Here is a 72,089-nt window from a genome sequence, read left to right as displayed (position 1 = left end):
GGAAATCTTGTGTAATAATTTTTAATTCATTTGATGAAATGTCAGAGGCATGGATGAAAAAGAAAGATGAATTTGAACTCTGGTTCGATCATTTGGAGCCATTACTGAATGAAGGTGTTCCAATGGCTTTTTTTCTGGTTGAGTTATTTGGGTTGCCTCTTTTATGTTGGAATGATTCCTTTCTAGAAAGTATAGAAGGGAGATGGGGAAGGGTGGTAGATATTCATGATGCCACTAAATATAGGGAAGATCTTATAAAGGTGAGAATTTTAATTAGGGTGGTTAGTCGTTTTGATGTTCCAAAGTAGATTACTGTTGGATCTTATGGAAGATCCTTCAAAGTCAACATTAAGATTGGTTCGGCGAATGAGCATTCAAATTTATTTTCCAGTTACCCTCCGGTGGTCAGTTCTGATGAGGGACAGTTTGGAGCGTTGATGTCCGAGAAGGAAGAAGACAGAGATTGGTCAGAAAATGAGAAAGGTTCAGCAAGATTTGTAGAAGTAAATCGTCAGAGGGTTGACAGTTGGATTGAATAGGGCGTTGCTCTCGGGTTTGATGGAGCTGGTGGGGAAGATCAGTTTCCAAGGTTTTCCAAAGTTGGGAAATGCATTAAAAGAGGGATGTCAGAATTGTAGAAAGGTGGGAGTATCAAAGTAAGTGAGTTTGTAGGTTTGGGGTTTAAAAATTCAAAATATTCGGCTGATGGGTTTCAAGCCCAATCAGAGGATAATGGGTTTTCTGGGCCTAATATATCAAAGATATTTCCTGCTGGTCCAGTAATTAAAATTGATAAGTTTGGGAAAATGATTCAGGATCAGAATTTGGTTGAGTCAGGAAATAATAGTAAAGAAGAAGAGAGAAAGAGGACAGTTTCAAAGAATTTTGAACAGACTGGTTTAGGAGTTCAGGAATCTGAGTTAATGTTGCTAGAGCCAAGTATTAATATTTCAGGAAGTAAATCAAGGGGTAGATTTTTTATAGGTCTGATAGAACGTTAAGTACTAAAAGTGAACCGTTAGAGAAAAGAAAAATGAGAAGCTGTAAAAGGGTTTACAAAAGGTCTAGGGACAGAAAACATTGGCTTGGGAGTGTCTTGAATTTTATGTATGAAAAAGAGGATGCCTTAATCGTCAGGGAAGGGAAAGATTTGAACCCAAGAGCTATTCAACAGGTTATCTTGTCAGCAGATTTATAGTTTCATGGTTGTGAGGATCTTACTGTTGGAAAAGGTTCGGGTGATAAGAGTATGGATAGGGAGATTGAAGGATTGCTATCAATGGGAGAAAGCCCAAGTTTCAATTCTGGATTTTCTAATAGAAGAGCTAGAAGACATTTGTTAAGGGAAGCACTAGAAATAGTGAGCATTTCAACAACTTCCTATTCAGCCTTTTCAGATTTATTAGAGGAAGCATTCGCTACTTGGGAAATAACTAAGCTGTTGGGGATTTCTTTTAAGCAATGACGACAAGCCCTTTTGAATAAGATCATTAGTTTGGAGAAATGATTAAGTATGGCCAATCAGGGGGACCTTGATGGGGGTTTAGATAGATGATTTCTTTATGATGAAGTTAAAGCTAACCATTGTAACATGGAATGTTAGAGGCTTGGGTAGAAAAGAGAAGAAAAGGGTTGTTCAGAGGTTAGTTTCTAAATACTATCCTCATTTTCTTTGGATGCAGAAAACACAATTGGACATGTTTAATTGATTTGCCCTTGAATGGAGGTATGTTTACTTGGTGTAACAACCAAGATTCACCGACCTATGTTAGACTTGACATATTTTTGGTTGATGTCCAATTCATGGCTGCTTTTTCAGATTTAGTTCAATCATTGCTGCCAAGGTCTGTGTCAGACCATAATGCAGTAATAATTAAAAATTGAGGTGTTAATTGGGGGGAAACCTTTTAAATTGTTTAATTATTTGATGGATGAAGTTGGATTCGAGGATTTGGTCAACTCTTCAATTCAAGAATGTAAGAAATATCAGAGGAATACTGTAATTTATAGTATTATGAAAAAACCAAAGTAACCATAAAAAATTGGGCAGGGAGGAAAGATAAGTTTCCAGGAGCTTTGAGTTCAGAATTAGAATTAAATATGCAAAAGTTAGAAGTAGATGTTCAACAGTTGCAATATGGTTCCAATGGTGAGAAAACAATTGAGTTGAAGGAGTTAAGAACAGAATTGTGGAGGCTATATAAGATAGAGAAACAAATTTGGTTCTAGAATTCAAGATCAAAGTGGGTTGAAGATGGGGAAAAAATACCAGATTCTTTCATACTTGTGCTTCAGTTAGGAGGAAGAGAAATGCTTTATATATCAGGGGAAATGTTATTCAAGACCCGAATGTTATCAAGACCACTGTCAGAGATCACTTTTTTAAGGCTTTTAATGATCAGTCTACCTTAGAAGTGGAAGATATTGAGTTAGATTTTCTAGTATTTCAATGGAGCAGAATCTGAGTTTGTAGAAAGAATATACAGAGGAGGAAATATGGGATACTTTAAAGTCTTGTAATAACAATAAAGCTCAGGAGCCAAATGGTTTAAATTTGGGCCTTTTCAAAAGATTTTGGCATGTACTTAAGGGAGAGATTATAAAGTTCTTTCACAATTTCTACTTGGGGAAAGATTGGGAACATGGCATTAATCATATCTTTATTACTCTCATTCCAAAGGGCTTTAACTTTGGCGACCTAGATGACTATAAACCTATTAGCTTAGTTGGTGGATTATATAAGATCCTTTCTAAGTGTCTTTCAAGGAGGTTAAGGAGATGTATTTCAGACTTAATTAGTCCTACACAATTTGCTTTCATCCCAGATCGACAAATTTTGGATTGTTCTCTAATTTCTAATGAAAGAGTCAATTTTTGGAGGAAAAATGGACTTAAGGGTTGTGTTTTCAAGAAAGCATATGATTCGGTTGATTGGGATATTTTGTGTCTAGTAATGGAGAAAATGGGATTTGGTTCCAGGTGAAGAGGTTGGATCATAAAATGTATAACCACAGCTTCAGTTTCGGTTTTAGTTAATGGAGTGCCTTCTAAGGAATTCCCAATGGCAAAGGGACTTAGACATGGATGTTCTTTATCCCCTATGCTGTTTAATTTTATAGTCGAACTTCTAAATTTACTAATTCTAAAGGCTGTTGCACAAGGACTATTTTCTGGACTAGTTATTGGAAGGGATGAGGGGTCTTTTAATTTATCTCATTTACAATTTGCGGATGATCTTATTATTTTTTGCAGTGCTTCGAAAATGCAGATTCTAAATGTGAATATGGTGCTTCAAGTGTTTTAAGTGATTTCTGGTTTACAGCTGAACATGAAGAAAAATAAATTGTTTGGTGTTAATTTGAATGAAGAAGAAGTTCAGGAGTGGACAAACACTATCGGACGTTCAGTTGACAGCTTTCCTTCTGATTATCTAGGGCTTCCTTTGGGTGCTACTAGGAATTCTGCAGCTCTTTGGAATCCAGTGGTTAATAATTTCTCCAACAAATTAGCTGGGTTGAAGGCTTCTTCTCTTTCATTGTAGAAAGATTGGTATTGATTAAGTCGGTTCTATGTTTGCTTCCAACATATTAAATATCATTGTTTAAGATACCATCTTCGGTTCTTAAAACCCTTAACTCAATTATGTCCAATTTCTTATGGGGAGGGGGAAATGGTAAAAATAAGATTTATTGGGTTAGTTGGCCTAATGTGTGCAAATCAAAGGTTGAGGGGGTTTAGGTGTTCTGAATCTTAACTTGATGAATAGAGCACTTTTAGAAAAATGGTCTTGGAGGTTTGCTAATGAAAAGGAGTCTGTTTGGAGGGAATTTATTTGTCCTAAATACAAACTGGATTCATCTTTGTTAATGTTTGACAGTAAGATCCCACAAAAAGTATCTTGGATTTGGAGATATGTGGTAAAGAATCACTTCAAAGTTGACACTATTGGCTCCAAGTTTAGAAGTATGTGTACTTTTCTAGTTGGAGATGACAATTTTATTCGGTTCTGACATGACATTTGGGCTTTGGATTATCCTCTTTTGTTTATTTTCCCTAGATTTTTTTTCTATTTCCACAAACTAGATGGGCAAATTATTTGAATTTGGGGAGTATAGTTCATCAGGCTGGATTTGGGATGTGCAGTTTCGAAGGAACTTAAATGACTGGGAATTAGAGCAGTGGTCTAATTTGATGGCTGTCATTTCGACTTTTTCTCTATCTATGGAAATTTCCGATGAGATGATTTGGAAAGGTATTGGAGATGGGGTGTACACTTTAAGATCTGGTGTTAATCTCTGTTCATCCGATTCTTTGAGATCGGAGGAGGTTTATTTTTGTAAGAATATTATTTGAAGGGGTTAGCTTCCACCAAGAGTGGAGTCATTTATGTGGCAGGTTGTTCTAGGGAAGCTGGTTGTTAAGACAGAACTTGTTAAAAGAGGAATTGAAGATATGTTATGTCCTCTTTGCAAGTTGGCGGATGAGTCTCCCTCGCATTTGTTTTTTTCTTGTTCGATGGTGTGGCCTATTTGTAACAAATTTATGAATTTTTGGAGGATTAAGTCTGTTTTTCATGCTAATGCTAAATGTTTTCTTCTAGCTTGGGATGCTTTGAAGACTAACTCATCGATATGGTCTTTTATTCCAGGGGTCGTTCTTTGGACAACCTGGAAAATTAGGAATCTTATTGTGTTTAAAGGGGGGAAGTTAGATATAGCATAATACTTCTTCTTAGTAAGGTTTAGGCTTACTTTTTGGTTCTTAGCAAAGAATAAAGTGGTTTATATTCTAAAGGACTCTCTTATTTCAGATCCTTCCTTAGGGGACTCTTGTTCTCTCCATTCTAATCAGATTGTATCTATATTTTCTTGGTCTCCTCCTCCTAAGGGTTTTGTACAACTAAATGTTGATGTTGTTACTACAAGGGATTGGAAGAAAAGCGGGTTAGGAGGAGTTTTTAAGGGTCTGGGGCCTCTGACCTTTATGGAGTTAAAATCTATTCAAAAGGGGTTGTTGTTCTATATTTATTTTCGAGAGCGAATCAATGACCGTTTGATTATTGAAAGTGACAGCAAGGTGGTAGTGGATTGGGTTAAGGAGGTTGAATTATGTCTAGATGTTTATGCTTTTATGATTAAAGATATTGTTCATAAGCTTAAAGTATTGGAAGGTGTTGTTAGATGGGTAAATAGGACAACCAATTTAGAGGCTTAGCTAAAGAAGGAATAGGCTGAATTACTGTTCTTGTTTATGATTGTTTATGGTTATTTTATGTTGGTTTGTTTTTCTTTGGGGTGTTTTTCTAGGTTGTATCTTATGTAATTTCTTATGTTGAATAAAATCATAAGGCACTCTTTTCCTCCTTCCGCTGATTAAAGAGGTTCCCTACAAGCTCCATTAATCAAGAAGGGGGTTTTTAACGAGGCCTGAAATTCTTATATATAAAAAGTTCAGTTTTTTTAATGATCTCCAATTTTAAAAATATTTGCTTGAGCTTTCCTTAGCTATTGGTTGTCTGCATTAAAAGGCAATGCTAGAACTCCTCATTTGTAACTTTATGTTTGTACCTCAGTTAAAATTGGTGATTTCCAAAATCTAGGAAGTATTGTCTACCAAATTGATATGTGAAGACATTTGAAGTTCTTATATCATAGGCTCTTACTTCAGTTTTGTTGCTCATGGTTGTAAGCTTCATGGACTTCTACTTTAAGGTTCCTTTTGCATCATGAAGATTGTTTTATGGTAATCCTGTAGTCTAATAGTAGGCTACTACATTTTGAGAGGATGAGTTGCAGTTTACCTAAAATCAGACCCTCTTTAGTTATTCACTTGTTCTGAAAGCTACTTTTTTGTTTCTTTCTCAATCTTTTAGCTCATGGTGATAATGTTGCTGCCAAAAGAATGAGAAAGATGACCCAAAGGACGGTTATCGATTATACGAGCACTGTTGTGCAATATATGCTGGTAATCTTTTAAGTTTGGTTGTTTTCATGTGCTTTCTGACATATATTTATATATTGCATGGTCAGATTGATCTCATTGACATGTATTCTTATGCCTGTTGTTTGATGGCTTATATATTACTTTTATCTTTGTTATTTTTTATGTCTTCTCTTAAATAACATCTTCATTGATTTCTCTACCTAGGAATCTGCCAGCCTTTTCTACCTTAAATTTTTGCTGAAGTTCATTTTTCAACATGCTTGTCACTTGCTTAAAGTTTATAAGCCTTATGATATTATTCTTATCCACAATTCTACTGGTTCAGTTGCTTGTCACTTGCTTAAAGTTCATTGCAGGTTAAGATATCAACATTGAAGTTGTGTTTCCCTGTTTTCTACGGGTTCTGGAGAATTCATCTTAATATAGAGGCAAAACATTTTAGGTTTACTTCATGCCATTCATTATGGTGTTTGGCTGTGCCTTTCTTGCTTCAAGGCAACAATATTAAGTTGAGGTCCTTAATACTTGTTGTTTTCCTAGTTACTCAGTATTAGGCCATTTTATTACTTTTTTGGACCAATATTAACCAAATACGCTTATCATCCCTTTTCATTTCATGACTCATGAATAGATCTTTCAAATATGGAAAAGATTATGAGTGTCTCAACCGTTTTATATAATATTTATTTCCTTTGATATGCATGTTATCTTCTATGGAAACCGAACTCAATTTTCTGTTTCGTTGCTTCCTTTATTACTTTTTGGATTGATATAAATCAATGAAACATTTTATCAGTGTTCAATTTATGAGTCACAGGTAGATCCTACAAAAATAGATAAGATCATGAGTAATGAGTAGCTCAACCATCTTGTTATTTCTTCTATGTTTATTTGTTTGGCGTACATGTTCTCTTCTCTTATGCCAACCTAATCCTTTTTCAACTTTTAAACATCTTATGGATTTTGAATTGTATAAAAAAAAATTATTTTATAGATTCGTACGTGGCAGCGGAACTCACGGGACAGGACAACATTGCAGCCTACTCCAGTAGCAGCAATTGATGTTAGTAAACATGCCTTTATCTTCATTCTCCTGGTTCCCAGATGAATTTTCTGTATGATAAAAATGTATTTCTGTTGGTCTTTCTTGCAAATGTTGCCTACAGTTTTCTATATAGATAATCCATCCACAAGTTTTGATGCCAAATTTGTTCATATAACTCTAAATAAAAACTGGTGTTCAATTAATCGTGTTTTGGTTAGATATATTAAAATATTTTATCTTCACTGTTTTATTTTTTTGCTCAGTGGGTTGTATTAATGTGGTTACTGTAATTAAATACCCATCCAATCAAATTAACTTCTAGTATTCGATAAATATGGCGAGGTGGTTGATTCTTTCATCCCTAACAAAAGAAGTAAGGGATGAAGTAGGTTTGGCTTTGTTGGCTTCACCAGATTGGAGGACGCGAGGAAGGCTGTCAATTGTGTTGACAGATCTAGGATTCAAGGTAATAAAGTTAGAGTTTTCGTGGCGAGATTTCAACCTTGTGAAGCTTTCTGGAGAAAGAAGTTTTCTGGTCCAAAACCAGCCGAGGCCAACAGTAAAGTGGAGGATGATAGTCATTCAGAGGCTCCCATTATCGGTTTTGTTGATGAGGATATGCTCTTAACTCTCAGAGATAGTTTAGTAGGTTGGTGCAGAAAATTTATAAAATTGAAAGAGTTGGCTGCTATTATGCACAAAGAAGGCATAGTAGGTCCGAAAATTATGAGGTTAAGCGGGTTAGCAATTTTAATCATATTTGAAGATGAAGAAAGTAGGGATTATACTCTAAATAATCAGATTGGGTTTTTTGAAAAATTACATTGATAAATTGGAAGTATGGTCGAAAAACTTTCAGTGCAGCAGCCGTCGGGCATGACTATCGTGTAAAGGGATCCCACCATTTGTGTGGAGTCATTCAATCTTCATAAAAATTGTAGACAAATGGGGAGATCTTATATCCATTGAGGAAGAGACCTTAAATCTCGGCTCGTTTGATAGGGCTTTGATTCATATTATTACGAACTGCCAAGCTCGAGTAGAAGAAACCTTGATTTGAAAGTCAGGGAATGAATCTTTACAGTATATGTTTCTGAGTTTGAACCTTGTTTCAGCCCAGAATCTGTCCGGGTAGATTTGTCTTTGATGGAAAAGGCAGTTGCCTCCCCGTTATCCATAGTGGGGGAGCTCGTTGGTGTCTCGCCAGTAAAGTCTCCCGAGATGGAGGTATGTGCTGAGGAAGCAGAAAGAAGCATGGAATCATCACAGAAGAAGAATTCCGAGAGGTGTTCTGAGGAAGAAGACAGTCAATTATGTTGTATGGGAACAGAACTAGAGGCATCAACTTGTCGAGTGAGGACGAGGAGGAAAGGAACATAGGGGAGGAAATGATTATGGGTCTGAGGAATATTGTGCAAATCGATGAAGCGGTGGAACGTGAGGAAGTGCTGGATCACGCGAAGAGAGTGGCAGAAGATGACAACAAGAATATTTATGAGACTGCACGTGTTAATGAGGGAATGAAGGATAATTTAATAGATTTGTCCATTTTGGATGGTCGATTAGAGTCAAAGGTGGTGGAAGATGTGATTAATATGGGCTTTTCAAATAATTGTGATATCAAAAGATCCAAGGGTGAGGAAGCCCAACAAGATGGGGTTGTGGTTGACTGGGTGGATGGGAAACCCAAATCGGGGATAGTATGTGAGGATTTAGACCAAAGTCGTTGCTAGTTATCATAATTGAGGGACAAGTTTTTCACGCATAATTCCAGGAAGAACCAGAGAGTAAAGGAGGGGAAGAACAATAAATATAGCTCTTTCCAAATAATTCAAGAGAAATATATGGTTCCCTAAAGGAATACTAGATATTACCGAGGCAAGAATCATCAGAAGAAGGTGCAATGCGAGGAATAATTGACTGATCTTGAAGGTAGATCCCTATCTGACTCTAACTTTCAAGCAATGTGGCAGAGACAAAAGACGGAAGCGATAAAAACCTTACAGATCGGGAAAGAACTAGGTACAGGCTCAGAAGTGGTTTTGATTTCAGAAAATTATAGCAGTGGTAAAAGTGAAAGGTGTGTCACATTCCCTATCTATTAAATTTTAGTTGTTTTCAGAGGAAGTAGGTCAAGATGAGGATCTTATATTGGATCATACGAGGGATGGGCTCAAGTAATTTATTTTCTTGAACTGAGGAGGATTGTTGGATGTATAAGCGTGAGACTGTGTTGATTCAAGAATCAAAATGAAGTGAATAATTTAAGGTGATTCGCATATGATTATTGATAATGGAGTTGGAGGTTCGGATGGTATCCGAAGACAAGACGAGCATTAAGTGGTAGAAATGGGTTAGACTGATTTCGAAGCTTGCTTTTTGTACTCTTATCGTGTGGAAGCTCATGGCTCTTGTGGAATGAGTCAGTTCATATATTTGACTTCCTTTATAGTTTTATTGTTTTGTGTTGCGTTTCAGGCCAAGTTTAGGTTTTAAGTTTTTTGGTGTTGTTAGATTGGTTAACTGATCAGCCAAATTAGAGGTTGTTGTTGTAGCTAAGATGGATTAGGCTGAGTTAGTGTTGTTGTGTAGGGTTGTTTTCAGTTGTTTTGGTTTTCTATTTTTGTTGGGGTGGCTCTCTGGATGTATCTTATGTAATTTCTTATGTTTAATGAAATCTTAAAGCACTCTTTTCCTCCTTCCGCTGATTAAAGAGCTTCTCTACAAGTTTCTTTAATCAAGAATGGGGTTTTTAACGAGGCCTTCAATTCCTATAAAAATTAACTTTTAAAACTTTGTGTTTATCATCATTTATCCAACAAATTAAAAATAAAGGAGTCTGTCCACAATTGGATTTGAAAAGGATGAAGACCATCCAACTTACCTTTATTTTGTTTATCCCCATCTCACTGTCAGGTGTTATAGAGAGTAGACCTGATAGAAGCCATATTGTTTATACCTCCATGTTTGCATGATTATCTCTTAGATAAAAGTTGATTCTATGTTGCTGGAGAAACTTAGCTTGCTATTATTGCTGTTAGTTGTGTTTTTTATTGGATTTCCTTATGACTTTTTATATGTATAAGGAATGCTTATTTCAAGTCATAAATTAACTTAGCTACTAGACTTTTCTTTTCTTTTTCATTATAGTGGACTCCCACTGGTAGACGTCTCATCACAGCTTCTCAAAGTGGGGAATTTACTTTATGGAATGGACAATTGTAACATCCCAAAATAAGGACTAGTGACTTAAATGTAAGTTTTGGAAATTTAAAGTATAATTTCGAAATATTGGAAAGTTCAGAGACTTAATTAGGAATATTTTGAGGATTATTTGGTAAATATGTAAGGAGGTAAGGGTAAATTGGTCTTTGTAAAGAAATATTTTTATTATCTCATTATAAAAGAGATAACCATGTTTAAATGGGAAAGAAAAGTCTAGAGAGATGGGGTTCAGTTTCTTCTTCTTCCCGTGTCTTCATGTATAAGGTGAGTTTGATTTAATTTGCTTGTTTCTTTAATTTTATGGTTTCTTTTGATTCTTGAGTGATAAGAAAGAGTAAGGGAAGATTTATGGTGACTTAAAACTCTAAAATGAACAAGTTATAAGAGATTAAGTAAAAGGATATTTTAGTGAATTAATGAAATAGAAGGAGTTAATAGATTTTGAAGTTGAATATGACTTGTCAAGGGTCTAATTAAGAAGTTAGAAGCAATAGAATTGGAATTAAAACATGTTGCAAAGTTGGTATAATTCTTGAGTTACATATGAGGGATAGAATTTTGAGGTTAAAGATGGTTTATATGGATATAAATTGGTTTAAGCATGTGTATATGAGTTAAGAACATGAAAGGAGATGAAAGATGAAGCATTTGAGTAGATTTTCGTGCACGAAATGGAATTCTTGGCTAGTGTGCATCGATACACATTCAATATGTACCGATGCATCAAGGGTAAATTCCAGAAATAATTCAATGTGCATCGATGCACAGGAAGTGCATCTATACACCCCTTAAAAATGGAAACATCGAATGCCATGAGTGTACCAATGCACAGTTAGTGCATCGATGCACCCTCCTTGAAATTGAAATATCGAATGTAATTAGTGCATCGATACACTACAGAGTGTACCGATGCACTTCAAAGGAAAAATATAAGTAGATATTTCTTATAGCTTAAGAAATCAAGGATCAAATCATAGTATTTAGAATGATAATATGTATACATGATTGTATAGATATCGATCGAGAGCAAGTTCCGTAATGATTGAAAGGTTATAATTGATCAAGAAGAGAAAGTAAGCCATAGGAGTAATTGATAGCAAGTGAGGCACATGTGAGTTCACATTATTTAGTATATGATGTTCAATGAAAATAAGACTTGTGATAAGTCTATTTTCAATAGTAAAATGCATGAATTCATAGAAGTATGTGTTTATTATGATTTATATGTGTACATGAGTATATGTGTTATTGATATGAATATGGTAAGTAAAAGTGATTAATGGTGATGATAATGAAATGATATGTATATGTGAATATATGTATATGAGAAGACATAAGAGTAAGATATATACAATGTAACAATAAGTATGAGATGACATGAAAAGTTGATATAAGCTATGCAAAAGTGATTTACGTGACTATATGTATTGATGTGTTTTTGTATGAATGTAAGAGATCATATGAATAAGAGATAAGAGAGATGAAGGATAATACTATAGGAGTATGATAAAAACATAAATGATGACATGTATGTGTGTATGTATGTAATGGTTATATAAAAAGTATATGAGTTACATGATTTATATGAAATGTCATTATAGGTAATAAAAACTGTGAGCTTATATGAATATGTGATATGAATGTGATATATGTGATGTATGGGAATCATATGAGAAAGAGAAATGACAATGATTTACATGTCATATGAAAACAAGAGAAGTGTTATAAGCAAAGTGACATATGATTATGAAATCGTATAAAAAATGAAATGTGCATGTGAATGTGTAAAATGATATAAATGATAATGCCCATGTTATGTGATATGAAAGCTAGTGGTATAGTTGGCATGCCAAGAGTAGAGGGTTTACCTATGTTCTACGGAATATATGGACAGAATTACCTACGTCTTTCGGGACATATGTATAGAATTACCTATGTCTTTCGGGACATATGGACAGTATACCTATGTTTTAAGGAACATATGGACAATTTACCTAGGTTCTTCGGGACCTATGGACAGTTGTCGAGGCTCTTTATGATCTCTAGATAGGTCCTTCGGGACATTTATACGAGCTGTGGTGACAGAATAGTTGTGCACATCCTCAATGTACTCGTATACCTTAAGTTCTCACATGTGTAAATGGGCTAATAAGAGATAACATTGAATATAATGTATATGATATGATATATGTGTGTTAGTGATTATTATATATGTTATAAGATATATGATATGAACATAATGGATCATATAAACAAGAGAATAGAAATTTGAAAGGTAATAATATGATAATGATTGTAAAGAAGATAATTATATGCATGTGTGGATTTGATATATGAATGGATATACGTTTGGGTATGATGTGATAGTATTAATTTTTTATGCATGATTACAAGTTATAGTTTACATTATATGTTTATTACCTCACTAATTTATAGACTTAGTGTGTAAGTGATTTACACATAGGTTTCAAGAAGAGTAAAGAGCAATGTGGAGCAAGACAAGTCAGTTCTCCTTACTGAAGGTCAGATCAGAAGAGAGATGAATAATATGTATTTTAATATATAAAGTTCTAGTTGCCATGTATTAAAAAGAATATATTGTATAAGCTCTGAATAGTTTTGTAAAGGTTTTGAATAAGTTATATGTTATAAATGTTTTAAATTACTCACTATTTTATACAAGTAAATGTTTTGAAATGTCAATGTGACAACTCGGATTTGTATCCGGGTCAGGTACGGGTTGGGGGTGTTACATTTAATGGTATCAGAGCTAAGGTTTAGCCGATTCTATGCTTAAACCGAAGGTAAAAGAGTTTTAAAAATATGTACAAGCCAACTCAAAGTGAAAATTTCTGATCTGATAGTGTAAGGAGTATATTCTCTTGTTAATAGAATAAGATTTGTATGATATAGTAGAAATGAATTATAGAAATTGCCGAAGTGAATCGATAGCTAAAAAATCTGATGGTGATAGCAATTCACCTGCCCTGGCCAGGCAGGATGAAGAGTGGAAACCTCAGATAGTGTCTTATAAGATTAAAGGTTGATTTCAGAAAGTTGAAATTATATCTGAATAATGATATAAAGTTTTCATTGTTTTGAATCGGAAAGGTGATATGGATTCGTTTTGTTATTTCATGGATAAGATAGAATATGGTGAACAAGTGTCACCATAAGAGCATTAAAAGATTAAATAATGCAGTGAGAATTGGTAGAAGAGTTCAAGAATAAGTGTATTAGTGATAATCGTTTAAGATGTATAAAGTCAGAGATTATGAGTTTGAAACGAAGGGATAGTATTGAGTATAAGCAAGAGTGTGTATATGATAAGGGTTTGCAGTTAAGATGGAAAAAGTTAGCGCTGGCTAACCAGAGTATGTGATAAAAATGTACCAGAATTAATCAATTATGATATGGATCTGAATATAGTTGTGTATTCTGATCAGATAACTATGATGTAGATAAGGAGAAAAGTAATTGTATGGAGCTTTAAGGAATGAAAATACAAGTATAAAAGATGGTAAAGATGAAGTTCTGTATAAGTAAATTGGATTATCAAAGTTACGAGGATGCAATGAAGATTAGTACACAGAGATGAGTATAGGTGATAGGACAAGAGTATGTGAACATCAAAAGGAAAGATATGATTTGTGTATAGGAGATTTCGATTTTGAGTAAATAAAGGAATAATGGAATAAAGAAATGAAAAGGATTGAGTTTAAAGGATCAGATACGATAAAGGTTATATGAAAGTATAAATGATAATTTCGATATAGAATAAGAAAAGTGTGCAAGGTGATGTGAAAAGATTCTTTAAAGTGTATGTTTAATCATATTTAAAGAAGATTTAAGGTTGTGTTCTTGGTCAAATAATGATGGAAAACAAGTTTGGTAATTGTATAAGGTAATTAGAGATGGATTTATGAGGTTGAGTGATAAAAATGGATGCTACTGTCTACGTGATGAGTGATATTTTATAAAATTTTAGAAATGGTCAAAGGAAAATGCAGAATAGAAGGAGCGAAAAGACAGAAATTGATTGAAATTTTTGGTCACTGTTTATATGATAAGAGACAGTAGATGAATGTATAAAGTAATGAATGTGTATAAAGAGCACTAGAAGATATGTATAGGTAGTGTACTGAAAATTCGAGGACGAATTTTTCTTAAAGGAGAGGAGATTTGTAACATCCCAAAATAAGGACTAGTGACTTAAATGTAAGTTTTAGAAATTGAAGTTTAATTTTGAAAGATTGGAAAGTTCAGAGACTTAATTAGGAATATTTTAAGGATTATTTAGTAAATATGTAAGGAGGTAAGGGTAAATTGGTCTTTATAAAGAAAGATTTTTATTATCTCTTTATAAAAGAGATAACCACGTGTAAATGGGAAAGAAAAGTCTGGAGAGATGTGGTTCAATTTCTTCTTCTTCCCGTGTCTTCATGTATAAGGTGAGTTGGATTTAATTTGCTTATTTCTTCAATTTTATGGTTTCTTTTGATTCTTGAGTGATAAGAAAGAGTAAGGGAAGATTTATGGTGACTTAAAACTCCAAAATGAACAAGTTATAAGAGATTAAGTAAAAGGAGATTTTAAGTGAATTATTGAAATAGAAGGAGTCAATAGATTTTGAAGTTGAATTTGACTTGTCAATTGTCTAATTAAGATGTTAGAATCAATAGAATTGGAATTAAAACATGTTGCAAAGTTTGTATAATTCTTAAGTTACATATGAGGGATAGAATTTTGAGGTTAAAGATGGTTTATATGGATATAAATTGGTTTAAGAAAGTGTATATGAGTTAAAAACATGAAAGGGGATGAAATATGAAGCATTTGAGTGGATTTTCATGCACGAAATGGAATTCTGGGCTAGTGTGCATCGATACACATTCAATATGTACCGATACATCAATGGCAAATTCCATAAATAATTTAATGTGCATCGATGCACAGGAAGTGCATCGATACGCCCCTTAAAAATGGAAACATCGAATGCCATGAGTGTACCGATGCATAGTTAGTGCATCGATGCACTCCCATGAAATTGAAATATCGAATTTAATTAGTGTATCGATACACTACAGAGTGTGCCGATGCACTTCAAAGGAAAAATAGAAGTAGATCTTTCTTATAGCTTAAGAAAACAAGGATCGAAGCATAGTATTTAGAATGCTAATATTTATACATGATTGTGTAGATATCGATCGAGAGCAAGTTCCATAATGATTGAAAGGTTATAATTGATCAAGAAGAGAAAGTAAGCCATATGAGTAATTGATAGGAAGTGAGGCACAGGTGAGTGCACATTATTTAGTATATGATGTTCAATGGAAAATAAGAATTGTGATAAGTCTATTTCCAATAGTAAAATACATGAATTCATAGAAGTATATGTTTACTATGATTTATATGTGTGCATGCGTATATGTGTATTGATATGAATATGGTAAGTAAAAGGGATTAATGGTGAAAATAATGAAATGATATGTATATGTGAATATATTTATATGAGAAGACATAAGAGTAAGATATAAGCAATGTAATAATAAGTGTGAGATGACATGAAAAGTTACAATTCACCTGCCTTTTCCAGGAAGGATGAAGAGTGGAAACCTCAGAAAGTGTCTTATAAGATTAAAGGTTGATTTCAGAAAGTTGAAATTATATCTGAATAATGATATAAATTTTTCATTGTTTCGAATCGGAAAGGTGATATGGATTCGTTTTGTTATTTCATGGATAAGATAGAATATGGTGAACAAGTGTCACCATAAGAGCGTTAAAAGATTAAATAATGTAGTGAGAATTGGTAGAAGAGTTCAAGAATAAGTGTATTAGTGACAATCATTTAAGATGTATAAAGTCAGAGCTTATGAGTTTGAAACGAAGGGATAATATTAAGTATAAGCAAGAGTGTGTATATGATAAGGGTTTGCAGTTAAGATGGAAAGAGTTAGCGTTGGCTAACCGAAGTATGTGATAAAAATGTACCGAAATTAATCAATTATGATGTGGATATGAATATAGTTGTGTATTCTGATCAGATAACTATGATGTAGATAAGGAGAAAAGTAATTGTATGGAGCTTTAAGGAATGAAAATACAAGTATAAGAGATGGTAAAGATGAAGTTCTGTATAAGTAAATTGGATTATTAAAGTTACGAGGATGCAATGAAGATTAGTACACAGAGATGAGTATAGGTGATAGGACAAGAGTATGTGAACATCAAAAAGGAAAGATATGATTTGTGTATAGGAGATTTCGATTTTGAGTAAATAAAGGAATAATGGAATAAAAAAATGAAAATGATTGAGTTTAAAGGATCAGATACGATAAAGGTTATATGGAAGTGTAAATGATAATTTCGATATAGAAGTAAGAAAAGTGTGCAAGGTGATGTGAAAAGATTCTTTAAAGTGTATGTTTAATCATATTTAAAGAAGATTTAAGGTTGTGTTCTTGGTCAAATAATGATGGAAAACAAGTTTGGTAATTGTTATAAGGTAATTAGAGATGGATTTATGAGGTTGAGTGATAAAAATGGATGCTACTGTCTACGTGATGAGTGACATTATATAAAATTTTAGAAATGGTAAAAGGAAAATACAGAATAGAAGGAGAGAAAAGACATAAATGGATTGAAATTTCTGGTTACTGTTTATATGATAAGAGACAGTAGATGAATGTATAAAGTAATGAATGTGTATAAAGAGCACTAGAAGATATGTATAGGTAGTGTACTGAAAAGTCAAGGACGAATTTTTCTTAAAGGAAGGGAGATTTGTAATATCCCAAAATAAGGACTAGTGACTTAAATGTAAGTTTTGGAAATTTGAAGTTTAATTTCAAAAGATTGGAAAGTTCAGAGACTTAATTAGGAATATTTTGAGGATTATTTGGTAAATATGTAAGGAGGTAAGGGTAAATTGGTCTTTGTAAAGAAATATTTTTATTATCTCTTTATAAAAGAGACAACCACGTATAAATTGGAAAGAAAAGTCTGGAGAGATGGGGTTCAGTTTCTTCTTCTTCCTGTGTCTTCATGTATAAGGTGAGTTGGATTTAATTTGCTTGTTTCTTCAATTTTATGGTTTCTTTTGATTCTTGAGTGATAAGAAAGAGTAAGGGAAGATTTATGGTGACTTAAAACTCCAAAATGAACAAGTTATAAGAGATTAAGTAAAAGGAGATTTTAAGTGAATTATTGAAATAGAAGGAGTTAATAGATTTTGAAGTTGAATTTGACTTGTCAAGGGTCTAATTAAGAAGTTAGAAGAAATAAAATTGGAATTAAAACATGTTGCAAAGTTGGTATAATTCTTGAGTTACATATGAGGGATAGAATTTTGAGGTTAAAGATGGTTTATATGGATATAAATTGGTTTAAGCATGTGTATATGAGTTAAGAACATGAAAGGGGATGAAAGATGAAGCATTTGAGTGGATATTCATGCACGAAATGGAATTCGTTGCTAGTGTAAATCGATACACATTCAATATGTACCGATGCATCAAGGGCAAATTCCAGAAATAATTTAATGTGCATCGATGCATAGGAAGTGCATCGATACACCCCTTAAAAATGGAAACATCGAATGCCATGAGTGTACCGATGCACATTTAGTGTATTGATGCACCCCCTTGAAATTGAAATATCGAATGTAATTAGTGTATCGATACACTACAGAGTTTGCCGATGCACTTCAAAGGAAAAATAGAAGTAGATCTTTCTTATAGCTTAAGAAATCAAGGATCGAAGCATAGTATTTAGAATGCTAATATTTATACATGATTGTGTAGATATCGATCGAGAGCAAGTTCCATAATTATTGAAAGGTTATAATTGATCAAGAAGAGAAAGTAAGCAATAGGAGTAATTGATAGCAAGTGAGGCACATGTGAGTGCACATTATTTAGTATATGATGTTCAATGGAAAATAAGACTTGTGATAAGTCTATTTCCAATAGTAAAATACATGAATTCATAGAAGTATGTGTTTACTATGATTTATATGTGTGCATGCATATATGTGTTATTGATATGAATATGGTAAGTAAAAGGGATTAATGGTGAAAATAATGAAAATATATGTATATGTGAATATATTTATATGAGAAGACATAAGAGTAAGATATAAGCAATGTAATAAGAAGTGTGAGATGACATGAAAAGTTTCAATTCACCTGCCCTGGCCAGGAAGGATGAAGAGTGGAAACCTCAGAAAGTGTCTTATAAGATTAAAGGTTGATTTCAGAAAGTTGAAATTATATCTGAATAATGATATAAAGTTTTCATTGTTTTGAATCGGAAAGGTGATATGAATTCGTTTTGTTATTTCATGGATAAGATAGAATATGGTGAACAAGTGTCACCATAAGAGCGTTAAAAGATTAAATAATGCAGTGAGAATTGGTAGAAGAGTTCAAGAATAAATGTATTAGTGACAATCGTTTAAGATGTATAAAGTCAGAGCTTATGAGTTTGAAACGAAGGGATAATATTGAGTATAAGCAAGAGTGTGTATAAGATAAGGGTTTGCAGTTAAGATGGAAAGAGTTAGCGTTGGCTAACCAGAGTATGTGATAAAAATGTACCAGAATTAATCAATTATGATGTGGATCTGAATATAGTTGTGTATTCTGATCAGATAACTATGATGTAGATAAGGAGAAAAGTAATTGTATGGAGCTTTAAGGAATGAAAATACACGTATAAAAGATAGTAAAGATGAAGTTCTGTATAAGTAAATTGGATTATCAAAGTTACGAGGATGCAATGAAGATTAGTACACAGAGATGAGTATAGGTGATAGGACAAGAGTATGTGAACATCAAAAGGAAAGATATTATTTGTGTATAGGAGATTTCGATTTTGAGTAAATAAAGGAATAATGGAATAAAGAAATGAAAAGGATTGAGTTTAAAGGATCAGATACGATAAAGGTTATATGAAAGTGTAAATGATAATTTCGATATAGAAGTAAGAAAAGTGTACAAGGTGAAGTGAAAAGATTCTTTAAAGTGTATGTTTAATCATATTTAAAGAAGATTTAAGGTTGTGTTCTTGGTCAAATGATTATGGAAAAAAATTTAAGGTTGTGTTCTTGGTCAAATGATGATGGAAAACAAGTTTGGTAATTGTTATAAGGTAATTAGAGATGGATTTATGAGGTTGAGTGACAAAAATGGATGTTACTGTCTACGTGATGAGTGACATTATATAAAATTTTAGAAATGGTAAAAGGAAAATACAAAATAGAATGAGAGAAAAGACAGAAATGGATTGAAATTTCTGGTTACTGTTTATATGATAAGAGACAGTAGATGAATGTATAAAGTAATGAATGTATATAATGGGCACTAGAAGATATGTATAGGTAGTGTACTGAAAATTCGAGGATGAATTTTTCTTAAAGGAGGGGAGATTTGTAATATCCCAAAATAAGGACTAGTGACTTAAATGTATGTTTTGGAAATTTGAAGTTTAATTTCCAAAGATTGGAATGTTCAGAGACTTAATTAGGAATATTTTGAGGATTATTTGGTAAATATGTAAGGAGGTAAGCTTAAATTGGTCTTTGTAAAGAAATATTTTTATTATCTCTTTATAAAAGAGATAACCACGTGTAAATGGGAAAGTAAAGTCTGGAGAGATGGGGTTTAGTTTCTTCTTCTTCCCGTGTCTTAATGTATAAGGTGAGTTGGATTTAATTTGCTTGTTTCTTCAATTTTATGGTTTCTTTTGATTCTTGAGTGATAAGAAAGAGTAAGGGAAGATTTATGGTGACTTAAAACTCCAAAATGAACAAGTTATAAGAGATTAAGTAAAAGGAGATTTTAAGTGAAATATTGAAATAGAAGGAGTTAATAGATTTTGAAGTTGAATTTGACTTGTCAAGGGTCTAATTAAGAAGTTAGAAGCAATAGAATTGGAATTAAAATATGTTGCAAAGTTGGTATAATTCTTGAGTTACATATGAGGGATAGAATTTTGAGGTTAAAGATGGTTTATATGGATATAAATTGATTTAAGCATGTGTATATGAGTTAAGAACATGAAAGGGGATGAAAGATGAAGCATTTGAGTGGATTTTCATGCACGAAATGGAATTTTGGGCTAGTGTGCATCGATACACATTCAATATGTACCGATGCATCAAGGGCAAATTCCAGAAATAATTTAATGTGCATCGATGCACAGGAAGTGCATCGATACACCCCTTAAAAATGGAAACATCGAATGCCATGAGTGTACCGATGCACAGTTAGTGTATTGATGCACCCCCTTGAAATTGAAATATCGAATGTAATTAGTGTATCGATACACTACAGAGTTTGCCGATGCACTTCAAAGGAAAAATAAAAGTAGATCTTTCTTATAGCTTAAGAAATCAAGGATCGAAGCATAGTATTTAGAATGCTAATATTTATACATGATTGTGTAGATATCGATCGAGAGCAAGTTCCATAATGATTGAAAGGTTATAATTGATCAAGAAGAGAAAGTAAGCAATAGGAGTAATTGATAGCAAGTGAGGCACATGTGAGTGCACATTATTTAGTATATGATGTTCAATGGAAAATAAGACTTGTGATAAGTCTATTTCCAATAGTAAAATACATGAATTCATAGAAGTATGTGTTTACTATGATTTTTATGTGTGCATGCATATATGTGTTATTGATATGAATATGGTAAGTAAAAGGGATTAATGGTGAAAATAATGAAAATATATGTATATGTGAATATATTTATATGAGAAGACATAAGAGTAAGATATAAGCAATGTAATAAGAAGTGTGAGATGACATGAAAAGTTTCAATTCACCTGCCCTGGCCAAGAAGGATGAAGAGTGGAAACCTCAGAAAGTGTCTTATAAGATTAAAGGTTGATTTCAGAAAGTTGAAATTATATCTGAATAATGATATAAAGTTTTCATTGTTTTGAATCGGAAAGGTGATATGAATTCGTTTTGTTATTTCATGGATAAGATAGAATATGGTGAACAAGTGTCACCATAAGAGCGTTAAAAGATTAAATAATGCAGTGATAATTGGTAGAAGAGTTCAAGAATAAGTGTATTAGTTACAATCGTTTAAGATGTATAAAGTCAGAGCTTATGAGTTTGAAACGAAGGGATAATATTGAGTATAAGCAAGAGTGTGTATAAGATAAGGGTTTGCAGTTAAGATGGAAAGAGTTAGCGTTGGCTAACCAGAGTATGTGATAAAAATGTACCAGAATTAATCAATTATGATGTGGATCTGAATATAGTTGTGTATTCTGATCAGATAACTATGATGTAGATAAGGAGAAAAGTAATTGTATGGAGCTTTAAGGAATGAAAATACAAGTATAAAAGATGGTAAAGATGAAGTTCTGTATAAGTAAATTGGATTATCAAAGTTACGAGGATGCAATGAAGATTAGTACACAGAGATGAGTATAGGTGATAGGACAAGAGTATGTAAACATCAAAAGGAAAGATATTATTTGTGTATAGGAGATTTCGATTTTGAGTAAATAAAGGAATAATGGAATAAAGAAATGAAAAGGATTGAGTTTAAAGGATCAGATACGATAAAGGTTATATGGAAGTGTAAATGATAATTTCGATATAGAAGTAAGAAAAGTGTGCAAGGTGATGTGAAAAGATTCTTTAAAGTGTATGTTTAATCATATTTAAAGAAGATTTAAGGTTGTGTTCTTGGTCAAATGATTATGGAAAATAATTTAAGGTTGTGTTCTTGGTCAAATGATGATGGAAAACAAGTTTGGTAATTGTTATAAGGTAATTAGAGATGGATTTATGAGGTTGAGTGATAAAAATGGATGTTACTGTCTACGTGATGAGTGACATTATATAAAATTTTAGAAATGGTAAAAGGAAAATACAGAATAGAAGGAGAGAAAAGACAGAAATGGATTGAAATTTCTGGTTACTATTTATATGATAAGAGACAGTAGCTGAATGTATAAAGTAATGAATGTGTATAAAGAGCACTAGAAGATATGTATAGGCAGTGTACTGAAAATTCGAGGACGAATTTTTCTTAAAGGAGGGGAGATTTGTAATATCCCAAAATACGGACTAGTGACTTAAATGTATGTTTTGGAAATTTGAAGTTTAATTTCCAAAGATTGGAATGTTCAGAGACTTAATTAGGAATATTTTGAGGATTATTTGGTAAATATGTAAGGAGGTAAGCGTAAATTGGTCTTTGTAAAGAAATATTTTTATTATCTCTTTATAAAAGAGATAACCACGTGTAAATGGGAAAGTAAAGTCTGGAGAGATGGGGTTTAGTTTCTTCTTCTTCTCGTGTCTTAATGTATAAGGTGAGTTGGATTTAATTTGCTCGTTTCTTCAATTTTATGGTTTCTTTTGATTCTTGAGTGATAAGAAAGAGTAAGGGAAGATTTATGGTGACTTAAAACTCCAAAATGAACAAGTTATAAGAGATTAAGTAAAAGGAGATTTTAAGTGAAATATTGAAATAGAAGGAGTTAATAGATTTTGAAGTTGAATTTGACTTGCCAAGGGTCTAATTAAGCTGTTAGAAGCAATAGAATTGGAATTAAAATATGTTGCAAAGTTGGTATAATTCTTGAGTTACATATGAGGGATAGAATTTTGAGGTTAAAGATGGTTTATATGGATATAAATTGATTTAAGCATGTGTATATGAGTTAAGAACATGAAAGGGGATGAAAGATGAAGCATTTGAGTGGATTTTCATGCACGAAATGGAATTTTGGGCTAGTGTGCATCGATACACATTCAATATGTACCGATGCATCAAGGGCAAATTCCAGAAATAATTTAATGTGCATCGATGCACAGGAAGTGCATCGATACACCCCTTAAAAATGGAAACATCGAATGCCATGAGTGTACCGATGCACAGTTAGTGTATTGATGCACCCCCTTGAAATTGAAATATCGAATGTAATTAGTGTATCGATACACTACAGAGTTTGCCGATGCACTTCAAAGGAAAAATAGAAGTAGATCTTTCTTATAGCTTAAGAAATCAAGGATCGAAGCATAGTATTTAGAATGCTAATATTTATACATGATTGTGTAGATATCGATCGAGAGCAAGTTCCATAATGATTGAAAGATTATAATTGATCAAGAAGAGAAAGTAAGCAATAGGAGTAATTGATAGCAAGTGAGGCACATGTGAGTGCACATTATTTAGTATATGATGTTCAATGGAAAATAAGACTTGTGATAAGTCTATTTCCAATAGTAAAATACAAGAATTCATAGAAGTATGTGTTTACTATGATTTTTATGTGTGCATGCATATATGTGTTATTGATATGAATATGGTAAGTAAAAGGGATTAATGGTGAAAATAATGAAAATATATGTATATGTGAATATATTTATATGAGAAGACATAAGAGTAAGATATAAGCAATGTAATAAGAAGTGTGAGATGACATGAAAAGTTTCAATTCACCTGCCCTGGCCAGGAAGGATGAAGAGTGGAAACCTCAGAAAGTGTCTTATAAGATTAAAGGTTGATTTCAGAAAGTTGAAATTATATCTGAATAATGATATAAAGTTTTCATTGTTTTGAATCAGAAAGGTGATATGAATTCGTTTTGTTATTTCATGGATAAGATAGAATATGGTGAACAAGTGTCACCATAAGAGTGTTAAAAGATTAAATAATGCAGTGAGAATTGGTAGAAGAGTTCAAGAATAAGTGTATTAGTGACAATCGTTTAAGATGTATAAAGTCAGAGCTTATGAGTTTGAAACGAAGGGATAATATTGAGTATAAGCAAGAGTGTGTATAAGATAAGGGTTTGCAGTTAAGATGGAAAGAGTTAGCGTTGGCTAACCAGAGTATGTGATAAAAATGTACCAGAATTAATCAATTATGATGTGGATCTGAATATAGTTGTGTATTCTGATCAGATAACTATGATGTAGATAAGGAGAAAAGTAATTGTATGGAGCTTTAAGGAATGAAAATACAAGTATAAAAGATGGTAAAGATGAAGTTCTGTATAAGTAAATTGGATTATCAAAGTTACGAGGATGCAATGAAGATTAGTACACAGAGATGAGTATAGGTGATAGGACAAGAGTATGTGAACATCAAAAGGAAAGATATTATTTGTGTATAGGATATTTCGATTTTGAGTAAATAAAGGAATAATGGAATAAAGAAATGAAAAGGATTGAGTTTAAAGGATCAGATACGATAAAGGTTATATGGAAGTGTAAATGATAATTTCGATATAGAAGTAAGAAAAGTGTGCAAGGTGATGTGAAAAGATTCTTTAAAGTGTATGTTTAATCATATTTAAAGAAGATTTAAGGTTGTGTTCTTGGTCAAATGATTATGAAAAACAATTTAAGGTTGTGTTCTTGGTCAAATGATGATGGAAAACAAGTTTGGTAATTGTTATAAGGTAATTAGAGATGGATTTATGAGGTTGAGTGATAAAAATGGATGTTACTGTCTACGTGATGAGTGACATTATATAAAATTTTAGAAATGGTAAAAGGAAAATACAGAATAGAAGAAGAGAAAAGACAGAAATGGATTGAAATTTCTGGTTACTGTTTATATGATAAGAGACAGTAGATGAATGTATAAAGTAATGAATGTGTATAAAGAGCACTAGAAGATATGTATAGGTAGTGTACTGAAAATTCGAGGACGAATTTTTCTTAAAGGAGGTGAGATTTGTAATATCCCAAAATACGGACTAGTGACTTAAATGTATGTTTTGGAAATTTGAAGTTTAATTTCCAAAGATTGGAATGTTCAGAGACTTAATTAGGAATATTTTGAGGATTATTTGGTAAATATGTAAGGAGGTAAGCGTAAATTGGTCTTTGTAAAGAAATATTTTTAATTATCTCTTTATAAAAGAGATAACCACGTGTAAATGGGAAAGTAAAGTCTGGAGAGATGGGGTTTAGTTTCTTCTTCTTCCCGTGTCTTAATGTATAAGGTGAGTTGGATTTAATTTGCTCGTTTCTTCAATTTTATGGTTTCTTTTGATTCTTGAGTGATAAGAAAGAATAAGGGAAGATTTATGGTGACTTAAAACTCCAAAATGAACAAGTTATAAGAGATTAAGTAAAAGGAGATTTTAAGTGAAATATTGAAATAGAAGGAGTTAATAGATTTTGAAGTTGAATTTGACTTGCCAAGGGTCTAATTAAGCAGTTAGAAGCAATAGAATTGGAATTAAAATATGTTGCAAAGTTGGTATAATTCTTGAGTTACATATGAGGGATAGAATTTTGAGGTTAAAGATGGTTTATATGGATATAAATTGATTTAAGCATGTGTATATGAGTTAAGAACATGAAAGGGGATGAAAGATGAAGCATTTGAGTGGATTTTCATGCACGAAATGGAATTTTGGTCTAGTGTGCATCGATACACATTCAATATGTACCGATGCATCAAGGGCAAATTCCATAAATAATTTAATGTGCATCGATGCACAGGAAGTGCATCGATACACCCCTTTAAAATGGAAACATCGAATGCCATGAGTGTACCGATGCACAGTTAGTGTATTGATGCACCCCCTTGAAATTGAAATATCGAATGTAATTATTGTATCGATACACTACAGAGTTTGCCGATGCACTTCAAAGGAAAAATAAAAGTAGATCTTTCTTATAGCTTAAGAAATCAAGGATCGAAGCATAGTATTTAGAATGCTAATATTTATACATGATTGTGTAGATATCGATCGAGAGCAAGTTCCATAATGATTGAAAGGTTATAATTGATCAAGAAGAGAAAGTAAGCAATAGGAGTAATTGATAGCAAGTGAGGCACATGTGAGTGCACATTATTTAGTATATGATGTTCAATGGAAAATAAGACTTGTGATAAGTCTATTTCCAATAGTAAAATACATGAATTCATAGAAGTATGTGTTTACTATGATTTATATGTGTGCATGCATATATGTGTTATTGATATGAATATGGTAAGTAAAAGGGATTAATGGTTTAAATAATGAAAATATATGTATATGTGAATATATTTATATGAGAAGACATAAGAGTAAGATATAAGCAATGTAATAAGAAGTGTGAGATGACATGAAAAGTTTCAATTCACCTGCCCTGGCCAGGAAGGATGAAGAGTGGAAACCTCAGAAAGTGTCTTATAAGATTAAAGGTTGATTTCAGAAAGTTGAAATTATATCTGAATAATGATATAAAGTTTTCATTGTTTTGAATCGGAAAGGTGATATGAATTCGTTTTGTTATTTCATTGATAAGATAGAATATGGTGAACAAGTGTCACCATAAGAGCGTTAAAAGATTAAATAATGCAGTGAGAATTGGTAGAAGAGTTCAAGAATAAGTGTATTAGTGACAATCGTTTAAGATGTATAAAGTCAGAGCTTATGAGTTTGAAACGAATGGATAATATTGAGTATAAGCAAGAGTGTGTATAAGATAAGGGTTTACAGTTAAGATGGAAAGAGTTAGCGTTGGCTAACCAGAGTATGTGATAAAAATGTACCAGAATTAATCAATTATGATGTGGATCTGAATATAGTTGTGTATTCTGATCAGATAACTATGATGTAGATAAGGAGAAAAGTAATTGTATGGAGCTTTAAGGAATGAAAATACAAGTATAAAAGATGGTAAAGATGAAGTTCTGTATAAGTAAATTGGATTATCAAAGTTACGAGGATGCAATGAAGATTAGTACACAGAGATGAGTATAGGTGATAGGACAAGAGTATGTGAACATCAAAAGGAAAGATATTATTTGTGTATAGGAGATTTCGATTTTGAGTAAATAAAGGAATAATGGAATAAAGAAATGAAAAGGATTGAGTTTAAAGGATCAGATACGATAAAGGTTATATGGAAGTGTAAATGATAATTTCGATATAGAAGTAAGAAAAGTGTGCAAGGTGATGTGAAAAGATTCTTTAAAGTGTATGTTTAATCATATTTAAAGAAGATTTAAGGTTGTGTTCTTGGTCAAATGATTATGGAAAACAATTTAAGGTTGTGTTCTTGGTCAAATGATGATGGAAAACAAGTTTGGTAATTGTTATAAGGTAATTAGAGATGGATTTATGAGGTTGAGTGATAAAAATGGATGTTACTGTCTACGTGATGAGTGACATTATATAAAATTTTAGAAATGGTAAAAGGAAAATACAGAATAGAAGGAGAGAAAAGACAGAAATGGATTGAAATTTCTGGTTACTGTTTATATGATAAGAGACAGTAGATGAATGTATAAAGTAATGAATGTGTATAAAGAGCACTAGAAGATATGTATAGGTAGTGTACTGAAAATTCGAGGACGAATTTTTCTTAAAGGAGGTGAGATTTGTAATATCCCAAAATACGGACTAGTGACTTAAATGTAAGTTTTGGAAATTTAAAGTTTAATTTCCAAAGATTGGAATGTTCAGAGACTTAATTAGGAATATTTTGAGGATTATTTGGTAAATATGTAAGGAGGTAAGCGTAAATTTGTCTTTGTAAAGAAATATTTTTAATTATCTCTTTATAAAAGAGATAACCACGTGTAAATGGGAAAGTAAAGTCTGGAGAGATGGGGTTTAGTTTATTCTTCTTCCCGTGTCTTAATGTATAAGGTGAGTTGGATTTAATTTGCTCGTTTCTTCAATTTTATGGTTTCTTTTGATTCTTGAGTGATAAGAAAGAGTAAGGGAAGATTTATGGTGACTTAAAACTCCAAATGAACAAGTTATAAGAGATTAAGTAAAAGGAGATTTTAAGTGAAATATTGAAATAGAAGGAGTTAATAGATTTTGAAGTTGAATTTGACTTGTCAAGGGTCTAATTAAGCAGTTAGAAGCAATAGAATTGGAATTAAAATATGTTGCAAAGTTGGTATAATTCTTGAGTTACATATGAGGGATAGAATTTTGAGGTTAAAGATGGTTTATATGGATATAAATTGATTTAAGCATGTGTATATGAGTTAAGAACATGAAAGGGGATGAAAGATGAAGCATTTGAGTGGATTTTCATGCACGAAATGGAATTTTGGGCTAGTGTGCATCGATACACATTCAATATGTACCGATGCATCAAGGGCAAATTCCATAAATAATTTAATGTGCATCGATGCACAGGAAGTGCATCGATACACCCCTTAAAAATGGAAACATCGAATGCCATGAGTGTACCGATGCACAGTTAGTGTATTGATGCACCACCTTGAAATTGAAATATCGAATGTAATTATTGTATCGATACACTACAGAGTTTGCCGATGCACTTCAAAGGAAAAATAAAAGTAGATCTTTCTTATAGCTTAAGAAATCAAGGATCGAAGCATAGTATTTAGAATGCTAATATTTATACATGATTGTGTAGATATCGATCGAGAGCAAGTTCCATAATGATTGAAAGGTTATAATTGATCAAGAAGAGAAAGTAAGCAATAGGAGTAATTGATAGCAAGTGAGGCACATGTGAGTGCACATTATTTAGTATATGATGTTCAATGGAAAATAAGACTTGTGATAAGTCTATTTCCAATAGTAAAATACATGAATTCATAGAAGTATGTGTTTACTATGATTTTTATGTGTGCATGCATATATGTGTTATTGATATGAATATGGTAAGTAAAAGGGATTAATGGTGAAAATAATGAAAATATATGTATATGTGAATATATTTATATGAGAAGACATAAGAGTAAGATATAAGCAATGTAATAAGAAGTGTGAGATGACATGAAAAGTTTCAATTCACCTGCCCTGGCCAGGAAGGATGAAGAGTGGAAACCTCAGAAAGTGTCTTATAATATTAAAGGTTGATTTCAGAAAGTTGAAATTATATCTGAATAATGATATAAAGTTTTCATTGTTTTGAATCGGAAAGGTGATATGAATTCGTTTTGTTATTTCATTGATAAGATAGAATATGGTGAACAAGTGTCACCATAAGAGCGTTAAAAGATTAAATAATGCAGTGAGAATTGGTAGAAGAGTTCAAGAATAAGTGTATTAGTGACAATCGTTTAAGATGTATAAAGTCAGAGCTTATGAGTTTGAAACGAATGGATAATATTGAGTATAAGCAAGAGTGTGTATAAGATAAGGGTTTACAGTTAAGATGGAAAGAGTTAGCGTTGGCTAACCAGAGTATGTGATAAAAATGTACCAGAATTAATCAATTATGATGTGGATCTGAATATAGTTGTGTATTCTGATCAGATAACTATGATGTAGATAAGGAGAAAAGTAATTGTATGGAGCTTTAAGGAATGAAAATACAAGTATAAAAGATGGTAAAGATGAAGTTCTGTATAAGTAAATTGGATTATCAAAGTTACGAGGATGCAATGAAGATTAGTACACAGAGATGAGTATAGGTGATAGGACAAGAGTATGTGAACATCAAAAGGAAAGATATTATTTGTGTATAGGAGATTTCGATTTTGAGTAAATAAAGAAATAATGGAATAAAGAAATGAAAAGGATTGAGTTTAAAGGATCAGATACGATAAAGGTTATATGGAAGTGTAAATGATAATTTCGATATAGAAGTAAGAAAAGTGTGCAAGGTGATGTGAAAAGATTCTTTAAAGTGTATGTTTAATCATATTTAAAGAAGATTTAAGGTTGTGTTCTTGGTCAAATGATTATGGAAAACAATTTAAGGTTGTGTTCTTGGTCAAATGATGATGGAAAACAAGTTTGGTAATTGTTATAAGGTAATTAGAGATGGATTTATGAGGTTGAGTGATAAAAATGGATGTTACTGTCTACGTGATGAGTGACATTATATAAAATTTTAGAAATGGTAAAAGGAAAATACAGAATAGAAGGAGAGAAAAGACAGAAATGGATTGAAATTTCTGGTAACTGTTTATATGATAAGAGACAGTAGATGAATGTATAAAGTAATGAATGTGTATAAAGAGCACTAGAAGATATGTATAGGTAGTGTACTGAAAATTCGAGGACGAATTTTTCTTAAAGGAGGTGAGATTTGTAATATCCCAAAATACGGACTAGTGACTTAAATGTAAGTTTTGGAAATTTAAAGTTTAATTTCCAAAGATTGGAATGTTCAGAGACTTAATTAGGAATATTTTGAGGATTATTTGGTAAATATGTAAGGAGGTAAGCGTAAATTTGTCTTTGTAAAGAAATATTTTTAATTATCTCTTTATAAAAGAGATAACCACGTGTAAATGGGAAAGTAAAGTCTGGAGAGATGGGGTTTAGTTTATTCTTCTTCCCGTGTCTTAATGTATAAGGTGAGTTGGATTTAATTTGCTCGTTTCTTCAATTTTATGGTTTCTTTTGATTCTTGAGTGATAAGAAAGAGTAAGGGAAGATTTATGGTGACTTAAAACTCCAAAATGAACAAGTTATAAGAGATTAAGTAAAAGGAGATTTTAAGTGAAATATTGAAATAGAAGGAGTTAATAGATTTTGAAGTTGAATTTGACTTGTCAAGGGTCTAATTAAGCAGTTAGAAGCAATAGAATTGGAATTAAAATATGTTGCAAAGTTGGTATAATTCTTGAGTTACATATGAGGGATAGAATTTTGAGGTTAAAGATGGTTTATATGGATATAAATTGATTTAAGCATGTGTATATGAGTTAAGAACATGAAAGGGGATGAAAGATGAAGCATTTGAGTGGATTTTCATGCACGAAATGGAATTTTGGGCTAGTGTGCATCGATACACATTCAATATGTACCGATGCATCAAGGGCAAATTCCATAAATAATTTAATGTGCATCGATGCACAGGAAGTGCATCGATACACCCCTTAAAAATGGAAACATCGAATGCCATGAGTGTACCGATGCACAGTTAGTGTATTGATGCACCCCCTTGAAATTGAAATATCGAATGTAATTAGTGTATCGATACACTACAGAGTTTGCCGATGCACTTCAAAGGAAAAATAGAAGTAGATCTTTCTTATAGCTTAAGAAATCAAGGATCGAAGCATAGTATTTAGAATGCTAATATTTATACATGATTGTGTAGATATCGATCGAGAGCAAGTTCCATAATGATTGAAAGATTATAATTGATCAAGAAGAGAAAGTAAGAAATAGGAGTAATTGATAGCAAGTGAGGCACATGTGAGTGCACATTATTTAGTATATGATGTTCAATGGAAAATAAGACTTGTGATAAGTCTATTTCCAATAGTAAAATACATGAATTCATAGAAGTATGTGTTTACTATGATTTTTATGTGTGCATGCATATATGTGTTATTGATATGAATATGGTAAGTAAAAGGGATTAATGGTGAAAATAATGAAAATATATGTATATGTGAATATATTTATATGAGAAGACATAAGAGTAAGATATAAGCAATGTAATAAGAAGTGTGAGATGACATGAAAAGTTTCAATTCACCTGCCCTGGCCAGGAAGGATGAAGAGTGGAAACCTCAGAAAGTGTCTTATAAGATTAAAGGTTGATTTCAGAAAGTTGAAATTATATCTGAATAATGATATAAAGTTTTCATTGTTTTGAATCGGAAAGGTGATATGAATTTGTTTTGTTATTTCATGGATAAGATAGAATATGGTGAACAAGTGTCACCATAAGAGCGTTAAAAGATTAAATAATGCAGTGAGAATTGGTAGAAGAGTTCAAGAATAAGTGTATTAGTGACAATCGTTTAAGATGTATAAAGTCAGAGCTTATGAGTTTGAAACGAAGGGATAATATTGAATATAAGCAAGAGTGTGTATAAGATAAGGGTTTGCAGTTAATATGGAAAGAGTTAGCGTTGGCTAACCAGAGTATGTGATAAAAATGTACCAGAATTAATCAATTATGATGTGGATCTGAATATAGTTGTGTATTCTGATCAGATCACTATGATGTAGATAAGGAGAAAAGTAATTGCATGGAGCTTTAAGGAATGAAAATACAAGTATAAAAGATGGTAAAGATGAAGTTCTGTATAAGTAAATTGGATTATCAAAGTTACGAGGATGCAATGAAGATTAGTACACAGAGATGAGTATAGGTGATAGGACAAGAGTATGTGAACATCAAAAGGAAAGATATTATTTGTGTATAGGAGATTTCGATTTTGAGTAAATAAAGGAATAATGGAATAAAGAAATGAAAAGGATTGAGTTTAAAGGATCAGATACGATAAAGGTTATATGGAAGTGTAAATGATAATTTCGATATAGAAGTAATAAAAGTGTGCAAGGTGATGTGAAAAGATTCTTTAAAGTGTATGTTTAATCATATTTAAAGAAGATTTAAGGTTGTGTTCTTGGTCAAATGATTATGGAAAACAATTTAAGGTTGTGTTCTTGGTCAAATGATGATGGAAAACAAGTTTGGTAATTGTTATAAGGTAATTAGAGATGGATTTATGAGGTTAAGTGATAAAAATGGATGTTACTGTCTACGTGATGAGTGACATTATATAAAATTTTAGAAATGGTAAAAGGAAAATACAGAATAGAAGGAGAGAAAAGACAGAAATGGATTGAAATTTCTGGTTACTGTTTATATGATAAGAGACAGTAGATGAATGTATAAAGTAATGAATGTGTATAAAGAGCACTAGAAGATATGTATAGGTAGTGTACTGAAAATTCGAGGACGAATTTTTCTTAAAGGATGGGAGATTTGTAATATCCCAAAATAAGGACTAGTGACTTAAATGTAAGTTTTGGAAATTTGAAGTTTAATTTCCAAAGATTGGAATGTTCAGAGACTTAATTAGGAATATTTTGAGGATTATTTGGTAAATATGTAAGGAGGTAAGCATAAATTGGTCTTTGTAAAGAAATATTTTTATTATCTCTTTATAAAAGAGATAACCACGTGTAAATGGGAAAGTAAAGTCTGGAGAGATGGGGTTTAGTTTCTTCTTATTCCCGTGTCTTAATGTATAAGGTGAGTTGGATTTAATTTGCTTGTTTCTTCAATTTTATGGTTTCTTTTGATTCTTGAGTGATAAGAAAGAGTAAGGGAAGATTTATGGTGACTTAAAACTCCAAAATGAACAAGTTATAAGAGATTAAGTAAAAGGAGATTTTAAGTGAAATATTGAAATAGAAGGAGTTAATAGATTTTGAAGTTGAATTTGACTTGTCAATGGTCTAATTAAGAAGTTAGAAGCAATAGAATTGGAATTAAAATATGTTGCAAAGTTGGTATAATTCTTGAGTTACATATGAGGGATAGAATTTTGAGGTTAAAGATGGTTTATATGGATATAAATTGATTTAAGCATGTGTATATGAGTTAAGAACATGAAAGGGGATGAAAGATGAAGCATTTGAGTGGATTTTCATGCACGAAATGGAATTTTGGGCTAGTGTGCATCGATACACATTCAATATGTACCGATGCATCAAGGGCAAATTCCAGAAATAATTTAATGTGCATCGATGCACAGGAAGTGCATCGATACACCCCTTAAAAATGGAAACATCGAATGCCATGAGTGTACCGATGCACAGTTAGTGTATTGATGCACCCCCTTGAAATTGAAATATCGAATGTAATTAGTGTATCGATACACTACAGAGTGTGCCGATGAACTTCAAAGGAAAAATAGAAGTAGATCTTTCTTATAGCTTAAGAAATCAAGGATCGAAGCATAGTATTTAGAATGCTAATATTTATACATGATTGTGTAGATATCGATCGAGAGCAAGTTCCGTAATGATTGAAAGGTTATAATTGATCAAGAAGAGAAAGTAAGCAATAGGAGTAATTGATAGCAAGTGAGGCACATGTGAGTGCACATTATTTAGTATATGATGTTCAATGGAAAATAAGATTATGATAAGTCTATTTCCAATAGTAAAATGCATGAATTCATAGAAGTATGTGTTTACTATGATTTATATGTGTGCATGCGTATGTGTGTTATTGATATGAATATGGTAAGTAAAAGGGATTAATGGTGAAAATAATGAAATGATATGTATATGTGAATATATATATATGAGAAGACATATGAGTAAGATATAAGCAATATAATAAGAAGTGTGAGATGACATGAAAAGTTGATATAAGCTATGCAAAAGTGATTTACGTGACTATATGTATTGATGTGTTTTTGTATGAATGTAAGAGATCATATGAACAAGAGATAAGGGAGATGAAGGATAATACTATAGGAGTATGATAAAAACATAAATGATGACATGTATGTGTGTATGTATGTAATGGTTATATGAAAAGTATATGAGTTACATGATTTATATGAAATGTCATGATAGGTGATAAAAACTGTGAGCTTATATGAATATGTGATATGAATGTGATATATGTGATGTATGGTAATCATATGAGAACAAGAAATGACAATGATTTACATGTCATATGAAAACAAGAGAAGTGTTATAAGCAAAGTGACATATGATTATGAAATCATATGAAAAATTAAATGTGCATGTGAATGTGTGAAATGATACAAATGATAATGCCCATGTTATGTGATATAAAAGCTAGTGGTATAGTTGACATGCCAAGAGTCGTGGGTTTACCTATGTTCTACGGAACATATGGACAGAATTACCTATGGCTTTCGGGACATATGGACAGAATTACCTATGTTTTTCGGGACATATGGACAGTATACCTATGTTCTAAGGAACATATGGACAGTTTACCTAGGTTCTTCGGGACCTATGGACAGTTGTCGAGGTTCTTTATGACCTCTGGATAGGTCCTTCGGGACATTTATACGAGCTATGGTGAAAGAATAGTGGTGCACAACCTCAATGTACTCACATACCTTAAGTTATCATATGTGTACATGGGCTAATAAGAGATAACATTGAATATAATGTATATGATATGATATATATGTGTTAGTGATTATTATATATGTTATAAGATATATGATATGAACATAATTGATCATATAAACAAGAGAATAGAAATATGAATGGTAGTAATATGATAATGATAAGAAAGAAGATAATTATATGCATGTGTGGATTTGATATATGAATGGATATATGTATGGGTATGATGTGATAGTCGTAATTGTTCATGCATGATTACAAGTTATAGTTTATATTATATGTTTATTGCCTTACTAAGTCATAGACTTAGCGTGTAAGTTATTTACACGTAGGTTTCAAGAAGAGTAAAGAGCAATGTGGAGCAAGAAAGGTCAGTTCTCCTTACTGAAGGTCATATCAGAAGAGAGGTGAATAATATGTATTTTAATATATAAAGTTCTAGTTGGCATGTATTCAAAAGAATATATTGTATAAGCTCTGAATAATTTTGTAAACGTTTTGAATAAGTTATATGTTATAAAAGTTTTAAATTACTCACTATTTTATACAAGTAAATGTTTTGAAATGTCAATGTGACACCTCGGATTCGTATCCGGTTTTGGTACGGGTTGAGGGTGTTACAACAATCATTTAATTTTGAAATGATTCTTCAGGTATATTTCCATTAATTGAGATGCATATCTTATTTAACTAGGTTTCTCATTAGAGGATCCATATTGATATCTTTGGACCTTTTTTCCATTAAATACTTAGGCCCATGATCAAGCCATCAGATTTATGGTCTGGAGTCACGATGACAACTGGATGGTTTCTGGTGATGATGGGCGCATAATAAAGTATATATTCTTAATGTTCTTTTGTGCTATTTATTCTTCTGCTTTCACGCTTGTGAATATTTTTTTGACATAGGCATAATTTTATGCTGATGTAAGTGTTATGTAGGATTACAGAAAAGAGGAGTTTCGGGGATTGATGATATTTCTTGTCCTATGTGCAAAAAAGTGTTTGAATCTGTCACTCATCTATTTTTCTCCTGTACGGTTGCATGGTCCCTTTGGAATAAGTTTATGAAGTTTTGGAAACTTAGTTCGGTTCTTCATGTTAATTCTCAAGGATTTTTAATTGCTTGGTATGATATGGTGTCTTCTTCTTATGTTTGGTCCTTTATTCCGGGAGTTATGCTTTGGACTATATGGAAATTCAGAAACGAAGTGGTGTTCGAAGGAAGGTCTTTAGATCAGGTTGAGGTATTTTTCATGGCTAGGATTAGGCTAGCTTCATGGTTCTTAGCCAAGTTCAACGATGTACCTATCTCTAAAGACTCTATTATTAGTAATCCATCTATTGCAGATTCTTGTTGGTCTACTAAAAATTTTGTTCGTAAAGTTATCTCCTGGATCCCCCTCCTAAGGGTTATTTAAAATTGAATGTGAATGCAACAGTTTGTAAGGATTGGCGAAAGAGTGGTGTAGGTGGCCTATTAAGAGATGAATTCGGCGATATCAAGGGTTCTTTCAAGGAAACACCTGGTCCAGGCCCTCCTACTTTAATGGAACTCATAGCCATCAAAAGGGGTCTTATTATCTTTGATTATATTCTTTAGAGTTTTAAGACTCGGTGGATTGTTGAATCGGACATCATACTTTCAATGGACTGAGTTGAGAACTTTGATTACTCTATTTATTCAGCTTCTTTTTTACAGTCTTACTTAAATTTGATAATATCGTTAACTAACTTATTTTGGACAAAGATCAACAAAATTACATCAGTTGATGTTACAGTCCCGCATTACAGATTGAGTCACTGAATGATATGTACAGAGTTCTGTTTCTTTCTCACGGATACCCTAAAAATGTCCCTTCTATAGACTTGTTAGAGAGAGAGAGATTCTTAAACCTCTTAAAATTGAATTAATCTGACTTAATTTTATTATTGTTAATCAGCCTTTTTAATTAGAGGTTGTGTATGTTTACTTGTTTGGATTAAAGACTTAACTAAGGAAATAAAAACAAGGGCTGCAAATAAAGAAAGACTCCAAATACCATACATATACTTTTTGAAGAAAATCTCCTAATAATAATAAACTGATATCTTCCTAAAATAATAATAATATTTGATGCCATCAATGTTCCTCTCCATTGTTGATTGTTTGCACCTTACGTGAGCGACTCTTTTATGTCTTGCTGACAAATGCGTCCACAACAGTTGGTTTCTTTAAAACAATAAATGTTTAGGCTGCTAAATTCAAAATATAATTTTATGTATATTTTTTCTTGCATGCATGAATTAACCTAAAGTTCTATACATGGTTTGAACTCAAGCAGGCCATGGTTGGGATGTCAAAAATGTAGATTGGCACCCTACAAAATCCTTATTGGTTTCAGGTATGTCGTTTGTTTTTCCAACTTCTTTTTGCATGATGGTTTTGCAACTTGTTTACATAATGCCTTGGTCTGCTTTTCTTTAGGCAGAAAAGACAACCTTGTGAAGCTTTGGGATGCTAAGACAGGGAGAGAGCTTTGCTCTTTATGAGTGCATATTTTGGTGAAACCCATAGTATTCCTTACATTTTGATTGTTTTGAGAAGTAATGCAAGTCTTTTGCAGCCATGGCCACAAAAACACAGTACTTTGTGTCAAATGGAATCAAAATGGTAACTGGTTGTTGACTGCTGGAAAGGATCAGATCATCAAGGTCAGCATCTCTTTCTTTCTACAAAGCTGTTATTTAATTTATTTTTTTTGATAAGAAGAGAAGGCCTCGTTAAAAACCCCCTTCATGATTAATGGAACACCATAAGATGCTCCTTAATCAGCGGAAGGAGGAAAAGAGTGCCTTAGAATTCATTGATAGCCAAAAGATACATAATGTTTAAAAACAAACATAAACAATCCCTTTACAATAACACACCCAAAGCATAAAAAATAACCCAAATAAAATAGAGAAACTAGCCAATACCTAGCTAAGCTATCAGCCTCAATATTGGCTGACCTAGCAACCCATCTAATAACACCCTCCAATACTCTCAACCTAGCAACAATATCTTTTACTAGGTTTAAGTAGACAATAGGACAACAGTCAAAATTCTTAACCCAATCCACAACTAGTTTACTGTCACTTTCAACAATCAAACGTTCCTTGCAAAGCTGTTGGATCGAATCAAAGAAAATTAAGCTCTTCTTTAATGCCTTAAGCTCTATTAAAATAGGAGGACCAGGGCCAGCAGCCTCTTGGAAAGAAGCCATCACCGAGCCATCCTCAACTCTTAGGTGGCATTTGGTTCGCTGGAATGTTTATGAGGGAATTGAAATCTGTGAAGGAATTGGAATCTATGAAGGAATTGGAATCTGTCAGGAATTGGAATCCAATTCTATATTATGTTTAGTTGGCAGGAAATGTAATTGGAATCTTATTCCATACTCTGTTTGGTTCGCATACATGTCAGATGAATTTGATTTTAGTAATATAAAATGACAGAATTGCCCTTCTTATTATTTTGCTTTATTTTAGTTTGTTTTACAACTTACATGTAGTAATATATTATAAAAAATTAAAAAATATTAAATTTTCATTTTATTGATTGATTATTCATTTTAATAAATTATAAAAATCATGCTAATAAAAATCATAAGTTAAAATCATCGCAATCAAAATATGTTAATAAGTTACCAAATGATAGAGCAATATTTCGATACATTCCAATCGAAGTATGTTATTTAGTTACCAAAAAATATACCAAAAACTATTTTTATTCAATATATGAATTAGAAACCCGACCCGACATGACACAAAATAATAAAAAAATTATTTTTATTCAATAAAAACATTGACTTAATTGAAAAAAATTATATATAGAGGGGTATTATTGTAATTATTCCTAAATATATAAGGTAAAATTATATATTTTTTTAGGTCGGTCCGGTTTTTTTACCCTAAACCCGAACCCGACTTGACCCGAATATCACACTTAAAAACCCGACCCGAATATCACACTTAAAAAATCCGACCCTACCCGAACAAAATAAAGTTTCACCCGACCCGACCCGACCCGAATACATGAATTAGAAATCCGACCCGACCCGACCCGAAATAATAAAAAATTATTTTTATTCAATAAAAACAGTGACTTAATTGAAAAAATATATAGAGAGGGGTATCATTGTAATTATTCATAAATATATAAGGTAAAATTATATATATTTTCGGGTCGAGTATTTTTCACCCTAAACCCAAACTCGACCCGACCCGACCAAAATAAAGTTTCACCCGACCCGACCCGAAATAATAAAAAAAATATTTTTATTCTATATATGAATAAGTTACCAAAAGATTGATGAGGGTAGTATGGTCAAATTTCAATTCCCTCTAACAAGGGAATTGAATTACATCAATTCTTGGATGGAATTCACTTTCTCTCATTTGATGGAAAGTTGAAGCCATGAGGGATTCCAATTCCCTTCGAAAACTTGAACCAAAAATGGAAAAGTGGTGGAATTAGATTTTAATTCCCCCAAATTCCAAGGGATTCCATCCAACCAAACGCCACCTTAGTAAGCCACCTACACCACTTTTCCTCTAATCTCCACTCACAGCTACATCCTCATTAAGTTTTATAAAGCCCTTTGGAGGAGGAGACCAAGACATAATTTTGATAATTGATTTCCTGGACGGAGAGCAATAATCCCCCAGAGAGGGATCACTGATTAGAACATCCTTTGAAATAGACACATCCTTGAACTTGGCTAGGAACCAAGTAGCGAGCCTATATCTTACCATAAAGAAAAGGTAAACATGATTTAACACTCCCCCTTCAAACACAATGGCATTGCTGAATTTCCAAATGGTCCAAAGAATCACTGCCGAAATAAAGGGCCAAATAGAAGAATTAGGCACCATATCATCCCAAGCTAGAATAAGGCTTTGCGCATTGGCCTGTAACACCAAACTAAATTTCCAAAATCTCATAAATTTATTCAGGGACCACGCCACAAGACAAGAGAAAAAATAAATGAGACGAAGATTCAATCTCCTTTTAACATAAATGACATGCCACGTCTACAATAGCCTTAACCCCTCTTCTCTGCAATTCCGATTTTACTGCCAAACTCGAGGCACCACCTGTTATTTAATTGATGGGAGTAAATGTTGTCTTCTCATATTCTCCTTCATTGTATTTCCCATTTCAGCTATATGATATCAGAGCTATGAAGGAACTTGCATCTTTCCGAGGCCACAGGAAGGATGTGACTGGTTAGTCAGACATTCTAAGTGGACTCCTTGTGTTACTTAAAAACTGACCCCTCTACCGTATTCTTGAACTTAGTTTTTTTATTCAATTCGCCATTGGGATACAGCTCTTGAGAGACTAAGTAAATTGTGGGTTATAGTTTTTATCTGGTTTGATCATTACATTCTCTCCCGTCATGATTTCTATTAGGATTAATCTTAAATATATTGATCTCCATTTTTTCCAGCATTGGCTTCGCACCCATTCCATGAAGAATATTTTGTCAGTGGGAGTTTTGACGGATCCATTTTCCATTGGGTTGTTGGGTAAGTTTTCTGATTCAGAGTAGTCACTGCATCATTGTGTTTCCTTGTTTTGTCCTTGCTTTTATACTCTCATCAAAAGATAGTGTGCCTTTATATGCTTTACTTTTACTTCGGATGTTTGTCTTTTGAGGTATATATAGTTGGGTCAGATTATTAGGTTGGCCTGTGAGACCAATTAGGATATGCATCAAACCATGTGAAAACTTCACAGATTGTAGACGATGAACTTAAAATCGTAGTTATAACTATATAGGCTTGATAATACCATAAAGGAACAAAAAATTTCACTAAAGGCAGCTTTGCTACCATTTTTTGTTAGATTAATTTTTCATATTGAAATTCATTTTATGTTTGCCTATGGAAATGCTCATCTGCTACCTGAACTTTCTTGTATAAGATTCAACACGCCATTCCGTATCATAAAGATAGTTTGGTTTTTCTTTCATTTCAAATATTTGTTATGTATTTATTGCAGTTGTTTGGAATTACTGATACATGGGGTTTTTTAACTTACAATTGCAAAATATCATTCTTGATGTACAGGCGTGAAACTCCACAGGTTGAAATTCCTAATGCACATGATAATAGCGTGTGGGATATTGCTTGGCATCCTATTCGATATCTTCTATGCAGGTAAACTCAGTCTACTACACAATTTTTCTTCTTGCTTGGCGAATTTCTTGTAGTTCATTGCATTATCTTAACAGTTAAGAGAGTTTTTCTATATGCATAGGCTTGTTGGTGTTGATATGATGGACTGTTTTTGGATGCTAACAAGTGTTGCTATGTATATTTGATTTTTTTAGATAGAAATTTAATGAAATTGTTTGAGAACATCTGCAAATTATATGCCAAGCAGACCAGGTGTTTAACTCATATGCATAATCATGCAGTGGTAGCAATGATCACATGACGAAGTTTTGGTGCAGAAATAGACCAGGAGATACTACTCGTGATAAATATAACAAGGGACAGAACCAAGGTTTCTACTTATTGCATTGCTCTTTACCATTTTCATCTCTTCCCCATAATGGGCAGGAAAACAAGTTGCAGTTATTTATTTAACCACTTCACCTGAATAATTCACTCATATAATATTTTTGAATTTATGTAAAACTCATTATGGTTCTGTAAATTTGGTGGAGCATTTATATCTTGATCTATATTTAATATGAACTTTATCTAGGAGATGGTGAGCAAAACCTTGCACTAGTTGCTCGTATGCCTGGTAATTTTTCTGTGCTCGAGGTCCCGACAACTCCAGGACCATTTGCAGCTGGATTGACTCGAAATGAGGGTGCAATACCTGGTATTGGAGTTGCGATGTGTCTCTTGATGGGTCTTCTCAAGGAGACCAAAAGCAGCCTCTTCCAGGTTCCATGCCTTTTGGAGCTCCTCCTCTTCCTCCTGGACCACATCCATCTCTTCTTGCAGCCAATCAGCAGCATGGATATCAACAAACTCCTCAACAGATTAAACAACAGCCACTACAACAGCAAATGCCTCCTAGGCCTATTGTACCTCCGAATATGCCACAACTACAGCCTGGATCTCATATGCCCATGCTTCCACATCCTCATTTACAATGCCCTCCACCACAAATGGCTCCCCATGGTGTCCCTTCACCCGGACCATCATCAATGCCAACATCACATCAAATGCCAATGCCTGGTCCAATGGTATGATCTTTCACATAGTTTTACATCATATTATTCCTTTTAGCAAGTGTGGTTTTCAGTTTCAAATCATAGGCTCCCATTACCAGTGGTTAATATTTGTTCTCAAATAGGCATTCTATAAACTATGGTTTGAGAAGTGGAATAGGAAAGGATTTAATTTTCTCAGATATGGGAATGCTGAAGATATGTATTGTGCTGCTGGGGTAAATTTTTCTGTAAATTGTGGTCTAAGTGTTTTCTTTATGTTTACTCTTTTATCGGAGACAAATTTAAGGTGGTGAAAAATATTTCACAATTTTAGGGTATGCAATGTACAATGAATCAGATGCCTCCTCCGATGCCACAAGGCCATTTTAGAGGAATGAATCCAATGCACTCAGGATCCTTACCAAACAGCGGTGCCCCTTCAGTTGGAGGTTTTCCAAAAGGTATGCAAAATATGCAGGGCCAAGCAAATGTGGGCGGGGCCCAAATGTATCCCCAGGGTGGAGCATTCAATCGTGCACAGGGTGGGCAGATGCCAATGATGCCAGGGTTCAATCCTTACCAGGTAAATCAAATCCATTTTTAATTTATCTGGATTGCCAGCCATTACTCAAACTAGCTAAATGAATAGCTAATAACTAGAGTGATTCGTCTCTTTCTCAAAGCTCCCTTTCTTGCAATTCGTTTGAGAAAATGAATAGCTTAGTGAAAATTCCTTCTGAATGATTGGCCATTTGTTTGAGCCAATTCGACCAAGTTAATAATCGGGGTAGTAGGCATCCTATTTCCTTCACTGTCGTGCATCAACAGTATTGTTCAAATTCCACCATTTTATTGTGTTGTACGTTAACAATATCGTACATATTTGATTCTATTGCCTGGGTTGTACCCATACTCTTCCACATTGCAGCAGCCTGATTCAGTGGTTGTAATCAGCTATTTTGCTTGAGTTCATAAGAATACTAACCTGTTATTCTTACACTTTTTGCAGTCTGGTGGTCAGTCCGGCATGCTGCCTCCACCGCAGTCATCAGGTCATCAACCGCACGGCCAACTGCCTCGATAAACCGATGATTTTTAAAAATTTTAAAGTAATGCTGTCATCTAACTAAAGTGGAAAAGCATCAGGTCGCTTCCCTATTCATTTTTATATATATATTTTTAAAAAATATAAAAATCATATGACTTAATATATAGTTTTTAATCAAATTTAAAATTATATGAGAATATTGAAGAATTCATAAGTGATCTAATGGTAAAGGGAGTATTGTTCTCGTTTGAAGTTTAGATTCGAGCAGTTAAGTCATCTCAGATTAATAAAAGAAAATATATGAATATAGTGAAAAATAAAATGACTCTTCTAATAAAATAAAAAGTTTAAAATATGTAATAATAAAATTTGTAATTTAAAAAGTTTTAAAAATAATTTTGAAAAATTGTATAAATTCTTAAAGTGTGCAAATTTTAAAAATATATGAAATTCAATGGAACCTTTAAAATTTAAAAGATATAAAGTTGAATAAATAAAAATATATTTAAAATTTAATACATCTAATATATATATCGATATTTTAACCGAAGGCGCAATTTTGATTCCATCAAGTGACTTTAGGGGTTAAAAGAAATGTTATTTTCTTTTGATTTCATAAATTCGAACAATTATATCCATAAAGTGGGTAACGAGGATAGCCTTGAGGCATAAATCTAGAACTAGAACATTTGGATGGATAGCCTTGAGATACAAATCTTAAGTAGAACATCTGAAACATTAATAGAATCTGGGAACTAAAACTGAAAACTTGACACAAGCACAGAGGCAGAGGAGCAAATGAACCAACAAAATTGAGTTTATAATTTCCCTTGTGGTAATTTACACTTGGAAACATAGATTCCATGTAACGCTATAGCATAACCAGGTAGAGCTTTCTCTCATCTCTAATGTGAATCAAAATTCTATACAATGATTTTGTATAAAGCAAAGTGGATACAAGGAAGAACCCAGAGCTGTGTAGAATTGGTTCTTAAGGTAACAGAGTTTGGATCTCAGCATCATCAACCCTTTCTTGATCCCACTTTGTATCCAAAAACCAAGAAATTTTTCCTGAGAAAATAACTGATTTGCAGATCAGACAACTTCCAATTCATTGTATCTTGCTCTTGTTCTATCAGGGGAATGAATATCTTCCATTCCCTTCCTTTTGTTAATGTTTGATTGATTTTCGTCAGATCTAATTCCTTTCATGAGATGAGGCCTCAGCTTGTTTACATCTGATAATTGAACTGGCTTCAAAAAGAACTCTTCAGCTCCATCTTCCAAGCATCTATTGTGATCAAATTCATGTCAGCTTCCTAATCATGATGAATCAAACATGAAAAAAATGATTAAATGTTATAAAAACCTGTTGATTCTTGATGGGATGTTCTCTGAAGACATGATAACAACTGGTATGTCTTTAAAGGATGAAGATTGTTTGATTTTTCTGAGGAGATCATAGCCTGTCATTCCAGGCATGCAGTAATCTGTGATGATCAAATTCACTCCCACTTGTTGATCATCTGAAGAAACTGATGCAACACTGGAATTCCTCTCTTCATCTTCATTGTCATGATTGTTCAATCCAAGAAACTCCAAAGCCTTTCTTCCAGAATCAACTGCGGTAACTGTAATGAAACATAAACATCAACAACCCGTGTTTGATCTGTGTCTGAATCAAACAACTTCAGTTAAAGAGATGTTCTTCAACGAAAGTTTACCTTGATAAGAAGAAGTCTTGAGAAGCCTCTCAATGAGTTTTCTATCAATGAGACTATCATCAACAGCAAGAACATGGAACTGAGTCTGAGCAGCCATTCCCATGATTGTTGAACAAAGCAAAAAAGGTGGAGAAGAAGGTTGGATAAGGAGGAAGGAGAAATGGAGTTTTAAAAGGTTGGTCATGGAAGAAAATCTGACAGTTTGGAAAGCAAGATCTGGCAGATATCATCCAGAATCTGCAGGATCTTCTAGGTTGATTTTTGAATTGAACAAGAAGCAAAGATGATGGCGTGTTTCCCATTTTTAATGATTTTCTTTTCCTTTTCTCTCACTAATTATAATATTCTCTTTGACCCTTCGATTAGTGGAATGTCTCAGAAAATACGGGTTAATATACGGTTAATATACAGTATTACCGGATATATTAAAATGTATTTAATAAATTCGGTTTAGCGGTACCTATTATGTTGACAACTAATAATGTTTTAGGTAGAAAATATGAAAAATTATTAAAAAATTTGGTAAGCGGTAAACTTTGGTTATCGGTAAGTATCTATCATTTTTATAAAAGTGTTCATACTTTTAACATATCAAGTAAATTTTACCGGTTTTGTCATAATGAATCTGGTTTTGTCATATTTTTACCTTTTATATTGTAAATTATCTATCCTTTTTATAAAAGTGTCCATACTTATTTCACTGTGAAAATATATTTATTATTATCTTTAGTTAATATTGTTAAATTTAAAATCTAAATAATATTTTATAAAATATCAAAACAATCAAATAATTTTTTGTGTAAATGAAATTATTAAATTAATATTGTAGGTGGAAAACATGAAACACTATTAAAAAAATTGAAACATAAATTACATAACTTTCAAAAAAGTATATATCATTTTTATAAAAGTGTTCATACTTACTTCACTGTTGAAAACATATTTATTATTATATTTGGTTAATATTGTTAAATTTAAATTCTAAATAATATTTTATAAAATATCAAAACAATCAAATAATATTTTGTGTAAATTAAATTATTAAATTAATATTGTAGGTGGAAAACATGAAACACTATTAAAAAAATTTAAACATAAATTACATAACTTTAAAAAAAGTATATATCATTTTTATAAAAGTGTTCATACTTATAAAAGTAGGTCTAAGTCATGAAGAAATATTAAAAAATTGTGCTACCGGTTCGTGTCGATCCAAATTAAAAATGTGTCGATCCAAAACGATATAACAGGTAAAACTATGACAAAACCGGTATAGAAATGATAAAACCGGTCAAGCGCTACCGGATACATTTAAAGTGTCGGTACTTTAATATAAGGATCGACACTTCGTGAATTTAAAAGAGAAACAGTTTTAAATCCTATAAAGTGTCGATACTTTTAAAAAATGTATCGATCCAAAACGATATACCAGGTAAAAATATGATAAAACCGGTAACAAAATGATAAAACCGGTAAAATGTTACCGGATATATTAAAAGTGTCGATACTTTATATAAGGATCGACACTTTGTGAATTTAAAAGAGAAGCAGTTATAGCGCCTATAATGTGTCGATACTTTAAAAAAATATATCGATCCACAACGATATAACAGGTAAAAATATGATAAAACCGGTATCAAAATGATAAAACCGGTAAAATGATACCGGATATATTGAAAGTGTCGATACTTTCGTAAGTACGTGTAATAAATTATCGACACTTTCAAAGAAATAGGTAATTATCCTTTCAAAAGTATCGACACCTGACATAAAAGTATCGACACTTTTGTATTTGTATCGATTAAATATAAATAACATATCCGATGAAAATATAAAGGCCATAGCTAAATATCCTCTGAAAAAAGATAGAACGGACGAGTTTTTTAAATCGAAGCGTAATTGTTGCTGCATTTCAGAAGGCGTTTCTAAAGCGAAGTTTGTTTGTTTGTTGCTGCAGTCGAATCGAAAAGTATGTTGTCAAAACCCTAATTTTTTATTATTACAGTAATCGCGATAGGGTTTTTTATGTGTTGTTTGGGGTTTTGGAGTAAGGAAGCATTTGGGACCGATTGCAGGTAGAAATAGATATTCAAGGAAAAATATAAATGTCGATACTTTTATTAAATATTATAGGTAGAAAATGATATTATAGGTTGTATAAATGTGCCAACACATTTTGGTGTGGCCATTCAAATTCTTTTGAAGAAAACCGTTTTACCACAAGAGTAGTTATCTATATTTGTATATTGAATAAAGTGTGTGTAACAAAATAATTTGATTTGCGTAAACTGATATATGAAGGAAAAATGGAGTCAATGGGTTGGAAAATTGTTGGTGGAGCAGATGACTTTGAAATTGAGGCCGAGACTCGAAAGCAACCAAAGGGTGGATATATGTACTTCTAGTAAGTATCAATGTCTTTTTGTTATTATTGTTGAAATGGTAATTGGATTAAAGTATCGATAAACTTTAAATTGATTACAAATTTTAAATGTTAACAGTATGGTCGAATGCAAAAGGATGAAGGGAGATGGCACACAGAGCGGTTCGGTATGTAAAATGAAATTGACATTGAGTAGTATTAGTATTTAGTGTTAATGTATTGATTAAGAAACGTTTATGTTTAATATTAGGTGAAAAAAGATGTGAGGTCCAAATGGAATTCAATGAGTGATGCTGAAAAGGAACCTTACATCACACAGTCAAGGAATGATAGTAAAGAATACAAAGAACGGAGGAAAGCACATGAAAATAAGGTATTCATTAAACTTGTAAATACGTTGATACAAAATATATAAGAACTATAACATTATATATTGTTAAAAAATGTAGGAAATGTCGACAAGATGCAGCATTAAAAGGGTGAATTTATTAATTAAACACCTTAAGGAGAAGGGTCAGTTGAATGTGCTGGGAGAAATAGGTTTTGGATCGTTGATCGGAGTAAGGGATCGACCTATTCGGAGGGAGTTGTGTCGATCCTTGATGGCACAATTTGACGTCAGTCAATGTATGGCTAAGTATGGTGATTATTCATTCCCTCTGGGGGTATCGACTGCTGCAGCTGTCTTGGGGGTACAAAACAAAGGCAAAAGTGTTATAGAAGTCTGTAGGAGTAAGAACTGGAAAGCACTTGCCTCCAAATATGGTTTGAATCATAAGGCGACATATGCTGAAGTTGAAGAGGATATCAAAAGTGGATCTTACTGGGGGGATGAGCTGAAGGCCCGAGTTCTATTGTACCTTGTCGGGATATTTCTTTGTCCAACGGGTGATACGTCAACGAACAAGGAATATATGAAGCTCATTTGCGATGAAGGCTTGAAGGGTGGATTCAATTGGGCTGAATATATCCATTCGAGATTGATTGAATCAATAATCACCTTTAAAAAGGGCAACCAGAGATACCTCAAAGGGTGCATAGCAATCTTAGAGGTAAATGAGTTGAATCACTTTTTTGTGTTTTTATATAAAAATATAAATTTTATTATAAATGCAGGTTGCACTGTTCGATTTTTGGTCGGGCTGTGAGGCAGTGCCGGCTTATGAAAGAACCGGAGTGGCACGCATCCGTGCATGGGGGAAGGAAGAGGTGGTTAGAGTGATGGTGAAGTTGAAGTTGGATAGAGGGAAGAAGCAAGAAATGGTAATAAATGTAATTAAATAATATTAAGAATATAATCAATGTCTTAATATTGTAATTTAATTTTGAAGGTTATTGGCAAGGATGTAGAGGAGGCAGTGGAGGCAGAGGAGAAGAAAGGAGGGATGGTTGTATTGGGGGATGACGGTGAGTGGGACGACGGTGAGGGAAAACATAGTAACTTCGACATTTTGATGTCTGAATTGGCTGATATCAAAAAAATCCAATTTGAAATCATGCAAAGACAATCAAGAGTCGAAGAGAAACTTGATCGAGTCGTAGAGAAACTCGAGAGAGTCGAAGATACACTTGAGAGGCATAAGGGGGTAGTGGAAGGAAAAATAGATGGAGTGGTGAAAGAAGTAGAGGTGTTGAGGGGTGAAGTGGTGAAAGAAGTTGGGGTGTTAAGGGGTGATATTAAGATGGTGACGGGAGAAAAATTTGAGGGAGTGGTGAAGGAGGTTGTGGATTTGAGGAGTGAACTTACGGGGGTGAAGGGGGTGGTTGATAAATACTCAGATGAAGGAGCTCAATTGAAGGGTGAAATAAAAGAGATGAAGAGCTATGTAGAAAAAAAGTACGATGAACTGAAAAAATATGAAGAAGAAAAGAGGGAGGAGGAAGAAGAAGAGATGGAAGAAATGAGGAGGAAGGAAGTCGATGTCATTTATACACCGGAGAGTGTTATAGCAGCAGTTTTGGATTCGGAATGTCCTGCACCCCAGAAGAAGAAGCATAAGGTAAGTTTAATAAAAGAATACTTAATTTGATTTTTATTATGTTGTTGTGACAAAAATTTGTATGCAAAATTGTAGGTTGAAAAAGCGGATATTCCAAGCGGAATTGATGACATCGAAGCTGCAATTTGTGATTATTTATGGAATAGCGAGTTAGAATCGGGGTAAGTGAAATATATTGTTTTGTGAGTGATATTTAAATATTTCATGACAACATATTAATCCTAATGATTCATACAGATATTCTGTAATCTCAATGGGAAATCAATTCTCTACTGTATACGACGTTGCAACGTTGAAGCCTACGGAATGGGTTGGCGGTGTGGTAAGTAGAAAGTAGAAAATGTTAAAACTTATTGAATATGTTCTGATTGTGTAATTAATTTTGTTAGGTTATCGATTTGCTCGCCTGGACCATATGCTACGATTCTCACAAGTCACTCCGGAGGATTGGCTACCTTCCATACCTCTTAGTGGTGAGTTAAATTAATAAATATTGAAAAGTAGTGTTATAGACGGTAAATTAATAATGTTTGTTGCGTAATTACAGCAACAGGCGTTGGATGCCAACAACAAAGAAAGTGTTGAGAGTATTTCTACCTTCTGGGGTGTCATATTGGATAACTATGTGAAATTCACCGACTGTGAGAAGGTAAGACACCATACCAATTGCAAATGATGTTTTCGGATATAGAATGTTGAATTTTGTCAAATTGGGTGTGAAATTTGTTGCAGATCATGATCACAATAAACTACCATAATTCACATTGGTATCTGTTGGTGTTGGATATGGTAGATCGTGTTGTAACAATATATGATAGTATGTTTACAACTGAAGCAGCTAAACAGAGAGTGAAGGATGCTAAGAGATTGGTATGTATGTATGTATGAAAAGACATTATGTAAATTATAATGCATAATTTTTTTGGTGCATAACTTCTTCTATTTTAATGCAGATTAAAATATTAGATTCTTATAATAAGAAACGCATTTGGGTTGAGTCCTGTGGATCTCTAGGAAAGTATTCCTTGAAAAATTTCAAATTTGTGGAGCATAAGAAGAATAAGCAATTGAATGGGTATAAGATGTTATCACAAATAGAAAGCTTAATTTATGCAGTATTCATCATAATTGACATGTGTGGTTTTCAAATTTTGTAACAGACATGATTGCGGCATGTATGTGATGATATGGATGGAATCGATCGGTTCCACAGGGGCAACTGGTGATTTTGTAAGTGGATAGAAAAAATCGTTTGTGGTAAAATTGTTAAAAGTCGTAGATTGAATGTTGTAGTTGACAATACTTAACGTTCTGACAATTTGAATATAGGTTGTTGGAGACTGGGATCGATCGCGAATATTAAACGATCTCGTAAGCCACAATCAAAATGAACGAAGACAGGAGATAACAAAAGCTGCAATATTATATAAGAATAACAAAAGGATGCAATGATGTAAATGTAGGGTTAATTTTGTATAAGATTTATAATTTTGTATACGATTTATATTTATGAATGAGATGAGAAAAGTTAGCAGTATGTTGTTGTACATGTTTCTTATACACATTAAGGGTCATGTTGATACTTTGAAGTAAAAGGCAAATTTACAATATGGCCAACAGGGTGCACCCATAAAGTGTCGATCCATATATAAAAAGTGTCAATCTCAAAAACATCGAAAACCAAAAGTATAATGTAATATGTAATTTTTCAATCTAACCGGTACAAGTCTACCGGTTTTATGAGAGAATATGTCTAAATAATGTGTCGACACTAATATAGTTTGTGTCGATATTTTTTTTCCAGAATGAATGAAAAACAGGGTGCACCCATAAAGTGTCGATCCATATATAAAAAGTGTCGATCCCAAAATCATCGAACCAAAAAGTATAATGTAATATGTAATTTTTCAATCTAACCGGTACAATTATACCGGTTTTATGAGAGAATATGTCTAAATAATGTGTCGACACTAATATAGTTTGTGTCGATATTTTTTTTCCAGAATGAATGGAAAACAGGGTGCACCCATAAAGTGTCGATCCATATATAAAAAGTGTCGATCCCAAAATCATCGAACCCAAAAGTATAATGTAATATGTAATTTTTCAATCTAACCGGTACAATTATACCAGTTTTATGAGATAATATGTATAAATAATGTGTCGACACTAATATAGTTTGTGTCGATATTTTTTTTCCAGAATGAATGGAAAACAGGGTGCACCCATAAAGTGTCGATCCATATATAAAAAGTGTCGATCCCAAAATCATCGAACCCAAAAGTATAATGTAATATGTAATTTTTCAATCTAACCGGTACAATTATACCGGTTTTATGAGAGAATATGTCTAAATAATGTGTCGACACTAATATAGTTTGTGTCGATATTTTTTTTCCAGAATGAATGGAAACAAGGTGCACCCATAAAGTGTCGATCCATATATAAAAAGTGTCGATCCCAAAATCATCGAACCCAAAAGTATAATGAAATATGTAATTTTTCAATCTAACCGGTACAATTATACCAGTTTTATGAGAGAATATGTCTAAATAATGTGTCGACACTAATATAGTTTGTGTCGATATTTTTTTTTCCAGAATGAATGGAAAACAGGGTTCACCCATAAAGTGTCGATCCATATATAAAAAGTGTCGATCCCAAAATCATCGAACCCAAAAGTATAATGTAATATGTAATTTTTCAATCTAACCGGTACAAGTATACCGGTTTTATGAGAGAATATGTCTAAATAATGTGTCGACACGTTATAGTTTGTGTCGATACTAATTTAAATATCAAGTGTTTTTCCACTGTTTACGATATATAGTACTCTTAATCGAGAAACCCTAAACATAAAGGCAAGCAGGTAGATCTTCCTCTTTCTTCTACCGTTATCATAAGTGACGATCAGATATTCAGGTAAATTTATCGATATTTTATGGGTTTGATTGATTTCTATATTGGAGTTTTTTTCCTGAATGTGTTTGTGTTCCATTGTAATAGGGGTAGCATCCAACCAAAATGGCTCCAAAACGTCAGCGTCAGAAGCGAGGTCTTTCTCAAAGCTCTTCTCAACCCAGTTCTTCTCAACCACCTCCTTCTGTAACAAACGATTCTTCTGAGGAAATCAGGTCCTTCGAAACTCTGAACTTTAGATCCGACATGGAGAAACAAAGATGGCAGACGAGTTTTAAAGTAAGGAAGATTCGTCCCGAACGTGTCATTGACCTGGGTTTCTTGTTTGATGATAAATATGCATTTAGTTTTAAATCCACATTTACATCTTGGGGTTGGCTTGAATTCCTTGGTGTAGAACCAAGATATTATCCCAACCTAGTTAGAGTCTTCTACAACAATGCTTCCTTACAGCACGAGCCTAATAAGACTAATATAATAGGAATTAATACACATGTCATGGGGAAGGATATATATATATATATATCTCCAGAAACTATTGCGGAGGGTTTAGGTGTAGCGAATACAGGGGATTCAGATGAAAATGGTGTAGATTGGTCTACAATTAAACGGGTTACTAGAAATAGCCCAATTCACCTCGATGTAGAGTCGAGAGTGTTTCACAAAATGCTCACATGGTATATCCGGCCTAGTGGGGGAAAACATTCAACGCTTCGAGACAGCGATTATTGGTGGATAGCAAAGTATAAATCCAAAATGGCTCCAAACATTGCAAAACTCATATTTAATACAATTGTATATATGGTCACAAAGGGAGCAACAATTTCAACTACACTACCATATGGATGTGTCATCACCCATCTGTTGAAGAAGAAGGAAGTTGATTTTTCGCATGACGCCCCTGTTCGATTAACCCACAAGATTGACATGGTATTTATTAAAAAAGCGGGATATGATTTTGTTGAAAAACTCGGTTGGAAGCGTGTCAAGGAGGTCGGATTAGATCAAGAGAGGGAGGAAATGGACCCCGTTGGCCATGAAGAAGAGCAACCAAGTGGAGACGCAATGATGGAAGAAGCTCCAGTTGCAGAGGATGTCACAATTAAGACCGTGATGGAATACATGGTCAATTTTCGGGAGCATATTGATTCCCTTGTGAGTGGAATGCGATCCGATATTTCATCATTGCAACGTGAAGTCTCCATGTTGCGTAACGAATTACGTCAACGACATCAAACGAGTTAGGTAATTCATTATCTATGTTTCTTAACATTTACACGTTCTGAACTTTATTTTATTTTCTTTTAATAGATGTGGACAACCAAGCGGTCGCAGAGGATGAAGCTGACGATGAAGATGACGATGATGATGACGATGAAGCTGGCGATGAAGATGATGACGATGATGATGATGAAGATGATGATCCAAACAAGTATATCGTGTCTGCAACGCCGCCTTCAAGAAAACTTTTAATTTTTGATCTCAATGGTGTCCTTGCCTACATCCCAAGACTGCCGGCAGGTTTTAATTCTATTCTTTTGTATCCATTATTTTAACATATAAGCGTAGAACTTTAATCTCATTTTCTTCATGTTGTAGATGTTGTCCTCAGAAGAGGATTATTTGAATTTATGCAATTTTGTGTCGACAATTTTGTTGTTGCCCTTTGGTCTTCAAAGATGAGGTTAGAACATGTTTGAGGCAATTGAATTACTGTAGTCAAAATCGTTAATATACATTTGAATGTTAACATTCAAACTTGATTACAATCTCAGGCATAACGTCGACCGTGTACTTGAGAAACTACCTGTATTTTCCGAGCATTTTCTATTCGTGTGGGTAAGATGAATGTCATTACAGTTTGCTGACTTTTCGTTGTCTATGATTCCTACATATTTATGTTCGACTGTTTGTGAACAGGATCAAAAAAATGCAAAACATACGATTCTGTTACCTACTGTAAAGATCTCAATGATGTTTGGAACGCGTGTCCAGATTTTAACGAGCTAAATACACTTTTGGTCGATGATTCAGCGGAAAAAATGATTTATAATCCGGTAAGTTGCATTTATGCAATATGTTTTTCCAGTTGAACAGGTGTTCAAACATTGATTATTTTAACAACTTATGTGTTTATATAGAAATACAATTACATATGTCCACATACCTTTGACGCTGCTTCCCATTCGAACGACAAAGCTCTAGGTATGACACAAATTTATTCATGCTTATGCGAATTTAATTTATTGTTAGTAAAATTGCACCTCATTAGTTTGATAATTGAAATTATTTATGTATGTCCTCAGAAAAAGGCGGAAACATACGAGAGTATTTGGAAAATTTGTTGAAGGCCTCTAATGTTCCGGACTTCGTTAGAAACAACCCTTTTTCATCGGATTAATTTTGTTTGTCGGTATATTATTTGAACATTCTTGTGTATTTATATTTTGGTGTGATTATATTGTGTGTATATTTTCATTAATTATTCCATATTTGCTTATATGTGTACATATACATTTGAGTGTCTATACTTTTTTAATATATTGTAAAGTATCTATCCTTTTTATAAAAGTGTCTATACTTTTTCCACTGTGGAAAACATTAATTTAAGGTTATCTTTTGAGTGAGTTTTAAGATATTAATTTAGTAATTATAGGCGTCTAATGATTTATTTTTTACGTTACGGTATATATTATTATTAAATTAAAAATTCTTAATATTATTTTATAAAATATCAAAACAATCAACTAATTTTTTGTGCAAATGAAATTATTAAATTAATATTGTAGGTGGAAAACATGAAACATACTTAAAAAAATTGAAACATAAATTACATATCTTTAAAAAAAGTATCGATCCTTTTTATAAAAAGTATGGACACTTTCAACATATTATAATAAAATAGGTAAATTTGCAATGCTATCGGTATAAATATACCGGTTTTATGCGCGAATAGGTCTACAACCTATATCGACACTTTTTAATCTTGTGTCGGTACTTTATGTCCAGATTGGAAGAAAAATGTGTCGATACATTGTTAAAAAGTGTCGACATTTACACATCGGAACCCATAATTATAATGTAATAGATAATTTTGTAATATAACCGGTATAAATATACCGGTTTTATGCGCGAATAGGTCTACAACCTATATCGACACTTTTTAATATTGTGTCGGTACTTTATGTCCATATTGGAAGAAAAATGTGTCGATACGATTTAAAAAAGTATCAACATTTACACATCGGAACCCAGATTTATAATGTAATAGATAATTTTGTAATATAACCGGTATAAATATACCGGTTTTATGAGCGAATAGGTCTACAACCTATATCGACACTTTATAATATTGTGTCGGTACTTTATGTCCAGATTGGAAGAAAAATGTGTCGATACCATTTAAAAAAGTGTCGGTAATTTTAAGTAACGTGGTTTTTCTTCCTTCATTCAAAATATTTATATGTACATACAATAGGAGTCATGTTGATACTTACGATATATTATATGGAGATCGTTGTCATTCCATTCCATCTTCGAAAAAATCAGTTGATGTAGGCTGTGTGCTTGTACTCAAACTGAGCTTGACTTGAGGACATGTTAGTTTGTTATGCCCCTCACCGTTGCAGTACCCACATCGCCTAATTTTCTTCTCGACCTTGTTCTTCGGCACTTCTTTTCGCTTGCGTTGTTTTCGTTGAGGGTCACGAACATTGTTTACTACAATGCTCTGGTTGACTGAATGATTCAAACCAAACGAGTTTTCTAATTCTTCTATTAGTTTTTTCATCTCATCTCTTGCGGTTTTGAAAGACTCGTCTGTCTTTGATGCAATGTAGCATAACCTACTTGACGTTGAACGTAGAGCAGCGAACCTTGCCATTTGCATCACTTCTGGAGACACATTCAAATCAACATAGCTGGGTGCAGAAGCCTTCGCATCATTAGTCCACCTACTTTGAATCAAAGTCCCGGGTAAATATGTGTAGTCCAATTGCTTCAAAATGTGAAGTTGATGGCGACACGGAAGTCCAACGGTCTCGAATTTTTTGCAGGAGCAAATTAGAGTTTTCGTACGAGAATAAAAACTAATTTCAAATTTCTTATTTTTTTCTGCGTACTTTGACAAAATATAATGTTGACATTCATCTGATAAGGACTTAATCTCTGCCTCAATCCGGTACAATGTCTCCCGTATAAGTTCATCTTGGAACACACGAAAAGATTCGCGGGTAAAAATCGCAGCGGCATGGCTTTCAAGGTCGACCAGTTTTGTGATCTGGAAGGGCTTCGTATGGGAACTTAAGTAATCCGCTTTCAACTCGTTCATACGCATTCTACTAATTCCATCTTCAATTGCACGAACAACATCTAAATATGTCTTCTTGTGTTTCAGTGCAATAGCTAGTGAAGCATTCATAGACTCGCACCTTTGTGTTGAGCGAATATTGGCAAAGAAATGACCGGTTAGATATGCTTGTGCCCATAAGTGTCATGTATTTCCCTTCTCAATCACCCATGGATGCTTTTGGACGTTGAATTCTGAAACAATCGAACGCCATTGAATATCAAATTCCTTGGTTGTCCACCAGGAAGCCATGCATTTTGAGAATGCTGCTGTAAACTTTGGGTCACCAATGTTAGCTTGTGCATTGCGAGAAAGATGCCAATAACATAATCTGTGCTTAGCATAAGGGATAACAGATTTGATAGCCCTCTGCATTGCCCTATCCCCATCGGTTACAACGGAAATAGGTGATTTATTCATCATGGCTTCTAAAAAATTCTGTAGCACCCACTCGAAAGATTGAGACGTCTCGTCAGCGATTATGGCAGTGGCAAACACAATTGTGTTATGGTGATGATTGACACCAACAATAGGCATAATTGGTCGACCATACAAATTATCTTTGTACGTTGTGTCGAACGCAATTACATCACCGAAGCATGTGTAATCCGATCTCGATGTAGAATCCGACCAAATAAGATTATACAATGCCCCCGATTCGTCTACCGAGTATGTCATAAAAAACCCGGGATCATCATGTTTCTTATAATCAAAGTAGCCAATAAGCGCATTCACATCCCCATCGACGATTTCCTTTGCTTTACCTCTTTGAAGTGCATTGTAGAGGTCTTTATGTGTAAATCCAACATTATGATAGCCCCCTGCCTGCTGCGTTAAATAGTTCATTACTTGTGACGTGCCAACACCGACCTCTTTCAATGTTGTTGCCTCATCGATATCAGCCTTACTTACAGCTCTATTAGAACGCATAAATGGTGTCATAGCAGATGTGCACAATGCATGATTATGTTTCTGATCAGACTTACTTATAACCCACTGATCGTTTGTATTTGTTGCTGTAACTACGACTCTAGCCTTACATCCTGTTCTTGTGACTGGCGTATGAGCACGTTGACGATCAACAGTATTGACTTTTGATACTCGAAACCCTTCTTTGGAACAACAAAATTCTTGTGTCTTCACATTCCCTTCCACGTCAAGCCGTGTTGTTCCCTTACGTGCACTAAACCCATGTTCCCGTGCGAATCCCTTGTAAAAGTGCCAAGCTTGATCACGTGAACAGAAGAGCTGACCAACCAATCTGTCAGATTCATCAACATTATGTACTTCATGGCATTCCTCGGTTGGCTTAACATTGTCTACATCAGTATTATCCATGGCAAAAATTTTGTTGTGCAAGTTCAGTGCTCCAGGAGTTGATGGAGATGTAAGCAAAGGTTCATTTTGAACATGTTTCAGTCGTGCTGCTTTCACTATGATGTGGCATTGGTAGTGGTAGTTAAAGGGTGGGTACAACATTAAATTCGCAGTACATATTTAGGTATGTACAATAACTACAAGTATATATTATCATTAAATTTAGGTATGTACAATAACTACATATTTAGGTATGTTTGTTAACTACATATTTAGGTATATACATCTTTTGAGTGAGTTTTAAGATATTAATTTAGTAATTATAGGCGTCTAATGATTTATTTTTTATGTTACGGTATATATTATTATTAAATTAAAAACAATAAACATATATATTGCATATTTATTATTATCTTTGGTTAATGTTGTTAAATTTAAATTATAAATATTATTTTATAAAATATCAAAACAATCAAATAATTTTTTGTGTAAATGAAATTATTAAATTAATATTGTAGGTGGAAAACATGAAACACTGTTAAAAAAATTGAAACATAAATTACATAACTTTTAAAAAAAGTATCGATCATTTTTATAAAAAGTATGGACACTTTCAATATAATAGGTAAACATATGATGTAATAGGTAGCGCTTATATAATGTAATAGGTATCGTTTATATAATGTAATAGGTAGTGGTTATATTGTAAAGTATCTATCCTTTTTATAAAAGTGTCCATACTTTTTTCACTGTGGAAAACATTAATTTAAGGTTATCTTTTGAGTGAGTTTTAAGATATTAATTTAGTAATTATAGGCGTCTAATGATTTATTTTTTACGTTACGATATATTATTATTAAATTAAAAATTCTAAATATTATTTTATAAAATATCAAAACAATCAAATAATTTTTTGTGCAAATAAAATTATTAAATCAAATTACTTTATTCCAACCATGTGACAAGTGTGACAACTCCATCAACTCACAACTCAGTTTTGAACTCAATCAATATTGTCTTTTAGCTTGATGGTTCATAAAGCATGTTACTTGAACAGTATGAATCAATTATACAATTTTCATGTTCAATTTAACACTGCATTTCAAATTCATTTCATATGTAATTGGAGTTTGAATTTAAATTTCAATTTGAGTTTGAATTTCAATATATATTTCGGCTCCACTATAAATATTAGCCCAAGCCAATATGCATGATAACATTGATTATTCCTAATTTCCATTGTTTTTTTTTCCAACGTTTAAACGCGAGGGAAATCCCGACCATTGTATTTTTTGGTCAACTATAAAGCGTCAGAAACGTTTCGGGCGTATGATCTGGGTGGTAAACAAATAGCAACTAAAATCATAAGTCCGAAATGCTTCTGAGTACCACCCAAATCATAAGTCCGAAATACTTCCGATGCTCATCAAAATCCAAAGCTCATATGGTACCAAGCAAAAGGAAATCAAAATTCAAATCTCATATGATGCCAAGCAAAAGGAAATCAAAATCTACAACTTGAGTTTGAACATTGATATGATATGTTCAGTTGTTATCATGTTGGGATTTTCTCGTTTTTGATTGCTTGGATAGTTGTTCTCTTGCTTCTTCAAGTGTCCTTAGCTTGTAATTTATAGCTTGGAATGTGTTTGATGTTGTATTTATTATTATTATTGTATATATTACTAATTATAATATTCTCTTTGACCCTTCGATTAGTGCTTAAGGATTAGGCCTTTTCGATTCATGGAAGGCTACTGTTTCAGACTCTTCCATGCACGTTTTCTCTCTCTAACAACCTATGTTATATAGGTATCTTACATTTAATTTTAGTTTATTTTCTCACCTATCTTTAAAAAAAATAATGATAATGATATGTCATCATAATATATATCACGTCAATAATAAAAAAGATAAAAATATATACATCAACAGTCTTATTTAGGGATGGCAACTCAACCCGAATCCGACGGGTTCCGACCCGATTCGACCCGATCGGGTCGAATTTTTTTAAAAAAATTTTGGGTTCGGGTTCGAGTCGGGTCGGGTTTTTTTTAAATGTACTGTTCGGGTCGGGTCGGGTCGGGTCGGGTTTTTTTTTAAATGTACTGTTCGGGTCGGGTCGGGTCGGGTTTAGGGTGAAAAAAATCCGATCCGACCCGACCCGAAAAATATATATAATTTTATCCTATATATTTAGGGATAATTACAATAATGTCCCTCCATATATAATTTTTTTCAATTAAGTCACTGTTTTCATTGAATAAAATTTTTTTTTATTATTATTTCGGGTCGGGTCGGGTTTCTAAGTCATATATTCGGGTCGGGTCGGGTCGGGTGAAACCTTAATTTCGTCGGGTTGGGTCGGGTCGGGTCACGGGTGAAAAAACCTTTCTTCTCGGGTCGGGTCGGGTGGCCCAAAAACTCGACCCGACCCGACCCATTGCCATCCCTAGTCTTATTATATAGATAAATGTTTAAAATAAAATAAAAATAACATTAAATATGATTTAAAAAATTAATTGATAACAAATAAAATTAAAATTAAAGTATTAAATGTGTAGTTTATCCTTATTATTATTATAAATGATTACAACCTTGATAAATTTATCAAATTTTAAAATTTAATAAAAAAAATATTTTTAAATTTAATTTTTAACTATTTTAGGTATATTACTAATAAAAATATAATATATATTTTTAAATTTATGAATGAATAAAATTTTAAATATATTGGTTTTAAATCTAAGATAGTTAAGATTTTTTTATGCAAATGGAAGCAACTAATTTTATTAGAAAATGGGAAAAATCCAAAATTACAATGAATGTTTACAACTATAGGCACAATCTAAACATATAATTAGTATATCTTTTATTAACATTAACACAAGAAATTAGTCATTTAAGATCATACAAGGACCATATCTAATTCGAGGGTATAAAGTAAGTTAAATCAACATGATAATAAATAAGCGCTATCTTGATCAGTCAAGGTGTCGTCATATCTAACCTTGAGAAAATTAAACAATAAAAATGTCCAAACGACCAATGAAAAAGATTGAAAACGTGGCAAAAGATATACGAAAACGTGACATAAAAACAGAGTAAAACGTGTCATAAAGACAAAATAATTAAGAACTAAAAATCAAAAGAAAAATAAAGATTCGACCTAAAAAAGTAAGAGAACATTGAATATTGACCGTAAATAACCAATATTAAGTTTGGTTTCCCCGTCAAGTTAAATTTTTTTGACAAATAATATTAATTTTGAGACTTTTATTGGGAGAGAGAATATATATTTGAACTTATTAAGTAATCTCATTAATTCAAGAGAATGTAATTTTTTGAGATCATGAGTTCGAGCAGTTGTGTCTGTAGGGTGCGTGTGCGTTGTCAATAGCTAAATAAAATTATAAAAAGATATTATTTTATAATCACTCTAAACTATTAAAAATATATATTATGTTTATCTTTAAAATGTGTTTTTTTATGATATCATTTCTTAAATTATTTAAAGATATGACATCTACTAAGATTTACATTAATCTTCAAAGTCATCTATAATTATAATTGACTATGAAATAAAAATATTCTGAAAAAAATGTGAACTGCTTATTTAGTTACATATTAATGATTTTATATTATACCATAATTAAAATATATTATATTTTTCTAGACCCAATTTTTTATATTAAATAATCAAAATTAATGGGTTATACAAATAAATAATAAAATATAGCACAGACGTACATAAATAAGACAAATATAAGAGTCGAGTCTACATTGGAAATCATTAAAAAAGAAAAGTCTACATTGGAAAATATAAAATTGAAAAATTGAATTGAAACCTAATATTTAAATTGAAAAGGTCCAAACTAACTCCTGATTTTTGCAACTTTGTTTTTTTTTTTCATATTCCACTCAAGTGTTTTGTTAAAATTTTACTTATTTCAAGTAAAAATAAAAAATGAATTAAAAACTTAAATTATATAAATACAAATATTTCAATTTCATCAAATTAAATTTCAAAAAGGTAAAATAAATAATGTGAATAGAATCAAATCAAATCAATATTTACTATTAATTTAGAATTTAAGAAGTTAAAGATCATTTTTTTTAATTGAAAGCGACGTCATATTACGAAATTAATAACAAACTTAACTACAATGAGGAGGATATGATTTATCTCTTGCAACAAGCGAAATGACATCTGATATCGCAGAATCAAGCATGGAAACTCCATAGTGATCAGGAGTTGACATCTTCGCTAAGGGGTCTGCCATCATATTACATTCACATGGGATATAGATAATCTCCGCACTCCATGCACGTTTACGCGTGGAGGCAATAGCTTTTGCCAAGGGGAGGGGACTATGCTCTGCATATGGATCAAGAACTAGTTTAACAGCTTCAACATTATCAAATTGCACTTGGAGTCGCTCAAACCCTTGAGCTCATGCAACTTGGAGACCGCTGAAGAGTCCCCACTCCCCACAATTCGGCTTGTAGTGGAGTAGCCATGCCAATAGACTTCTGAAACCCTTAGATCCAATCACCGTCATTTGATCAGAACACGCCACCAATTGACGCAAAGCCTGAAGAGGAGTTCTCTGATGCATCTGTGTTCATACAGACCTAGTCATGCGGGAGGAGGGTTGGGGGGGGAGTCCAAGCTAGGTAGTCATGGCGTTGATGAGTGGGGAAATCAGCATCTGAGAGGGAGTTCATGGAGTGGAGGGCCTAGAAGCAGCTGATACAGACGATGTCAGATAACGAAGAGCAGGTGTAGGTGAACATATAGTCATTTCGACGCCTCCAAATCTGCCATAGGAGGGAGGAGAAGAGGAGGTTTCATGGGATATCATCATTGTTGACAGTGGAGGTATTTAGCAAGTTCACATTAAGCCAAACATCTAAGGGGAGACATGAAATAGATTGGAACAACTGAAAGAATCGATTTAGCAAAGATGATACGACCTGCCATGGATAAGGATCGACGCACCCGTCCATTTAGTTTTGGTTGCATTCTATCGAGGATGAAGGTGTAGTATGAGATGCACATTCGTTGATGAAAGACAGGTACACCAAGATAGGTTCCAAGGTTTGTGACTTCTTGGAATCCCATGGTCGAGCATATAGAATTGCACAAAGTCAGGTCGGTGTTCGGGCGAAAAGTAAATCTTGGTTTTACTAGCATTGACCTCGTGACCAGAACAATACCCAAATTCCGTTAGAATAGACGAGATTAGGTGTGCTTGATTCAGATCAGCCCGAGCGTACAAAATGAGATCATCGACAAAGAAAAAGTGATATACATGGAGGTCATTCTGAGTAAAATAGAAAGGTGTCCATCTCCCATCATGAACAGTTTTTTGTATACAGTGATCGAGGTGTTCTATGGCTAAAACAAATAAGGGGAGAAGGGGTCACCCCGACGAACAACCCTTTCAGGCCAAAAAGTAGAAGAGAAAGATCCGTTCCACTGAACTTGCATGGAAGGTGAAGTGATGCAGTGCATTATAATGAGAATCAAACCATAGGGGGAGAAAACGTCACACAAAGAGTCATAAATAAAGTCACATTGAAGTCTGTCAAAAGATTTTTCTAAGTCAATTTTAATAGCCATCCAACTCTACTTAGTTTTCCTTCACATCAAATGAATCACTTCCTGATTGAGGATAATATTTTCAGAGATGGAACGCCCAATAATAAATCTTGTTTACGCTGGGTAGATGAGAAGGAGCACGATGCTTTTCAAACATCTAATAATGGTCTTTGTGATGAGAACCAGCGTGGTTTGGTTAATGATAGGATCAAGACTGCCACCCTAGAAAATATCAGAACCAACAACGTGCCATTGTTTTTGGAATAATTCGGCGTGGAGACCATTAGAGCCTAGAGCCTTTAGATGAGCCGTGTCAAGGAGTGCTTCAAGAATCTCATGGGGCGTCAGAATAGTGTCAAGAACTTCCATGATTGGGGAAGGCACATCAGGGAAATAACCTTTTTAAAGAAACAGACGGTGAATCACCATCATCATTGGAATAAACGGAACTGCTTCATCTCTCAAGATGTTATCATCGTGACATCAATCACCATTGGCATGTGAAAGGGAGAAAATTTTATTCTGAGCTTTGCAATGTATTGCTTTTCGATAAAAAAAATAGTTTATGTTATGACCAACATTAATAATCCATTCAGAACAAAATTTCTGGTGCCAAATGAGTTCTTAGTCAAGGAGGTGTTCTAGTTCAAGCTGAAGTTCTTTATTGAGGTTTAATAAAAGAGAAAATAACCTAATAGACCAAAAATCCCAGATAATATACGATTTTGATCAATTTTTTTTGAATTTGCGAAAATGACCAACAAAATCGCAATGCGATCTCTTTATTGAAGTTCAAGCTGAAGTTCTTTATTGAGGTTTAATAATCGTGGTCGTGGTCGTAGTCGTGGTCGTGGTCGTGGTCGTGGTAATACGTGTCTTCGACACGTCCGCGCGTATACTATCTTTTTAGAGAAAATTCTTAAGAAACAAAATCTTTTTTTTCAACGAATTTGGAAAATCGCAACGACAACTGTAGACTATCGCAACGCGAAATGGAAAATCGCAACGCGATTTTCAACTATCGCAACGCGATTTTCAACTATCGCAACGCGAAATGCAACGCGAATTTGCGATGATAGAGATCGCAATGCGAATTAGAGATCGCATTGCGATTTTGTTGGTCATTTTCGCAAATCCAAAAAAAGTTGGTCAAAATCGTATATTATCTGGGATTTTTGGTTACTGAAGTTATTTTCTCTTAATAAAAAAACTAGATTGTCGACGTTCTGAGACTCATTAGACTCCAAGCAAATGGGTCATAAGGGCTTCTTTGTACTAATATAACCAAAGACATTTTTAACTATTGTCTTCATAAATATCAGAATTCCAATTTAGTCATTTACCAAGGCTTCATTAGTTTTAAAGTAAATACATTTTATTTTTTAAAATTACAATTTAATAAACTTAAATGATAAAATTAGTTTTACAATATGATTAAATAATATATAAAAAAATATTTGCTTTTTGGCAACACGGGTAACTTTTGCCCCTGTAGTAAACCAAATTTATCATTTTCGCCCATACCGTATTTTCGCATCAACTTAGCCCTTGAAGTTGTTTAATTGCATCATTCGATATCCTATCCCTAACTTAAAACCCTAAATTGATAACCCTAAACCATAACCCTATAACCTCTCTTTTCTATAAAAAAAAATATTGGCACATCATAGGCGATGAGGTTTCCAAGTTATGCCTAGCAATTCTTAATGATGGTGCAGACTTGAGCTGTATTAATGAGGCGAATATTATTGTTAATCGTCTTTGCGGTATACTGAACATATGTATCGACCAAACATAAGGAGCATTTATTTCGGGAAGGCTTATTACTGACAATGTGCTTATTGCATATGAAGTGCTTCATATGCTAAAATTAAGGAGATTGGGGTGTAAAGGCTCTTTTGCGCTAAAACTGTATATGAGCAAAGCGTAGGAGAGGGTAGAGTGAGAATTTGTTCGCAACATGATGAAATCCTTTGGTTTTGATATTAAATGGGTATATCTAGTGATGAATTGTGTGTGCTCTGTTTCTTATACGGTCATTTTAAATGGGATGCTTGGTGAATCTTTTAAGCCTTCTCGAGGACTTGGACAGAGCGATCCTCTTAGCCCATATCTATTCTTATTCTGCGTAGAAGGTCTATCTTCTATTATCCAAAGATCTTGTGAGTCTAATCTCATTCATGGTGTTAAAGTTGGCAGAAACGGTGTTCCCTTTACTCGCCTTTTTTTTTTTTTGCTGATGACTGCATCCTCTTCGGAGAGGCGTCTACTTTGGGTGCTTCGAGATTAAAGGACATTCTTACCACTTACGAATCAGCATCCAGCAAAAGTATAAACTATGAAAAATCACTAATCTATTTCAGCAGCAATACCAGCCAATCAACTAAGGTTCAAGTTAGTTGGAATGTGCGATTATTATCTATGGGGGGGAGGGGGAGAGGTCTTCATCAAGAGTGTCCTATCAAGCTATTCCGGTTTATGTAATGCAATGTTCCCTTCTTCCTTTATCTTTGTGTCATGAATTGGAATATATTTTATGTAAACTCTGGTGGCGTAATTGCAGCTCGAACAAAGGCATCCATTGATCTCGATGGAAGGACTTATGTCATCCGAAATCTATGGGTGGAATGGGCTTTAGAGATTTGAGTAAATTCAACATTGCAATCTTAACTAAACAAGGTTGGAACATTTTATCTAATCCAGACTCTCTATTGGCTCGTGTTTTAAAGGGGAAATATTTTCCAAATAAATCATTCACGGAAGCTGATTTGGGTTCTTACCCTTTGTACACATGGAAGAGTATATGGTGCACCCGTGGGCTGCTTCAACAAGGAATCGGCTGGAAAGTTGGGAATGGTTCCTCAATCAACATCTGGTCCGATTCCTGGCTTACTGGTCCTGGAAATGGTAAGGTATTAGTCAATTCAATTAACGCTCAATTTACTTATGTTTCAGACCTTATTGACCAAAATACTCATAAATGGAATGAACCAGTTATTCACTCTCCTCACTCCTGATCAAGCTGCGCACGTCCTAAGTATTCCATTACCTTTTACTGCTCAATATGACTCAATTATGTGGAGATATGATCGAAGTGGTCAATATTCAATTCGTAGTGGATATAAAACAATCTTGGGATCTGAAGTCTATCCTTCCAGTGAGCCCTCACATCATCAGCAGTGTATGACTATTCTATATGGGTCTCTTTGGGCTTTGGAATTGCCTTCCAAGGTAAAAATAACTGCTTGGCGTTTTATCAAAAACTATCTTCCTACAGCAGCTAATTTAATCAAGAGAAAATCGAATTTCAACCCTGTCTGCAAACTTTGGGGAAGTTATGCTATGCGGTGGTTAAAAAAGGGCTAAAAATGACATGACCGGTTAAACAGTTTATGCTTGCACCTCGTTAGGTATTCATATTTCATTCTGGAAAAAAGTATCGACACAAATTAAAAAAGTGTCGATACATTATTTAGACCTATTTTCTCATAAAACTGATATATTTATACCCGGTACATTGTAAATTTACCTATCACATTGTAATTTTTGTTTCGATGTTTTTGGGATCGATACAATTTTAAATGTATCAACACTTTATTCTTGCACCTCATTGGGCATTCATTATGGACAAAATGTGTCGACACAAATTTAAAAAGTGTCAATACTTTATGCTGACTTATTTTCTCATAAAACCGGTATATTTATATCGGTTACATTGTAAATTTACCTATTACATTATAATTATCGGTTTTGATGTTTTTGGGATCTATACTTAATAAATGTATCGACACTTTATGCGTGCACCTCATTTGGGCATTCATTCTAGACAATAAGTATCGACACAAATTCCACAAGTGTCGATACATTATGTTGACCTCTTTCCAATTAACCGGTATATTTATATCGGTTACATTATTAATTTACCTATTACATTATAATTATTGGTTTTGATGTTTTTTGGGTCGATACTTGTAGAAAATGTATCGACACATATTTAGGTAGTTATTGTACATACCTAAATATGTACTGCGAATTTAATATTGTACCCACCCTTTAACTGCTACTACCAATACCACATCTTATTGAAAGCAACACGACTGAAACATGTTCAATAACCTTTGCTTACATCTCCATCAACTCCGGGACCACTGAACTTGCACAACAAATTTTTTTCCATGGATCATACTGATGCAGACAATGTTAAGCCAACCGAGGAATGCCATGAAGTACATAATGTTGATGAATCTGACAGATTGATTGGTCAACTATTCTGTTCACGTCTCGGGAACATGGGTTTAGTGCACGTAAGGGAACAACACGGCTTGACGTGGAAGGGAATATGAAGACACAAGAATTTTTTTGTTCCAAAGAAGGGTTTCGAGAATCAAAAGTCAATACTGTTGATCGTCAATGTGCTCATACGCCAGTCACAAGAACATGATGTAAGGCTAGAGTCGTAGTTACAACAACAAATACAAACGATCACTGGGTTATAAGTAAGTCTTATCAGAAACATAATCATGCATTGTGCACACCTGCTATGACACCATTTATGCGTTCTAATAGAGCTGTAAGTAAGGCTGATATCGATAAGGCAACAACATTGAAAGAGGTCGGTGTCGGCACGTCACACGTAATGAACTATTTAACGCAGCAGGCAGGGGGCTATCATAATGCTGGATTTATACATAAAAACCTCTACAATGCACTTTAAAGAGGTAAAGCAAAGGAAATCGTCGATGGGGATGTGAATGCACTTATTGCCTACTTTGATTATAAGAATCATGATGATCTTGGGTTTTTTATGACATACTCGGTAAACGAATCAGGGGTATTGCATAATCTTATTAGGTCGGATTCTACATCGAGATCGGATTACACATGCTTCGGTGATGTAATTGTGTTTGACACAACGTACAAAGATAATTTGTATGGTCGACCAATTATTTCTATTGTCGGTGTCAATCATCACAATAACATAATTGTGTTTGCCACTTTCATAATCGCTGACGAGACGTCTCAATCTTTCGAGTGGGTGCTACAGAAATTTTTAGAAGCCATAATGAATAAATCACCTATTTCAGTTGTCACCGATGGGGATAGGGAAATGTAGAGGGCTATCAAATATGTTATCCCTTATGCTAAGCACATATTATGTTCTTGGCATCTTTCTCGCAATGCACAAGCTAACATTGGTGACCCAAAATTTATAGCAGCATTCTCAAATTGCATGGCTTCCTGGTGGACAACCGAGGAATTTGATATTCAATGGCGTTCGGTTGTTTAAGAATTCAACGTCGAAAAGCATCCATGGGTGATTGAGAAGGGAAATATTCGGCACTTATGGGCACAAACATATCTAACCGGTCATTTCTTTGCCAATATTCACTCAACACAAAGGTGTGAGTCCATGAATGCTTCACTAGCGATTGGACTGAAACACAAGAAGACATATTTAGATGTTGTTCGTGCAATTGAAGATGAAATTATTAGAATGCGTATGAACGAGTTGAAAGCGGATTACTTAAGTTCCCATACGAAGCCTTTCCAGATCAAAAAACTAGTCGACCTTGAAATCCATGCTGCTGAGATTTTTACCCGCGAATCTTTTTGTGCGTTCCAAGATGAACTTCTACGGGAGACATTGTACCAGATTGAGGAAGAGATTCAGTCCTTATCAGTTGAATGCCAACATTATATTTTGTCAAAGTACAAAGAAAAACTAGGACATTTGAAATTAGTTTTGATTCTCGTAAGGAAACCCTAATTTGCTCCTACAAAAAATTCGAGATCGTTGTACTTCCATGTTGCCATCAACTTCACATTTTGAAGCACTTGGATTACACATATTTACTTGGGACTTTGATTCAAAGTAGGTGGACTAAGGATGCGAAGGCTTCTGCACCCAGTTATGTTGACTTGAATGTGTCTCCAGAAGTGATGCAAATGGCAAGGTTCGCTGCTCTACGTTCAACGTCAAGTAGGTTATGCTACATTGCATCAAATACAGACGCGTCTTTCAAAACCGCAAGAGATGAGATGAAAATACTAATAGAAGAATTTGAAAACTCGTTTGGTTTGAATGATTTAGTCAACCAGAGCATTGTAGTAAACAACGTTCGTTACCTTCAATGAAAACAACGTAAGCGAAAAGAAGTATCGAAGAACAAGGTCGAGAAGAAAATTAGGCGATGTGGGTACTGCAACGGTGAAGGACATAACAAACTAACATGTCCTTAAGTCAAGCTCAGTTTGAATATAAGCACACAGCCTACATCAGCTGATTTTTTCGAAGACGGAATGGAATGGACATTCAGTCCCGCACGTGTTGACAACGATCTCCATATATCGTAAGTATCAACATGACTCCTACTACATTATACTTATGGGTTTCGATGTTTCTGGGATCGATACTTTCTATAAATGGATCGACACATATGCTTACTTATTTTTTGGAAACTTTACGTTTGGGAACCATACTGGACAAAATGTTGGAAACAAATCTTTGTGTTTATTAATTTTTCAGTAAAAAGTCTATTTTTACCAGCTACATTATAAATTTACCTTTTACTTTAAAGTTATTGAATTTTTTAGTTATTGTACATAACCTCAATATGGAATGGCCATTCAGTCCCGCACATGATGACAATTATGATGACATTTGGAATAATGCAGACAACAATCTCCACATATCGTTAGTATCAACATGAGAAACATGTACAACAACCTACTACTAACTTTTCTTATCTCATACATAATTACATTCATATACAAAATTATAAATCTTATACAAAATTAACCCTACATTTACATCATTGCATCATTTTTGTTATTCTTGTGTCTGATGGCAGCTTTTGTTATCTCTTGTCTTAGTTGATTTTGATTATGGCTTACGAGATCGTTTAATATTCGCGATCGATCCCTCTCCAACAACCTATATTAAAATTGTCAGAACGTTATGTATTGTAAACCACATCATTCAATCTACGACTTTTAACAATTTAACCGCAAACGAATTTTTAATTTCACTTACAAAATCACCAGTTGCCCCTATAGAAATGATCGATTTCATCCACATCATCACATACATGCCGCAATCATATCTGTTACAAAATTTGAAGACCACACATGTCAATTATAAAACTTGCATAAATTAAGCATTCTATTTATGATAACATCTCATACCCATTCAATTGCTTATTCTTCTTATGCTCCACAAATTTGAAATTTTTCAAGGGGAACTGTAACATCCTCAATACCGGGTTAGTGACTAAATTGTAAAATTTCAGAATTTGCGGATAAAAGTAAAAAAGTTGAATAGTTCAATGATTTATGTGGAGATATTTCCTGAAAGTTATTAGTAATTATTAAAGGAGATTAAGGGCAAAATGGTCTTTGTTATCTAAAGATAATTATCTTATCTCTTTATTAAGAGATAAGCTTGTGGGGAGATTTATCTGGAAAACTCTTCTCCCTTCTTCTTTCTCCTCCACGTGAGAGCTCAAACAAAGGTAAGATTTCTTGTTGTTGATTATTAGCTGAAATTTAATGTTGAGTTTTGATTATTAGGTGATAATTAAGCATAAGAAGAGCTTAAATTATCTTGAAACAATAAGATGAAGAGAATAGAGGGAATTAAAGAAAAGAGAGGAATAAGTGAAATCTTGAAAGAGGGTTCTTTAATGAGGTTTTAGAGTCATCAATCTAATTAACATGTATGAAGTGTTAGAATTGGATTTGTAACATGTTAAAATTTGGGAATGATTCTTGAATTTCTTAAGGAGAATAGGATAATGGAGGTTAAAGAAGTGATTATTGAGTAGAAATGCGTGAAAATATGCATATGTAAGTTAGGAATATGAAAGGGGATAAAATACGAAGCATTTGAGTTGAATTAAATGGATTTTCGGGCTTAAAATGCAAATTCTAGGCAAAGTGTATCGATGCACATTGAATGCGCATCGATGCACTCTTTAAAGAAGAAACATCGAATGCAATTGGTGCATCGATGCATAAGGAGTGCATCGATGCATCCCTTTAAAAATAAAAACATCGAAGGTAATTTGTGTATCGATGCATGGGTAGTGCATCGATGCACATGTTAAAGAATGCATTGATGCACTGTAGAATGCATCGATGCACTTCAAGGGGAAATTGAAATAGACATTTCTTTTGGTCTAAGAAATGATAGATTAGTGTATATCAATTAGATACTGATATGTATCAATATATGATTATATATATATCGAGCACGAACAAGTCCGGGTCGATTGGCAAGTTAAGATTCGATCAAAAGAGAGGAAAATCATAAAGTGTATTGGAATGTAGTGAGTGCACATTAGATAGTGTATTATGTATTAATGGAAATAAGACATATGACAAGTCTATTTCTTATAGTAGAATGCATGAATTCATTAATATGAGCATATGTTTAACATGTTATGTGTGTTTTATTGATTGTTACATATGTTAATGATATGAGTGAATAAATATTTATATGATACATGTTAATTGTCCATGATATATGCACACATGAT

At 33.3% G+C, this 72,089-nt stretch overlaps 2 protein-coding genes and 1 pseudogene across 2 annotated transcripts; 2 read left to right on the top strand and 1 right to left on the bottom strand.

The window, feature by feature from the left end:
• The first annotated feature begins 36,145 nt into the window (after nucleotides 1–36,145).
• Nucleotides 36,146–41,627, top strand: LOC120200086 (flowering time control protein FY-like). The gene is made up of 9 exons (XM_039201011.1): nucleotides 36,146–36,365; nucleotides 36,452–36,583; nucleotides 37,334–37,393; nucleotides 37,477–37,537; nucleotides 37,616–37,703; nucleotides 40,196–40,259; nucleotides 40,484–40,562; nucleotides 41,106–41,195; nucleotides 41,456–41,627. The coding sequence occupies exons 1-9, from the start codon at nucleotides 36,146–36,148 to the stop codon at nucleotides 41,625–41,627; spliced, it is 966 nt and encodes a 321-aa protein (XP_039056942.1).
• Nucleotides 41,628–41,874: 247 nt separating this feature from the next.
• On the top strand, nucleotides 41,875–43,335 carry LOC120204564 (flowering time control protein FY-like). The gene is made up of 3 exons (XM_039204627.1): nucleotides 41,875–42,241; nucleotides 42,543–42,791; nucleotides 43,218–43,335. The coding sequence occupies exons 1-3, from the start codon at nucleotides 41,942–41,944 to the stop codon at nucleotides 43,290–43,292; spliced, it is 624 nt and encodes a 207-aa protein (XP_039060558.1). The 5' UTR covers nucleotides 41,875–41,941; the 3' UTR covers nucleotides 43,293–43,335.
• A 796-nt stretch (nucleotides 43,336–44,131) lies between these two features.
• Nucleotides 44,132–45,333, bottom strand: LOC120204555 (annotated as a pseudogene).
• Nucleotides 45,334–72,089: the final 26,756 nt, after the last annotated feature.

The sequence above is a fragment of the Hibiscus syriacus genome, unplaced genomic scaffold (assembly GCF_006381635.1).
Source record: "Hibiscus syriacus cultivar Baekdansim isolate YM2019G1 unplaced genomic scaffold, ASM638163v2 tig00000340_pilon, whole genome shotgun sequence".
Classification (NCBI taxonomy): domain Eukaryota; kingdom Viridiplantae; phylum Streptophyta; class Magnoliopsida; order Malvales; family Malvaceae; genus Hibiscus; species Hibiscus syriacus.
The sequence above is the reverse complement of the archived record's forward strand: the minus strand, read 5'-3'. Positions and strand labels throughout refer to the sequence as shown.

Coding starts and splice junctions, on each gene's coding strand:
- LOC120200086 (XM_039201011.1), top strand. CDS start 36,146: ATGGTGTCTTCTTCTTATGTTTGGTCCTTTATTCCGGGAGTTATGCTT. Junction 37,394..37,476: donor AAAATCCTTATTGGTTTCAG/GTATGTCGTTTG, acceptor GCTTTTCTTTAG/GCAGAAAAGACAACCTTGTG. Junction 37,704..40,195: donor GAAAGGATCAGATCATCAAG/GTCAGCATCTCT, acceptor TTCCCATTTCAG/CTATATGATATCAGAGCTAT.
- LOC120204564 (XM_039204627.1), top strand. CDS start 41,942: ATGCCTTTTGGAGCTCCTCCTCTTCCTCCTGGACCACATCCATCTCTT. Junction 42,242..42,542: donor TGCCAATGCCTGGTCCAATG/GTATGATCTTTC, acceptor TCACAATTTTAG/GGTATGCAATGTACAATGAA. Junction 42,792..43,217: donor CAGGGTTCAATCCTTACCAG/GTAAATCAAATC, acceptor CACTTTTTGCAG/TCTGGTGGTCAGTCCGGCAT.